The sequence below is a fragment of the Tiliqua scincoides genome, chromosome 1, assembly GCF_035046505.1.
Source record: "Tiliqua scincoides isolate rTilSci1 chromosome 1, rTilSci1.hap2, whole genome shotgun sequence".
Classification (NCBI taxonomy): Eukaryota; Metazoa; Chordata; class Lepidosauria; order Squamata; family Scincidae; genus Tiliqua; species Tiliqua scincoides.
The window spans coordinates 235,285,729-235,357,817 of record NC_089821.1 but is presented as its reverse complement, the minus strand read 5'-3'; the positions used below and the strand labels follow the sequence as shown (position 1 = coordinate 235,357,817).

The following is a 72,089-nucleotide window of genomic DNA, read 5'->3' as shown; positions in this document are numbered from 1 at the left end:
AGCGGTGAGCCAGCGTGCACTGAACTGGATTGGCCCCTGACTCAGTGCTAAGCAGTTTGTCATGTAGCCACATGGTAGTTTTGGAAGAACATAGTATAGAATCCAACGCATAACGCTTCAATTTTCAACCACTGCGCCATGGCACACTTGTATGCCACAGATGGTCCACAGGTGTGCCATGGGACTTTGGGGAGGGTCATTTATTAGTAGGGCAATTGAGGGATTTTAGCCCCCTAGCAGCAACATTGTGTGCCTTGTCAATAGTGAAAAAACTGATGGTGTGCCTTGACAATTTTAGCACCTGGTCAGTGTGCCGTGAGATGAAAAAGGTTGAAAATCACTGGTGTAACCAATTGCCACTGCTCACCTTTTCCTTCAACATGTCAAGAGAGTTAACTATGCTGCAGGCAGTGGGACATTGAAGGGCAGCATAAGCTGTGTATTTTAAAAAGGAGTCATATCTTCAAAACAGAAGCACCTGCTGTGGTGTCCTTCCCTCATTTCTAGGCTATCACATGAGCTCCCAACCAAGTTGATGGAACAAGGCCTTTTGTTCTTAACAACACTGCTTGTTGCACAATGCATTCTCAACATGACATGCACAGTAAGGTCCACCAGTCTCTTCATTGTCTAGCCTGCAGGAAGCCTAGAAAGTCTCAGACAGGGCTTTTCCCCAGCTCTGCCACCAAAGATCATTTAACTGCAGATGAAATCTGGGACCTTCCACCTGCTACTCATCTGCTCTCAACACTGAACCGCAGCCCCGCTTCACACTCTTAATGGTTGGATTCACCTTCACGGCACCATTGTCACAATGCTGAGCAATGAACAGTTAATCCTTTCCTTTGTTGTTCCATTGCAAGGAACCTTATTAAAAGATTTTTCTAGCCAAGCGCTCCCATGCTGTAGCAAGCGCCTTTATGGTGCTGCAATTCAGAAAGGAGATCTGTCGAGCTTGATTTAATCAAGCCGAGGTTCTAAGAACAAGTGTCGGGCTGATAAAATTGCCTGTGGCGCCAAGTGAGTTAAGGGGAGATGTGCATAGCTTCAGATTGCTGTTCTCCTATAAATTTCCTGCTGTGCTAGTAGCTTTCCCAAAATGATATTGGAAGACAGACAAACAAAAGAGTGTAACTATAGTATGTCAGCTCTTGAGAATCGATTTCTCTTCCCAGTGTACTAGTAAACTTGATTCTGCCAAGTGTGGATGCATTAGAGACCATTGAATGTCATGGGTCTAGCATTGAATATATGTGCATGAACTAGGCTCTAACGCCTTCCAATTAACAGTATGACAAAGCAGAGCTTTGAACCCAGCTGTCCCATAGCCAAGTCTAACACTCTACCCACTACATCACATGAGCTTTCTCAGCCATTTTAGTTGCTGTAATATTCATTCATATTAAAGATTGTGTTTCAAAGAAGTGGGCTGCTTTTCTTGTTTTGATCCTCAAAGGCAAGCTTGACTTCATGCAATAACCTTCCAGTGTTATGAAAGAAGCCAGATGAAGGCACATGTCTTTGAGGAAAACTTATGCCTCACAGTATGTGTTTGGTATTAGAAGATCATTCAAATAATCGTTCAGTCATTCATGGAAATATTTTTATTTCCACATCACTAAGTACAAACCTCTAAGAGCAAATTCACAGTCAATCGGGCGATGAACTTCAAAATGCTACCATGCTTTTCTTTTTTCCAGGATGGTGTTTTTTTCCTTTTTCCTGAGCAATCAAGTGCGAGATTCAATTAACGACAGACTCATTCAGGGCTGCTGTCGCCAGCCTTCCTTCTTAGGTGGAGCTGCTGTTTCCAGCTGGGGTTTCCACAAAGTGCATGGAAAATCAGTGATTTCATCATAACCCACAGAAGTCTAAGACCCTGTTGCCAAGACCAAGTGTTTGTGCATAATTTCATATTTATGAATTGTCACTGTCAGGAATGGATTACGCGGAATAAGAGCAGTTATTTTTAAATTCAGAAACTTTTGCTTACTTGTACTGAATGTATTCATTAAATAATAATGCCACACAGGAAAGGATAGATTTAATGCATATATGGGTATATGCATTATCCTTGCATTTGAATATTTGACTTTTTGGGTAAATCATATGCATGTTTTGATCATCCTTTTCATCCTTGTCTGAACCTGGAGGAAAAATCCTCCTTTATATCACCCTTTCTCCAAGAAGCTTCAGATGGTGTACATGGTTTCTTCTCTCCTTTCGTCCTCACAACAAGCCTATGAGGTAGGTGAGGCTGATAGCGACTGGCCCAAGATCACCCAGGATGCTTCGTAGCTGAGTGAGAATTTGTTTATGTCCAACTCTCAAACCACTGCACCATTCTGGCTCACCGTTGTACTGACAACCCTGCACTATTACACTGTTGCCTGACCATGCTTCTGTTTGTTATGTTTACAACCCAGGCCAGTACCATACTTTAGAATTGGACGGAATGCAAGAGGTCTCAGATCCCACAGGCCACAACAAAGGCCACACTTTTGCCAGAGCAATCCCTTCCCATGCCCTTTCAAATAGGCTGACTTGGGAGAAGCCATGCCTGACTTTTCTTCCTGGGAAAATTCCATGGGAAGCTGTACCTTGCTTGCACAACATGTGTGGACAAAAGCCACAGAAGCTCCTGGGATCTTCCTGGTTTGTTTAAAGATGTTTGTGACACAGAAGAAGGGTCCCCAACCCTGGCTGCCCTCCCCACTGCTATGGCTAAATTCTATCAAGTAGGGCACACTAAAGCAATGAGTCCACTTGCCTCCAGAGCTTGTCACAAATTTTTTGTTGCATGCTTGGTAAAGTGCAAAACAAAAGAAGTGCCCATTTAGGGCCACAGATGAGCAATCAAAGGCCATCAAGTTAAAAAGAGACTCTCCCAAGGAGAGTTCCTTGATGAGCTCAACCCACAAAGGACTCCATACATGTTTGTAGGAGAAAAAGGTCTTTAAAAAACTGGGTCACATTCATTCTTTCATTCGCATGTGTCTTCATTCTCCATTCCTCATTCCACTGCCTTGCTGCTGCTGTTTTGTTGTGAATTGACCCACCAGTGCTATGTAAAGCACCCCTATTTCATCCAATTCCCAAGAACCCTGTACCAAGTTGGCCCTGAGGACTGGTAACCAACCACTGCTTTTCTCTTCTTTTTCTTTCCGTTCCTTTTCTCCTTGTGCACATGGTACACACGTTCCAAAAAGCACACCTGGTAACACCATGAAAGATTCTACATCAATTTCACAGGGGGAGCCAAGGCACAGAGCTATAGATATTGCCCTAAAGTGAGTTAGAAAAGGAAGCTAGCATTTCAAAAGTCCTGTTCTGACCATCATGCACACCAGCAAGCCCTACCCCAATTGATTCCTGAAGCCTTGTCCCCAATACAGATAGCATTTGTCTGCAACTGTCTGTCACTGCTGACAAATGCTATACTTGTGGTCATCAGGGGGCAGGATTTAGGAGCACATCAGCATAGGGGTGGGATTAGCCAGTGCAGTCCCCTGCTGACATGTTGCTCTAGTTGTTTATATATCTTCTGAAGAAGGCTTTTCATGCTTTCCACAGGTTGAAGGCACTGAACTTTGAGATTAGGTTACAATTGGAATGTGGGCGCAATCCTAACCCCTTATGTCAGTGCTTTCCAGCACTGACATAAGGGTGATGCAGCTCCGAGGCAAGGGAACAAACATTCCCTTACTTTGAGGAGGCCTCCGTGAGTGACACCCAACTGCAGGATGCAGCACATGTCCCATTGGCACCACTATGCCAGTGCTGGAAAGCACTGACATAAGGCGTTAGGATTGTGCCCTGTGCCTTTCAGGTCTGGCCAAACAAAAATAGATCATTTAATGAATTTTTGGGAAACACTTTTTATAATCTTAGTTTTCTAATATAGATCAGTAGAAATAAATGTTTTGCTCTGGGTCTGATCTACAACCAACTTAAATTCAAATGGTTGAAAAACTAATTTTATCCTTCGGAAAACCGATTACTAAATTGGCTCAAAATTAAGCAATCTGATTTAATCAGATTCTAGACTCAAATGTAAACTATCTTAAATTTAAATATCAGTGTAATTGAGTTGTGACTTACACTGTATGTGATTTAAATGTTGGAAATATCTAATATTCTCCCATTTTAATACTTCTTCATCTTCAGCATATTATTTTGCATCTATTACGTATGCAAATGCCATTATTGTTGAGCAGAAATTATGTGTTAGCTCCCAAATGCACTTGTGAAAATCTCACCTTAAATAGTCAATATAAGCTGTTTCCTTAATACTCTGTTAATTGCTTTCAATAGAAGCAATTCTAACTTAAAGATGGCATTTTTTATTAAAACACAAGTTGTTAATATGATGTCAAAGATGTGCATTAAATAGATATTAGGCAGTTTTACTGGATACATTTGCACATCCAGACTGTAACTCCAAAGCTTATATATTGCATTTTGAACATGAATCGAGCTTTTGAGGATCCACATTCCTAATGATAACTAGAAGGGGTACACAAACTCAAACTCATTTTGTGTTGGCGGTGTTCCGTTTCATATGTGATTCCACAAATTATGGCAAAGGGATTCCATAGTTCAACAACAGCAATAACCAAGACTCTTCCCCACCCCCAACAGGGAAATTTACCAAGCAGAAAATCTCCTTGGGGTAAGGGACATTTGTCCCCTTGTCCCAGGGAAACCTCAACTATGGGTCAACTCAGACCCTTTCCAGTGACACCTCTGGTGCTAGTCCATGTTTATTCATGTTGGCATATCAGGCCCAGGAAGATACAATAGTCATAGATAATGGAGTCAGTAGGACTTCATCAAGAATCCTTGCAGTTTGTTACAGGAATGCTAACTCATGGCCTTCACTGTGAATGTAATAAACTGGAATTTGCAGGCTACAGTTATATTAGCGCAGTCCACTCCTCCCAAACAGATTGTGCACAGAAGAAATGGTCTAAGGAATTCAAGAAATTATTTTGTAAGCTTGGTTCCCTTCGCATGGTTGGAGCATGGGTCAATACTAACTTGGGAATTGAGACAGGGTAATGTGAGTTAAGGCCCAATCCTAATTTGCCTCGCCACTGCCAGAACTAGCATTCTGGTAGTGGAATGCACTTTCCAGGCATCATAAACAGTGATCCAGAAGAATGCATAGCTCTGCTTCTAGACTGTCACTGGAGAGAATGCAGAGATCCCACACACAGCACCAGGGCAAAGAAGGCCCTCTGATGGAGGTGAGTCAGTGGGGTAGGCAGAACAGGGTGGGGGGAGGATGGAATGTGAGGATGCAGGAGACATAGCAGAGGCGGGATGGCATGGAATGTGGCACTGGAGACTTGTGCCAGATGCTATTCCCTTTCTCTCCTCGTAGCATGCCCCCTTTTTCTCCTAGGACTTGTACCAGCTAAAGAGCTGACACAAGTCCAAGAAGACCCACTGGCAATCTAGAGGCAGGGAAAATATTTTTCCCTTGCCTCTCCCAAGCCTCCCAATCTGCCCTCCCCACTATAGCATGCAGCGCAGCCCATTTTGACCTGGCTGCATACTATGGGGTGGAAAACCAAAGGACTGGGCTACTACTTTCTGCATTAAACCCTTTTGCTTGATACAAGCCCATAAAACAAAGCTGTGAATGGTTCTAATCGATGCTTCTCAGCTTGCTTTCCAACTGTCCCCCTACTACAAACGTTGGCTGGTCAACCTTCAGCATGTTCATTCAGGGCGTATTATTGCCATGAGCTGTAAGTGTGGGGAGAGATGTGACACCTTTTGAGTGCTCTGATGGCAGGATGCCACGTGTCGTTGTGGAACTTTTTTTGACAACAGACACTATTCATGCTTATAAGCCAGCCAGATCAGACAAGGACTTCCTTGTGTTAACAGTCCTTCTCACAGTTGCCCACATGAAGAACTTCTCTTTAAACTCTTCTTAATTTTCAGTCAGAACTGGAATAAATGCAAGCAAGTCAAGGATTTGCTAAAGGACAACGTCAGTATTTATTTATTTTGGCCATATGCCTTCACAGAAATTCATAAGCTGCAAACATAACACTGACGCCAGAGTAAAATTAGAGGTGGAAATAGAAAGTAACCGATAAATAGGTGTGTCGTTCAAAACACCATTCCTGAATGGAAGATAACTTAATGTTAAATTGGTCCAAATGGCAACTAGTTACAGGAACATGAACAGCCCAATCTTGTACTTACAAATGTCCCCTTACACAAAGGAGACCTCACAACTATCCCTCCTGCCCTGCAGGATGCAGTAGTATCCATTTTGGCATCACTGCATTAGTGGGGGGATGGGAGATAGGATTGGGCTGTCATTCTTCAAAATGGGTTAAAGACAGAAAACGACACAAATTCTAGTAGATGCCCAAACATTTTAGTAAGAGAAAACCATGTGTGTTCAGAATATTACTATCAGTTCTGCCCTCTGACCTGGAAGTGAAACTGCCTTTGTGTATTATTGCCTTCAATATAATTAATACACATTCTCATATCTTGGAAAACAGTTGCTGTCTCCAGTTTTTTTTTCAAACTACCTTATAACGTAACTGTATCAGTGGGATCCTTCTCACAATACTCCGAATCTCAGGAATATGGAGGGGAAGAATCCCACCTCAGCCACAAAGCTTCCTGGCTGACCTTGGGCCAGTCACTTTCTCTCAGCCTCGCCTACCTCACAGGGCTGTTTTGAGGACAAAAGGAGGGAAAGAGCTATGTACACCACCCTGAGCTCTTTGGAGGAAGGGCAGTATAAAAATGTGATAAATAAATAAATAGTGATACTTCCACAGGAGCAAGAGTTGCATCAACAGGGCCTAATGGGAAAACTTTTCTTCATGCCTTTGTTTTCTGCTCTTGCAAGACTTTACACAGAGCTGTGGAGTCATTTTGCATTCCTAAGTCTTCTGAATTAGATAAGAATAGATGAGAAAACATTAAAGCATGATGACGGGGCCAATGAGGCAGCAAAACAATGGCTCTGCCAGGATTTGGCCAAGAATTATTTATAGCTTACAAACCAGTAATGCCAGAGAATGCCAAGCAATACATTTCAAGGATCTCAGAAGACCGAAGACCGACAGATCTCCTCAATCACTGGGTCAGCTTCTGACCTCAATTAATGCCTGTCCAATGCTGGTGGAGAGCAGAAAGATGACTGATTGAGTTGGTGTGGATGATTTAAAAAAAACAAAAACTCTTCTGCCACATTCTGAAAACTTAAGCAACTGTAGAGTTGAGCTCATTATTGTGTGTGTTTTTAAAGTATTAAATAATGATGGTAATTAAGCCAGCAGCATGCACTGTGAATGTCTGTACAATTGCCAAGGTCCAGTGTGGCACTCAGTCCCAAATATTGGCCCACTCCTGCCTGGTAAAGGTGGTTGTCAAGATTATTGAAAGAAACAACATGTGAAGCACTTTGAATGTTCAGAAATTGCTATACCCATGCTAAGTGTCATTCTGACTTGCAAACACGAGTGGTTTATATGAAATACAGAATTCACATGCAGCCCAATAACATGAGAGTCTACGCAAAAGTAAGTTGCACTAACGGCAATTGAATTGACTCCTGAGCATGCCCAAGTTTGCTACCTTAAGATGCAGTCCTATGTGGACTTGTTTGGGAATAGGTCCCATTTAATTCACAGATATTTACATGCTTAGGATTGTGCTCCTGAGGTCACTTAGAAGTCACTTTTAACATCATCATTGCAATTTCTTCAGAGACAAAATTAAGGCTACAACTTTATCCGCACTTTCCTGGGAGTAAGCTTTATTGAACATGAGGAGACTTACTCCAAGAAGACACGCCTAAGATTGTGTTGAAAAGCAAACTTAAACCATTTCTGCCCAGCCCACTGGTGTACATATCTAGAGGGATGGGAAAATCCCGCGTGGCTTGACTCACAGTTGCCAAGCCCCTGGCAACTCAACTCAAAACAGAGTCCTAGGGCACTTTCTGAATCACCCTTTAGTGACTCTAATCGCAGACTCGAGTCGAGTCACCCCCACCTTAAAAAGACAGCTGTGGAAAAAACAGGGCTGCTGCCGGGGAGTAAGGAGTTCTCTTTCCTCATGCCCCTGATGTCCCCAGCCATCTGTAAACAGGGCAGAGGGATGGGAGGGACAGCAAGAGAGTGGGGTCAGAAGCGGCAAGAGGGAGGAGGAGGGTCATGAGCAGCAGTTGCAAGTCTTATCAGGACAACATAATCCTTACAGCTCTACTCAGAATTAGCCCCACTGTAGCCGGTCATTCAGTGAGGGTCCCCCTCCCAAGTAACAACAGAGCCATGCCATGCAAAGCGTGATCGCTATAAACTCCTTCCCTGCCTCCTCTCTCACCCTAAACTGAGTTGCCCCTTTTAAAAAGTCAGCCATTCGGACAACGGGGCTGCTGCCAGCCTCTGTGTGTGTGGGGGGGGGGGAGTTCTCTTTAACTACTCCCCTGCTGCTCCCTTCCATCTGTAAACAGGGCAGGAAGGATGAGAGGGACAAAGTGAGAACCAGGACAGAAGCAGCAAGAGCGAGGAGGGTCACAAACAGCATCTGGGAGGCTTACCAGGCCAACCCAATACAGCCCTATCCAGAAGTAGCCCCACTGTAGCAGGTCATTCAGTGAGCCCCCCCCCCCACCAGCTATGCTGGCTCCTCCTCCTGCCCTTCCTCAGCCAGTGGAAATATGAGAACGCCCATCTTTTGTCCAATGATCATCCATTCCTTCCTTCCTATCAGAGATGGGAAAAGAGAGCCCAGTCCTGCCTCCCCCCCCCCCCGGCTCATATTAACCCTTCCCTGCTTTCCAGCTGGAACTCCCTGCTGCTCGCCAATCAGAATACTCGCCCATGAGGTTATCCACAGCATGGAAACAGTAACAGGCACCTGCAGACATGGGCAGACTCAAGTCAGTACGTGTGGGGATGTGCCGAGGCAGTGGGGCACTGAATCTTTTCCAGAGTCTTCCACACTCATAAGTTGCAGAGTCACCCAAAATCATGCATTTTTGCAACTCAAGTCCGAGTCACTGACCCAAGTTTCCAGCACTGCATATTTGATACCTGTTGCATATATGCAACATTGGTCAGAAATGGCTTAACAAAAAGTCACAATATTTGAATTTGAATGCTTTAAAACACAATGCCCTGCATCCAACTGTTTCACAGAGTTTCAAAAGACTGCCCCATTCATTTGACTCAGGGCAGCAGCTCTACTCATGCATCCTACTATTAAGAACATTAGAACATAAGAACAGCCCCACTGGATCAGGCCATAGGCCCATCTAGTCCAGCTTCCTGTATCTCACAGCGGCCCACCAAATGCCTCAGGGAGCACACCAGATAACAAGAGACCTCATCCTGGTGCCCTCCCTTGCATCTGGCATTCTGACATAACCCATTTCTAAAATCAGGAGGTTGCGCATACACATCATGGCTTGTACCCCATAATGGATTTTTCCTCCAGAAACTTGTCCAATCCCCTTTTAAAGGCGTCTAGGCTAGACGCCATCACCACATCCTGTGGCAAGGAGTTCCACAGACCGACCACATGCTGAGTAAAGAAATATTTTCTTTTGTCTATCCTAACCCGCCCAACACTCAATTTTAGTGGATGTCCCCTGGTTCTGGTATTATGTGAGAGTGTAAAGAGCATCTCCCTATCCACTCTGTCCATCCCCTGCATAATTTTGTATGTCTCAATCATGTCCCCCCTCGGACGTCTCTTTTCTAGGCTGAAGAGGCCCAAACGCCGCAGCCTTTCCTCATAAGGAAGGTGCCCCAGCCCCGTAATCATCTTAGTCGCTCTCTTTTGCACCTTTTCCATTTCCACTATGTCTTTTTTGAGATGCGGCGACCAGAACTGGACACAATACTCCAGGTGTGGCCTTACCATCGATTTGTACAACGGCATTATAATACTAGCCGTTTTGTTCTCAATACCCTTCCTAATGATCCCAAGCATAGAATTGGCCTTCTTCACTGCCGCCGCACATTGGGTCGACACTTTCATCGACCTGTGCACCACCACCCCAAGATCTCTCTCCTAATCTGTCACAGACAGCTCAGAACCCATTCGCCTATATGTGAAGTTTTGATTTTTTGCCCCAATGTGCATGACTTTACACTTACTGACATTGAAGCTTATCTGCCATTTTGCTGCCCATTCTGCCAGTCTGGAGAGATCCTTCTGGAGCTCCTCACAATCACTTCTGGTCTTCACCACTTGGAAAAGTTTGGTGTTGTCTGCAAACTTAGCCACTTCACTGCTCAACCCTGTCTCCAGGTCATTTATGAAGAGGTTGAAAAGCACCGGTCCCAGGACAGATCCTTGGGGCACACCGCTTTTCACCTCTCTCCATTGTGAAAATTGCCCATTGACACCCACTCTCTGCTTCCTGGCCTCCAACCAGTTCTCAATCCATCAGAGGACCTGTCCTCTAATTCCCTATTAAGTATGCATTTACTGTTTCCATTGAAATGAATGAAGTTCATGCATGCAGAAGCTTTCTATACATGCCGCAGCACATATGCACTTCTGGATGGGTCACATGTTAAGTAGGCAGCAATCATAGCATCCCAGATGAAAATGTATGCAAAACCTTGTAGCATGAAGTCAGCTGCATGTGTAGCTTTGCTTCTCCTTTATGGTTCGAAGAGAGTGCGTTGGGTGTGTGTGGAGCAATTATAGTACTGCCACTCAGTTGCTCGCCAGGAGCAGTTACTATTTGCTCCAGGTGAGCAGGAAAGTGGAAAGTTACAAGCCTTACAGCTGAACTGTGTTTCTATAGAATATTATCTATTTTTGTTCTCAGGCATGCTTTTGGTTTTACAGCTTTCTCACATAGAGATTTTGAACATCTTATTCTCTGTAATCTACAATGAAGTGAAATGAAAGTTCAGTGAAGAATGTTAAGTTTATTTAGGAATGAAACTATAAAGTTGCATTCTAGTATTGGCAACCTTCAGTCTCGAAAGACTATGGTATCGCGCTCTGAAAGGTGGCTCTGGCACAGCGTCTAGTGTGGCTGAAAAGGCCAATCCGGGAGTGACAATCCCTTCCACACTGGGAGCAAGTGCAGTCTGTCCCTGGTCTGTCTCCCTGGCTATGGGCCTTCCTTCTTTGCCTCTTAGCCTCAGACTGTTGGCAAAGTGTCTCTTCAAACTGGGAAAGGCCATGCTGCACAGCCTGCCTCCAAGCGGGCCGCTCAGAGGCCAGGGTTTCCCACTTGTTGAGGTCCATCCCTAAGGCCTTCAGATCCCTCTTGCAGATGTCCTTGTATCGCAGCTGTGGTCTACCTGTAGGGTGCTTTCCTTGCACGAGTTCTCCATAGAGGAGATCCTTTGGGATCCGGCCATCATCCATTCTCACAACATGACCGAGCCAACGCAGGCGTCTCTGTTTCAGCAGTGAATACATGCTAGGGATTCCAGCACGTTCCAGGACTGTGTTGTTTGGAACTTTGTCCTGTCAGGTGATGCCGAGGATGCATTGGAGGCAGCGCATGTGGAAAGCGCTCAGTTTCCTCTCCTGTTGTGAGCGAAGAGTCCATGACTCGCTGCAGTACAGAAGTGTACTCAGGACGCAAGCTCTGTAGACCTGGATCTTGGTATGTTCCGTCAGCGGTATGTCGTCACCACTGATATGGTATTCTCCCTTAGACAACTGCAGGAGAAATGCAGGGAACAACGACAGCCACTCTTTATAGCCTTCATAGATCTCACAAAGGCTTTCGACCTGGTCAGCAGAGACGGCCTCTTCAAGATTCTCCCCAAGATCGGATGTCCACCCAGGCTCCTCAGCATCATCAGATCTTTCCACAAGGACATGAAGGGCACTGTTGTCTTCGATGGCTCCACATCAGACCCTTTTGACATCCAAAGCGGAGTGAAGCAGGGCTGTGTTCTTGCGCCAACCTTGTTTGGGATTTTCTTCGCTGTCCTGCTGAAGCAGGCCTTTGGAACTGCAACAGAAGGCATCTATCTCCGGACCAGATCAGATGGAAAGCTATTCAACCTCTCCAGACTGAGAGCAAAATCCAAAGTCCAGCTGAAATGTCTGCGTGACTTCCTCTTTGCCGACGATGCAGCTGTCACTACCCACTCTGCCAAAGATCTCCAGCAGCTCATGGATCGTTTTAGCAAGGCCTGCCAAGATTTTGGACTGACAATCAGCCTGACAGGTCATGGTTCAGGATGTGGACTCACCTCCCTGCATTACAATCTCTGCGCATGAACTGGAGGTTGTCCATGACTTTGTTTACCTTGGCTCAACGATCTCCGACACTCTTTCGCTCGATACCGAGCTAAACAAGCGCATCGGTAAAGCAGCTACCACGTTTTCCAGACTCACAAAGAGAGTCTGGTCCAACAAGAAAGTTGCATTCTATTCACAGACATATAGCTCTAGATCTGTTCTTTGTCTTACTCCTTGATTTGGGCAAAGCACTTTGGGTTGATTCAGACAGTCTCTTAATAACCCACTCACATGGTCAGATGAGACCATGTCAACTACAGAGAACAAGGTAAAGAGGCAGAGCTCATCACTCACTTTTCTTTCTGTTTCTGTGCTGTTAAATCATGGGATTAGTACTTATGGAAGGCCCTTTGCGACATGCCACACACACTCTCACTCGCACAAAGTCATAATTCAAGCCAAGCCAACGCCAATGTTCCTTCTTCTTCTTCTCCAACTGCGGTTTACAAAGAATTCGCTGATGATGGGCAGAGAGCTTGAAAGTGTGACACAGTGTTGGCACCCTGTCCATGTTTCCAGCTGCGAGCGAGAGAACAGATGGGAGGATGAAACAAAATGAAAGGAACAGGAGAAGGAGACAGTGTGATTAACTAGTTTTCAAACAGGATAAAACACTAATCCCACTAAAGTCAGCTAGAAATCAATAAACTTTCTATGGAAGCAATTGCGGCAGTACTGACAGCAATTTTATGGGATTGTGAATGGGGAGCTAAGAGGTTTATGAGATCATGAATGGGAGCAGGGCCAGTGCTGGTTATGACAGCCTAGATAAATGCCTGGGCCACCCTATCTCTGGTGCTTGACTGTCCAGAAAATCAGTCACAGAGATGGAGCTATAGAGGCCAGCTTCACTTGCTTTAGCTGCGTACACTGATAGAAAAGATGCCAGGGGCCTCCTATGTCCCTTCAGTATCACTTGCAGCTGAAACTCTGAACCCAGCCATGCTCCCAAGTCAATTCAATGTCATCTCATTGTGTTTATTTATAAAATGTATTAATTGCCCTTCTGCCAAAAGTCATCCCAAGGGTGTGGGGTATCTAAAATCTCAAGTAACCGAAACTAATATTTTTTAAAACAGCAAGACAGGAGCATAAAGCAATAGCAGGAGCCATTTCAATGATTCAATTTCATGTGCCTGAGAAAACAGATCTTTACTCTTGATCAATAAAGTGGCTCAGCAACTGCCCAGGGCAATTGGTTCCAAGTGTGTAGTGCCACCATCAAGGAAGCTCCAGACCCTGCAGCAGAGGTGGGGCTACCCAGAACCCCCCTGATGCCAACTCCAGTCCACTGCATCTATACTACCAAAAAAAAAACAACCCCAAACCCTTACTTACCATGCTCCTCATGTGCTGTCCTGGCACCCAGAAGTGCAAGACTTCTGGTTTTACATGCAGGGACAGTGCAAATGCTTATAGTGTTCCTGAAAATAAAACTAGAAGTCCACACTTCTGGGTTTGATGATAGTATGCAAGGAACACAGACATGGTGGACTTATCTGGAATTATCTGATTCTCACTTGAGTAAGTGAGAATACGATCATTGCAGCTTGCATCAGTGGCTTGCATTGGTGGTAGATTGGAGGAAGGCAGTGGTGACAGCAGCTGCAGACTTGGGGTGAAAGTCACCCTGTATCCACCACCCTCTTGGACCTCTCTTTAATCCGCCACTGATGCAACTCACATCAGCTGGCCTCATGGATGGGCCTACAACACAGAATTTTACAACATGAAGGGAAGGGACTTAGATCAAGGACTCTACCTCCCATCTCAAGGAATGGAGAAGCTAATGTGTTACCATACTGGGTGTTCATAAAACACACACACACACACACACATCCAGTTATTACAAAGAAAAGTTGTTGCTCAGGCTGTTTCCAGTTGTTCAGAGTTCAGAGTTCAGTTCAGAGTTGTTTCCAGGCTCTCCAAGCCACTGTGCCTGCTCTTGATATTCAGGAGCAGTATTCCTGCCACAGCAGTGCACTGCACCTAACAAGAGTATTTGCTCTGACACAGGTATATTTATCTGAAAAATTACTGCCCAAGCTTTCAATCTAAAACAAAGAATCCGCTCAATAGTTTATGAATCCCATCACTGATGCCAGTGTCATTCTCCAGCCTGCTTTGCAATGTACCAGCCTTGTCTATCTTTATGTTAGTTCAACAACCCTTCAGAATCAGAACCTTACCCTGCATTCCAAACACCATTTGATCTTGTTGGATGGTAGCCGCCTTATAATAAATAACATGCTTTTATTATTAGATGAAACAGTCCATTCAAGGCCTTGACAAGAACCTACAACTGATCAAAAATACAGAAAAGGGCAGCATATTTTCTTAAACTGACTTGTCGAAGCCACAATAGCATCTTATCTCCCCTTCAAAAACATCTCTTACTTCATCACAGTCAAATTCATGTGAAGCTGTTTTCAGTCACAACTTGTGTCCTTCCTCTCTCTTCTTATTTTTACTATTAAGAGAATACACTGCCTAAGAGAATACACTGTTACAACAACAACAACAATAATAATAATAATAATAATAATAATAATAATAATAATAATAATAATAATAATAATAATAATAATAATAATAATAATGTTATTTGTCCTTTGGACAATGTAGCATTTTCTCAGCATCCAAGTAGGTGAAGATTCATTCATATTTACTAGGTCTAATTTGTTGGCTTCCCCCTGAATTTGGGCAGTAGTTCCCCCCCCCCATCCTTGACTGCATGATTTGTTCACCAAACAGAGCCCACTGGTCATGCATTTTGACATGCTGTTATGACCTGCCATCTGCTGGACAACACACCTGTTTTTCACTACAAGTAGGCAGCAAAAGTTGCAGGTTTATCATTCTTTTGATGAGCCCCCAGAAAGCACGGGTGGGCTGCATTCTGCTGGGTAGGTTCCAAGTTGGACAGGCCAGCCTTGGTGGTCTATCTGATGAAACTGAAAAGCTACTGCTGCTGCCTTCTCCATGTTTTTTCTGGGTCCTCCAGAGGATATTGTTAAACATTCATTACTGAGGTTTTTCTTTCTGTCATGTATCAACTCTTCCTCATGTATTACTTCAAAATGTGGAACTGAAATAATACCAGAAGCCCCTTGACTCAGAACAAGGCTACTCAGAACAAGGCTCTCTGGAATACATAGTATTGCCATACATTCTGCATGTCAAGACTACCTTGAAACTCAAAACACCACAGCTAACCTCCCACCCACCCCCCCAAAGCAGACATTGCAGTGCTGCCTAAGGGCCCTTCTCTTAAACATTACTTTCTGCTCAGTGGTTCAAGATTGGATAATACACAGGCTTGCCCAAACAGACCAACAATGTTGCAATTGCCATACCAAGGATCTACGCAGCTTTGTGGAGTCCTGACGCACTTGAATTGCCAAATTCAATCCTGGGCAGGACTCCCAAGTTATTAATAACTGTGAAGAAGCGTACATTTTAGCAGATACAGCTCCTTTAACCCCCACTAAGGTTTGGAGACATGGACATATTCTATTTCTATTTGTGAATTCCCAAAGCTATTCATTACTAAATGGCAAACCAGTTGCCAGTTGTCCATATTTGTTCATATAGGAGTTCTGTCAATAATTACACAATCTGATATGAACAGAGGGTGCAGGCAGAATTTTGTAAGTCAACAACGTTCAATGTGTCTTGGCATCCGTTTCCAAAATGTGTGCACCAGGGAGAAAAGGCCTTCTGAAGTCAGTTGAAAGCAACAACAAGCATATTAAAAATATATACAGTGATACTTTCAGCAACACAGGAGATCTGTTCCTTCAAAGGCAACAGTTGCATGAAACAGCACTACAGCAGATGGCATTGAAGGCAATGGGAGCTGATTGGCGTCACCTTACATAGAATGAAATGCTCCCATTGGTTGCAATGTTTGACTATCAGTCTAGGATGAAGCACATTATAACAAGGCAGCACTAAAGTAGTAGCATTTGTGTGTGTGTGTGTGTGTGTGTGTGAGCGTGAGTGTGAGTGAGAGAGAGAGAGAGAGGAGGGGGGAGAGAAAGTTAGGTTGTAGATATGTAATATTATTTGGTTTGTTTTATCCACTCAGAGCTGAAACTGCTATATCACCAGTCTCTTATTACTTCTCTCAGCGCTGTGATGTAGGCAGTGCTCTGACCTTTTTAGGTTTTGGAGTTTAACTAGCAGAGACCAAAAGAAGGGAAGCTCTAAATGCTAGAGTTTTAGTCTCGCAACCAGCCATCAGCGATGCCTTTGAACACATCATCTTGTTGACATTAGCAGCCAAGAACCATGAAGAGACTAAATGCAATAATACCAGCAGCACGGAATAACCTTTAACAAGGCTATAGCATAGCTAAGATGCTGGTTTCTCCACTGGGACTCCGTTTTCTCTTCTACAAGGCTACTGACTTTTCCATCATCTATTCCAGCTGTGAGTAAAGCTATGAGTCTAATCTCACGCACGTTTACTCTGAAGTAAGCACTACTGAGTGAGACATGCACCAAAAGCCAAGCAGACATGTAGAAGGATGCACTCTTTCTTTCTGCCTAATCCTACCCTCTGTTTACATCAGAAAATCTTGTGATTTGCTGCCAAAAAACCATTTACAAATTTCATGTGCCATCAAATGCTCCAGAGCCATCAGCATAAGTCAGTGTTATTCAAACTGTGAGGCACAGCTCTTTAGGGAGGCGCCAAGAACTCAAAGGGAGGAGCAGGATGTCCTCTCGCAGTGATACAGTCACACCCCTGGGAAGAATACGAGCTCGTCTTCTGCCCGTCATCTGCGCTTTTTTTAAAGCAGAAGAAACAGGAGTTGCTTAGCTGTGAGAGTGGCTACTGCCGCCCAGCCCTCTTCTCTCTCCACTCCGAGGCTGCTGCCTTCTGTTTTTGCTGCATGTTGTTTCCAAAGCTCTTCGACTCCAACCCCCATCTGGCAAGTGCCTAGCACGCTCAGCTTGCGGTCCTTAACCCTCACTGATCCTTGTCTGGTTGGTTCCTAGTTCCCAGCCTGGGATCGCTTCTCATCAAAGTGAAATCTCTCTTTTCAACCCCCTCCCTCTTCCACTCCCCCCTTTTGATCTCCAAACCTTCCCGCTTTCCTCCCCCTCCCCATATAAAACACTTCCTATTTTACCAGTCACCAGGGGTCTTAAAGTTGTTTCCATGCAGTTGGCAAAGGGGGCGGGGGAGAGAGAGAAGCACACCCTTTACTTGGCTAGAAGCAGAAAAAGGGCACTGTTTTTAAAGTCATTTATAAATCTTGTTGTTTGACTGAAGACGAAAGGCTGTATTTCTAAAGTGATGAATCTTGCTATTTGAAGGGAATACTTATCAGCCATTGATGAAGTGATTGCCAGCCCAATCCTATCCACACTTTCCTGGAAGTAAGCCCCATTGACTCTAATGGGACTTACTTCTGAGTAGACATGCATAGGCTTGAGCTGTGCATCTCCTCGTATAGGAGACAAATCAGCTTCCTAACCAAACCCTCATCAGCTCTGATCTATTTTCATGGTCTATTTTTGTTTTCCCCACCAGCTGCTGGAAAAATTTAATTTCATTAAATTAATAAAGGGTTCAGTCCTATCCAAGGAGAATGGGAGAAATGACTAGCTGGATTGAGGTCCACAGGGGTGTGTGTGTGTGTAATGTTGGTCAGACTGGTTGTTCACAAAGTTCATTTGATAAAACAATTCTATTGGTATGCTTACAAAGTTTTAAAAAATGAGTCCTCCTGGACCAGACAAAATCTACCTACTCCAACAGTGATCAGCAGCTGATCATTTATAAAGCATGTATATTGCTGTGTATTAATAATATATTTTTAAGATCTGCATTTAATTAATGATATGATTAGTATAATTAATATTAATATAGTTAATATATATTTAATATTATAATAAATATAATATTATAATATTATAGTTAATATAGTTAATATAGTTAATATTTCTGGCCACTTCCTGTTTAATGATGTCACTTCCAGCCCTCAGGAACATGATGTGGAGTCATGGCCAACAGCCATGGGGGTCAAGGGAGCCACTGGCTGGAAAAGTTTGAGTACCACTGGGATAAGTGGATGGAGGTTCTGCACACCCACCAATTGCCTATCAAGGCTGCACTGGAGCTGGAAAGCTGGTGGAGGGGCTGTTACCCACAGTTTGGGGGATGATCTGGAGCATAGAGCAAGCTGGAGGGGTGGATCTCAGTGCAAAAATGCATGTTGGATCCTACTGTACACTCAGTAGCATCACTTGGGTTTGCATTATCTGGTTCAGGAGGCCAGTGTGTCACCTCCATGATGGTGCTCCTCCCATTCAATGGGCAGGGCAATGCCCTGGGCAGTGGGTGTGGTGATGTACCATCGCCCTGCCCCCACTGGGTTTTTTGGCTATAACTTTTGATAGAATAGAGATATTCCAACACGGTTTGTTTCTTTGCATCCTGCATGAAATTATGCATCGATTGATATATAACATGATGGTATTATTCGAAAATACCAAGATTTTAGAAATTTTGGCCAGTAGTGGCATCACCCCCCCATGACCATCACCCAGTGCGGCCCACACCCCCTTGTGACGCTACTGTGAATACTCCATTTTCTAACCTGTCCTGCCCCTCCCATCAGAAGGCCTACCAAGAGTTTACTTACCTCTGATCAGCATTCTGGACACCCTCCTCCCCCCCCCCTTAGCATGGAATGCTCTGTTAATCAACTACTTTACCCCACTTACCTGGATAAACTTTTTAAAGTGACCTCTTTAGCAAGGCAATTTAATTATCCCTCTTTATTCCAACAAGGCCCATTTTTCCCATGGTTATTTGACGGTGTCTCCCATGTATCTTGTTTTTTAGACGGTGAATTCAGTTGGCACAGAGAACACTATCTTCTGATTGCTCTTATTGTGCAGCACACTTTGAGAACTTTTGTTTGGATGGGGCAAATAAATATTCTTTATGATTATAATTATACTTTGTCATAAAAATGTTTCAGTAGTGAGACAAATGATTTGATCAATGGTCACACACACACAAAAAAGATAGGGATGTAGAAGAAGCCAGAAACAGTATAGTACGTACATTACTATTTCTTTCCTTCCAGAATCTGATGGTAGTATACAGTACACAGTTCTCTTCCCCCCCCCAATTTTATCCTCACAATAATGTGAGAGACACAACCTTAGACTGTGCGACAGTGACCAGTCAGAGTCATCAACCGAGCTCCGTGGCTGACTGAAGATCTGAATTTGGCTATCCCCAGCCACCTGACAGGCTGTCTTACATTCTTCACTGCCACAGTGCAGTATTGGGGTTTTACTGGCAAAATTACAATCAGGAAGGCAGGCAGGCATTTTCTCACATTCCTGACTGCAGTTCCCTTTGTTGGTGGACGAGAATGTGATCCGTCATTAACAGATATAGGGAAGGTGTGCAATTAAAACACAGAAAAAGTCACAGCACAGTCAACTGATTGGAAATTCACAATGGTAGCGTCTACGATCTCTCCCATGGTAAAGCAAGAAGAAAATAATTTCTGAGCTACCATGAGATAACTGGGCCATCCATTGTCCAGAGCTGTTCGAGAGTGCATAGAGAATTATATGGTTGCTCCAAATTTTGGGGATCCTAACATTTTGAAGGCTCACAAAAGCCCTGGTTTGAGCATTTTCAAGAAGCATTGTAATTTAGAGCTCAGTCCTGAGCTCTGTTATTTCTGTTACTGCTGCTCAGCACCAGCTCTAGGTGTCATAAATGTGCCATAAGTCATGTTGTACAGCACCGGGGAGTAGGGAGCACCAGTCTGGGCCAGTACCAGAAGACAATGCACCTCAACACTAGGAGGACAAGTGGCTGGTGATCCTGCAACACCAGCCAGCAGTGAGTGCTTTCAGGGTGGGGGAGGAGGTGGGGAGTGGGCGGAAAGAGATGGAGGGAGGGTGGAGGGAGGGGAGGATCATGCTTGCAAGAGGGGCAGGGACAGTGGCAGCCTCTGCCACCACATCCTAACTCCCCATCTGAGCCAGGTGGCCCAACATGGGCCTCCTCAACTCTGTGCCCATTCAAACATGGGCACAGAGCCCAGGAGACCCATTGCTGCTGGCTGCTGGCTGCCTGGGGGAAGGGAGCAAATGCCCAGGGGAAGGGAACACAGAGAGCCCTGAGTGCTGCTGGATTGTGCTGTTAAGCAGTTTTTTAATGCCAAAATGAAGGTGTTGCCACGATAAAGCCAAGAAGAGATGGTATAGGAAGGACATGGTGTTTGACTAGGTATTTCAACTGCCTTGAATTTTATGAAGTTTTAACAATGTGAAAATGCTGGGAGTTGTATTCATCTGTCAGCAGTGGGACCTGTCCTGTGGCTTTCACAACTGGGGAGGATTTAATACAAATCCATAAATAAAATTAATGGTACCGAATAACCTTTAAAACCAGGAGTTGGAAACAAAACACAGATTTTGTTTCTACAAAGGATGAGTGCCTTTTAAATATGTCCTACTCCCAGGTTCTGCTTTGTAGAAGGAAACCAACTTTATTTTCCGGACTGCTTATAAAAGTCTTCAGCTTCTGTAGTCGCAAACACCGATGTGACCAGAATTCATAACAAACCGATACTGCAAACTTAAAAACATAAGGCCCTACTTATGCTTTTAGGCCCAACTGTGTGCATGTGTGACTATCTCTCTCTCCACAGAGCTGGAGTGATTTATCAACACAGAAACCCGATCGGGTTTGTTGGTTGTCTAGAAAGACAGAAAGTGACCATGGAATAAATCAGCTGTCCCCTTAGGATATCAGCATGGATACCTGCAGCCTTCTTTGGCTTCTGCCACTGTGGCAAAGATAGCACTGACGCAACAGAAAGCCAAAGCAAATCTGTTCAAACAGAGATGTCCTCTGCATGCTCCACTCCTACACTTTTTGGAAATATGCGATCTTTAAATGTCCTGCTGCTGTTAATTTCCTCTTTCTGTTTACCTGTGATAACACAGAGAAAAAGAAAGTACTGAATCAAGTCAAATAAATTTTTTTTTTTAATTTAAGGAATGTAGATTCTCTCAATGTTGGTAGGAAGAAAATGAAACATAGCCAATTGGTTTCAAACCTTCTACAGAGTCAGGATGAGAACCAAGAAGGTGTAGTAGTTTGGGAGTTGGACTTGGAAGATCCAGGTTCAAATCTCCACTCAGCCATGAAGCTTCCTGGGTGACCTTGGGAGGGTCACTGTCTCTCAGTCTCACCTATCTCACAGGGTTGTTGTGAGGGCAAAAGGAGGGAAGGCACCATATATGCCATCCTGAGCTCTGTGGATGAAGGGTGGTATAAAAATATGAAAAATAAAGAGTTTATACCAAGCTTTATACATGGAAACATAATAGATGCAATCCAAACCATTAAGTACCATTGATTTCTTGCAAGAATTAATGTTGGCAACCTTCACTCTCGAAAGACTATGGTATCGCACTCTGAAAGGTGGTGCTGGAACAGCGTCTAGTGTGGCTGAAAAGGCCGATTCGGGAGTGACAATCCCTTCCACAAGAATTGCAAGAATTAAGCATATGCTTAAGATACATCTATAGAAACCATTACAGGACTTTTAGAACATTCAGCATTACCTGGGTGCAATCATTGTTGGCCTGCATCTCAGTACCTTTATTCATGCATTCATTCACACATTCCATTCAATGCAGATAGAACCCATAAAACAGTAAGCAGAGACTATGGATCACTAAAAATGAACCCAGCTACAGCCATTCACATGGAAATTCATCACTGAATATAGACAGCAGCACTCAGCTACAGACATTCTATACCTGGGTACAGCACAACATGTGAACAGCACTTAAAGACTTGGGACTACCTACTGTACCCAATATTTTAGACCAACCTATAGTACAGTGGTTCTCAAACCTTTAGCACCAGGACCCACTTTTTAGAATGAGAATCTGTCAGGACCCACCAGAAGTGATGTCATGACCGGAAGTGACATCATCAAACAGGAAAATTTTTAGCAATCCTAGGCTGCAATCCTACCCACACTTACCCAGGAGTAAGTCCCATTTACTATCATTGTTAAAGCATATACATAGATGCCTGTTAAAAGTACAGATCTGTAACATTTCCCCCAAATGTAGTCACGTACCATAGTAGTATCAAGTCTTATATATTAAAAATTAAATCTTGAAATGAATGGGGATCCACCTGAAATTGGTTCGTGCCCCACCTAGTGGGTCCCAACCCACAGTTTGAGAAACACTGCATCGGATATAGTAACTTGCTAACAAATGTGCTTCTGGTTTTCCTAAGTGTACTTGCTAAATTTAAACTGTTTGAGTATTGATAAATGGCACTTTGCAAATGGGAACACTTGCAAGGAAGATATTATCTGGGCAAGGCAGTATTGGTTGCACAGTATTGGTTGCTGTGACCTTGAAGACACCAGGGACTTTCAAATCACATTTTCCGGTGCAAATGTGATATGTTTTTGAGTGCTCTTTTGGCTCTTTGCTGTTGAATCACATTTCCAATGTGTGAAATCTCACTCTTGCAAACTGTAATTGCTCTCTTTCCAAGAGGCTGGTGTTAAGTATTTATAGAACTATTTCTATAAATGTGAGATCAAGAAACCTAAAACCTGTCATTTGGATAAGGCTCATTTTGGTACTTAAGTTTCATTTCGGAGCACTGTCTTAATCGATGCTACCATTATGCCTTGGTTTTTATGCAATTGCACACTTCACCACTGCTCTCAGTTAACCAGTTGTCTGGAATAATTGTTGCCATTTGCATCCTTACATGACCCGGGAGGGTCTGCCACCTCCGGGTACAGGTGATGTATTCAAATCCTTAACCCCAAGCCTTGAATCAAGTTTCAAGTCTCTACCCACAAATCTCAAGTCCTTGCTCAAATTCTCAAATCGAGTCTGAGTCTTAAGTCACAACCCAAGTGTTCTCAAGTCTCCGAGTCAAATTTAAAGAAATTGTGCTTGCTTCTGGATTGCCCAGGAAGTCTTGCAGCACAATGCAGAAACAGCGACAAAAAAAAAAACAGTAAGAAAGAAAATACACACAGCAACTCAGGCATGAAAATGGCTTTGAGTCCCGCGTTGAGTCATGAGTCACTGCCTCTTGGTCCCAAGTCAAGTCCAAATCAGTGATTGACAGGACTTAAGTTCAACTTGGGAGCAAGTCAGGGGAATTGAGTCTACTTCACTGCTGGGTACAGCTATTAAGCCCCATGGTGAGGTCACCTAGAAAACTGAGTAGTGTGCTACTAACCCCATAGTAAGCAGTGCAGCCAGTAGAACGGTCACAGTCAGGCCCTGCACCTACTTATGTCTCTCCCAAGGCAGGGGCAACAGGGACAACTAGGGAAGTACGTTTGTGGCTGGAAAAGGGATGGAGCCACACTTACCCATAAGGCAAACCCCAGGATAAAGGGTTTCATCAATGCCAGTAATAAGGCAGTAGCAGCAGGATGCCGGGCTGAGGACTCTGTTGCCACAGAAGGAGTAAATAGCCTCAGAAGGCTAACCTGTGGAAAGGGAGAGGAGGAGGAAGAAGTGCTGTATAACTCCCTCCCGTCTCAAAGCCAACCTGCAGCAACAGGGGAAGGCTGTCCAGACTGAGCAACACAATTCTTACCAGGTGGTTGGAGAGGGAGGACCTGAAGGACCTGTAAGTGTGTGAGTCTAAGGGATGAGCTTCCCACCAACCAAGGCCAAGGGCTGGGAAGGCCTACACCAATATTAGCAGAGAGCAAAGCCAGGAGTGGCAAGATACTGTGACCAGTGAACGAATAAGCAGAAGTGTCCCAGTATCTTGTTTTCATTCACCTATTCAGATATCTCCCTTTTGGAGCCCACAATTCCATTTTCCCACCAGCAGGTTTTTTCTTAGCCAAACTGGCCTCTTACTTCTCTGTCTGCCACAGTCAATCTTTAAACATGTTGTTACCGGTTTTGTTGTCCAGTCGAGCCATTTAGAATGTTGGTGAGTTTTCTATGTTAGCAACTGACACCGTAGATAAAGCCAGAAGCCACACGTTCATCAGACATCATGAAAGCTGCAGTCCTAAACACACTGACCCATTGAACTCAGTGTGACTTGCTTCAGACTAAACATGGGTCTCTTTGAGGTAAGGGAACTTTCATTCCCTTACCCTGGGGCAAGCCTCCACTGCCCAAATAGTGGAGTTTCCCTCCTTTAGGAAACTGCCCTCCCAGTCTCCTCGGATCTGCACTAACTATTTTGCTAGCACAGAACCACGGAGAATAAGGAAGGTGAAACAGGTAAGGAATGGGGTTAGGATCCTGGTGCAGGAATCCACCTCTTCCCTTCCTCATATTGCAAAAATGAAAGCAATAAAGTGAAAACATTCCAAACTCAGAAAACTAATTTGAGCATGTGCAGGTTGGAAGGTTCCTGCTTTCAATATTGAAAAGGCATTACCGATCATCCACTGTACATGGGCCATTTCTCCAACCGTACTCATTGGCTACTTGCCCTTGTAGACTGACTGCTAAAAGTGGACAAAGGAACCAAGGCTTGTCCTTTCTTCTTAGGAATGCTTTCTTCTGAAGATCATCTTGTCCTGGACTAGCAGAGTTAATGTTAAAAGTTAGACCCTCCTTGAGAAGCTCTCACCACTTCACTGAATTCTTTATTTAGCTGTTATTAATAAAGCATCTATAGTGTTGTTCCTCCTGTCTTGTCTTTGTCAGTTGCCCAGAGGATAAAATCAGCCTAATCTTGGCTGATGTGGAGTCACGACTGAGGGCACAGATGCATGCCATGTTCCATTAGGCTTGTTGTGAATTTGGTTGAAGGAAAAAAAAACTGTTTTCTCTGTGTTGATGTCAAACTAATTAAACTAGTAAATAGCTGCTCTCAGAGGTTAGAGACGAAGACTAGTCTCAGGACCACTTCAAACATCACTCATTTCCTACATGGAAAGAATTTCTGTGCAGGGGTGAAGCATGCCCAATTCATGTGCCAACTGGAATTATTGCGGGTGCAGGGACTGTGCACCGTGGCCAATGGCCAAGCTCAATGGTTTGGCATGTAAGGAAGACGGAGGCAAGGATGAAGGTGCAACAGCAAGAGCTTTATTGTGGAGATAATATAATTGCAGGGAAGGGGGATCAAAAGTGAAAAGTAATGCAGTGCTACTTAGCCATTCAGAGGACTAGGTCCTCTTAGACTCGCACAAAGCGGGGAAACAATAGCAGCACCATGTATGTCATCAGTTTAATTATACATGTTAGAGGCATGCTAGTGATGTCACTTCCTGCTAGCTGAAAAACACATTCAGCCACAAACACTAGGTCTTAACTGTAGCTAGTTGCAAGGAAGAAGCAGGGCAAGGGAGCCAAGGCTGCTTTCCTTGGAGAAGGGGGCACATTGCAAGGTGGCCAACAGAAGAAATGGCTGCCTGGCAGGAGCTGGCATAGCAGCTCAGGAAAGGTGCCTGCTCAGCAGTTACTGAAGCAGGAGTTTTCTTGGTTGAGCTTGATGAAGGGGAAGGGGGAAAGGCTTGGAAAGAAAGAGAGCGATTCATTACCAGTCCTGGGTGCCAGCTTGGCACAGTGGTTCGTGGGTAGTGAATGGGGGCACTTCATGTGGCGCAAATGGGTCAGATGCATAATCAAAACAGCAAAAGTGATTATGGGAAATGAATGAAAGGAAATGAGTGATGGGAAATGAATGAAGACATGTGGGGTCTTTTTTAAGGACTTTTTTTCTGCCCATAGGAACCTGTGGCATCTTTTGTGGGATAAGCTCACCAAGCAACCTTCTTTTGTAACATAATGCCCCCTGATTGTTTATTCCTAGTCCTAATAGATGCTTCTTCAGTTTGATACCCTATCATGGGTGTGGTAGCTGGTTACGGGGGGGGGGGCCTGGCTCAACTGGCAGGGGTTCTTTGATTGAATTTCACCATGGGATTAGTGAGGGCAGCTAGAACTGGAGATCCTTTATTGTGTCAACAACTTTGTTTGCTGTACAACAGGAAGCTCCCAGTAGGTGGCTTTTGTTCATAGGTTCAAATGTGCTGTGCAAGGAAGGTAAGGTCTCTCATAGTGTTCTCCAAAAAATGAAAGCCAAGCCTTGGCAGAGCATGGGAGGAGATGATGGCTCTGACAAATTAAAATGGTGGCCTTCCTCGTGGTTTGTTGGCCCTGAGGCCTCTTACCATCAGTCCAATGCCAAAGTACTGACCTGGGTCATGCTATCATGGCAGGCGCCCAGTGCCATGTGAATGTATAGTCAAGTGTGTCACATATCTCACTTCCAAATAAAAGGGTTGTTGGGCAACAGTATCTATTGGGGAAGAAGAGGAATGCTTTTTGCTTTTCTCTGAAGAAAAATGTGACTTCCTGCATAAAATATTTTAAACTATTAGTTGGACCAATACAAATGAGTGCAATTTTATGTACATATTTTATGTATACGTATTTTACATATATGTATTTTCTCATTTTTATATCTGCATATTCTGAATATTTATGTATACAGCCATTGTGCATCCCTTATTCCTAGATTAAGTGTTCCTAAGATTGGGTGTCTTTTTATTATTATTATTATTCTGTGCACTTCCTTTTGCCAAAAGTGATGGATGGGCTTTTCAGTGCAAACACAAAGTCATTCAACAACGGGCTGACAGAGGACATTTGCTTAAAGAAAAGCATGCCGTGAGATGGCATTTTGGACATTACTGCCACAAATAAATCAACTAAAATGCTCTCTGTCACTTTCCTAAATAATAATATTTTGTTAAAACTTCACAGCACCATCTTAAAAGTCACTTTGATGAAATGCCCTGCTTGGGGTTGAAGACTGAAGGGTGCCTCAGAGAAAGTAACACAGCCAAATGCAAGAAGCAGAAGTGCTAATCTCAGTGCAGCTGTTGTGCTCATTTGCGTGTGAGGACATTGCAATTATGTCTTCTTCAAACAAACTCATCAAAACAGTGTCTCCCTGAAATGACTTGGAGGAGCTGCATTTCAGGCAAAAGGCTACACTCCTAACCACACTTACAACCCAATCCTACGCAACTTCTCTAGCGCCAATGCAACCAATAGCGTAGCTAATAAATGTGTAGCCCAGTGCGGAGCTCAAAATGATGCCCCAGAAGTGATGTCACAACCAGAAGTGACATCACACCCTGGCTTTTTTAAAAGTGAAAATTGGGGGGAACCTATCTCCTTTCCCCAGGAGCTCACCACTCACTTGATCTGCCACCTCCCCCCAGCCAGTGGCATAGCTAAGGCATCTATCTGCTACCTGGGATCAAAGAAGATTTTGTAGACCCCCCTCTGTGACAAAATCAAATTTAATTAAGTAAATAAATAAATAAAAAGTGTGCCCCGTATTGGTTAGAGACACTGTGCTGGGGTGAAGAGGGATGGTTATTCTCTCCCGGCTAATATAAGAGGAGCACCACTCAAAAAAGTGCCTCTTTACCAGTTAGCAGGAGTTAACTGTATTATGATACATGGAAATGAGAACTGACTTATATCAACACATTATTGGTTCCATGCTGTATCATAACAACATCTCATTGTTTGAGATTGTTGCTCTCGGAACAATCAGTCTCATAGGCCAGTTTTGAATTAAAGAAATCCACTTTTTGTTCCTTAAAGCAGTTGTGTTTTTATTTTCTGGTTAATTAGCCATAATTTTTGATAGAATACAGATATTTCAATTCAGTTTGTTTCATTGCATTCTGCATTAAATTACCTTTTCAATGATGTATAACATGATGGTATTATTCATACATACCAAGATTTTCACAATTTTGGCCACTAGTGTCAAGCTTAGCTTGTTGCCCCCCTAAAGCTTGTTGCCTGGTATGACTGCTACTCCCTGGTGGGCTGCTGTGAGATACAGGAAGCTGGACTAGATGGGCCTATAGCCTGATCCAGTGGGGTTATTTATGTTCTTTTGGTCCCTGCATCTCCTTAGCTATGCCACTGAATGCAACCACATCAACATGGTGGGCACTGCATCCCACAATGGGTTTTTGAGCCACAGAGTCCTTGAGGTAAGAGAAATTTGTTCCCTTGGCCCAAAGTAAGCTTTTGTTGCCTCACTGGGTTGGCTTGGACCTGCGCCAGTAATTTTGCTGACATAGGTCTGAGTGGATCTGAGAAGGTAGATTGAGGTCGAGAATGGCTCCAGGGAAGTTGCTGGCAGCTACATGTGCAGGCCAGTGGAGAAGCAAGAGGAAAGTCATGATGGGGATAGGCGGTGGGAGGAATGGGAAGCGAATAGGAGTGGGTGTTTCTGAGCAGGGAGGGGGAAAGAACCAGGAGTGGGGAGGAGGCAGAATGAGTGGATCTGGCTGCAGTGCTGCATGTCAGATCCTATATTCTTTTCAGACCTCTCTGCTCCTTCCTTCTTCTTGGACATACATGACCAAAAGAGGTGGCATATGCCCAAGGAGGCCCACTGTCACTTGTGCAGCTTACTGGAGGTAAGTAGAAAATATATCTACTTAACTCCTGCAGACTATCCAAGTGCCCCCCCCCCCACTGTAGGACGTAGTGCATGCCTTTTTGGTGCGTGTGCATCTGTGGGGAAGGAGGGGTATTGGATAGAATTGGACCCTTCTTAAGGGGTATCCATTCTAGTAAGCTTCAGTTATTGTGATGCTAAATTACCTCCACTTATCTGAGAGAGAATTCCTGGTGAGATTTGACTCTCTTAGCTTTCTCTTTTAGCTTCCTTTTTTACTAGTGCCCTCACTTTTGAGGAATCTCCTTTCCAGAAGTCAAATGTATCTGTACTGGGCTTATTTGGAAACATCCAAATTATATTCATGCTGAATAGCACAATGGTCACTGTTCTAAATGTTTTAAAAAACATTTATATCTCTCACTAGGTCCTGGGTACCACATAGGATTAAGTAATAGTATTAAGCCTGAGGTCATTCCCCTTTGATCAGTTTCAACACCAACTATGCTTGAGCATACTTATTTAGTGTATCCAGAGATTTTCTGTCATTGTCCTGACCTGAACATTACCAGGTCTATGTGAGGATAACTGAAATACCCATTGAATACTTGTTACTGCCACACTTTCTCCTTTGGATGGTGATTTTTATCTCCAAGTAAAGATCATCATCAATATTCTGACCAGGAGGCAGATAGCATGTCCTCAGTATGACATTTTTTGACCCTATTTCCATTCACAGTGATTCTGTGGAGGAGTGTGGTCTCCCTAAATATTCTGGGTTTTTTTGGATTCTAACCACTTACTGACTTACAGAACTAAACATCACCCAACTACACATCTTTCCATCCTCTCTTTAGGGTTGTATATCAGAACAACTGTATTTCAAGAGTTCTCTCAATTTCACCAGATTGTCATTATAACCTTTATAACTACATTCTCTTTTGCATTCCCCTGGGGGCTGGGGATAAGAATAGGCCCTCAGTTTGGCTGTACTTGTCGTAAGAGGCGACTAAACAGCCACCGGGTATATGGGACTCATCAGCCTGGGAAGGCAGCTCATCTGAGAGAAGGAAAACTCTGATCCCAAACCTCCACTGCCTTGTGGCTACATCCAGTTATGGAAAAGGCTTCAGGAGTCAAAGGAGTCAAAGGCTTCAAGGCAAAATCCAGAGCCAGAGTCCCTGAGGCAGTTCATGGCTGAACACAGTCACGTTCTGGCAACTCCTGCGATGCCGCTGGAACCAACCGTATTGGCCTCTGCCTTTCCATTGGACCATTTCAGCGACGTGGAGAGGGGGGATTTGCTGCATGGGAAACAGTCTATCCTCCATATCTACTCTACCCAGGATTCGCACACTGGAGAGGACACTCTGTTCCAGAACCACCATTCAGAGCGTGATACCATAGTCTTCCGAGACTGAAGGTTGCCAACAGCTCTTTTGCATTAAGTATTCCAGCTCCCCTATCTTGGCTCAGAGGATTCTACCATTTACGAGACATATGAATAACTACACATATAACTCCTACATATGAATCATATACATATGAATACATATACATATATGAATACATATGTATACATATGTATGTATACATATACATATGTATATACATATATATATACATATGTACATATGTATGTATATGTATATACATATACATATACATATGTATACATATACATATATGTATATGTGTACATATGTATACATATACATGAATACATATACATATGAATACATATGAATACATATGTACATGAATATACTCGTACATATGAATAACTCGTACATATGAATAACTACACATTGTGTCATCTTCAAAATGATGTTGGCATGTTCTGTTCCCTTTATAACATTTTGCTTTCTTTTTCCAGCTGTTGTGTCGTACTGTATTCTCATTTCCAGATTGTTTTGCTTCTCATCCTGGATGATCTAGAATATTTACATAGTTATTCCTTAGCATCGTTATTTCTTGATCCTTCCAAGGTGCAATCCTGAGCCATCTGTGAACAAGCAGACAAGCACAATGGTTAAAACCAGTACAGTATGAAATTCTCACCCTGCTTAACCTTATTTTACAAAGTTCAAATACTTACTGTTTAATCAGTTGAAAGCTGATGGTGATCTTTTGTACAGGAAACCAGTCACCATTTCCATATTACCATGCCAACTGTCCCTTAGAGAGGCATCAGATCTTGTGATCTCTGACCTGTTGTGCGTCAACCAAGATTTGCACAAGGATCTCATTTGAAAAAGTGATTTTTTTTTTCCTTCTTTATTATTTTTTTTTTAATGTTTCCAGCTTCAACTTTATGCTGGTGGCTAGTACAGCTACCTTACACAATCCCAGGGACTTTTGCTGTTGAGCCTGAGCAAACATAATGGGCTGAAACAAACCATCATGGCTAAACTATGCAAATAATGCTATACACTACATCTAGCTAATAGGCAGACTTCACGCTAAACTGTCAAATAATTCACTTCAAGCTTCTGGATATTGGCTTCACTTTGAGCACACGGCATCTTAAGCAGGACAAATCGACCGCTACTCCAATTAGCGGTCTGATTTGCGTTTGCCAAGCGCAGGTGTATCGTGGCTTCTTGTGGGTCTTTCAGGACTTTCAATAGCACGTCCTTTCTGTTTGTATTAACCACTTGCAATGCTCAATGTGTTTGATTAATTTGGTTGTTGAGACAAGTCACAGAAAGGGGTATTGGACTGCAGGCTGGCAGGAAGCAGGGATGACTATCCAAGTAACTGTGAAACTAGTACTGTGAGCTTAGAGGGGCTTTGTGGCTATAGATGTTTCCTGATACCTCTGGGAATGTGAGGCATGGAACAGAAACAGGCTAGTAGATAAGCAAAGAATGCAGAGGGTGGCATTATGTTCTCTGCAGTTCTGTAGAATATTTAATATATCAGAACTGGCCCTAGTAGTTCAATTTGGTGAAATTTGGGCAGTTTCTAAAAAGTTTACTGGGCCACATTTATTAACTAAACAATATTTAGGCATATGTCCTTTTCTTGTGCCATTGCCAATTCTTTTGGACAGAGGGCATTAATAATATCAATCCAATTTTAGAATGATTGTTTGTGGATATGCATACTGAATTATTTACCAGCTTTATGGAAGCTATCCAGAGGACAACAAAGGACAATTCCTTGGGCAGGAGGTGTGGTCTGGAGTTTGAGCTAGTGCCATGCCTGAAGAAGCTATGCAGGATCAGCCTGGGTTCTTGCCTTGGAAGGGAGACTGGAAAGCTGCTGATGGACCTTAGGAAGGCACGGTGAGAGAGTGTGCTGTGAAGCACTGTGAGAGTGTGGAATGAGTGGACTGCGGAGGAGTCAGCTAGAGATGGATAATATCCCTGGCTGAAGGTGAACTGTGGCTACTGGTGTGAAAGCTTGGACAGTACAGAGCACAACCAGGATGATGGCTGCACTTGGATGGAAGCATCCTGTGAAATTGAGGGTTCTCTTGAGTTCCTCTCACAGAACAATATAAATACCCTCATTTAAGAAAATTGTGGTTTATGAAGAGCCTGTCTATGTACCCTGCCTTGTGTAAAAACCTAGAAAGGTGATATATAAATGCTTAAATAAATAAAAATAAGCATATATGGTGTTTGCCAATAATATTTTTCTCTCATCAACCTTAAGGTATGGGGTTCCCAGATGTTCACTCACCTGCTCTTCAGTAAGTATGCTGCAGTATTTCTCTCAGGCTATTTTGTTTTCTCCCTTCTGTCGCAGTTCACTCAGGTTGTTTTTGAGGTGATGCTGAACAACCTGCATCAAAAGTGGCAGCAGGTAGGAAGAAACAGAAAGTTGATTCTTTGGAGGACCATAAAAATGGCTCAACACTGTGTACTAAATATCATGATGCAACTAAGTTCCGCTCGATTGATGGGAGTTTTAAATTGATATATGAAAGTAAAGCAAATTTCATCACTGTAAAGGGAATAGAGACACAAAAGGCTGATGCTTCCACCCATCCTCAAACTCAGATGTAGCAGGTTTGCACATTGCCAACTGAAACAAATCCGAACATTTATTTCTCCAAATGAAAGCTGTCAGAAGAATAGTCAAAGAGAGATTTTTATTGTTTTCAATAGGCCGTTGCAAATTTACATTTATCGTCTTCTTGCACATTTTGACGTTGGCAGAGGCACTGTGGAATTGACCTGAATTTATGTTATATTTGAGATGCTCACCATCATGCTCTTGGTGGTCGGTTGGTTTTTCTGCAAGTCCTTGCCATATGGAAGCACATCTGAATTTGATTGGACGACTGAATTTTAACAAGCTTCAGGATGCAATAACAAGTCTTGGGCTAGCCAGGTTCAACACAGGAGTTCACTAAGACTGAAAGCCTTGTGTGATAGATATGGAGGCGGGACACGTCCAACTGGCTTTGCTGCCAAGCCATTGAAAGCAACTACCAAACAGGAACCAATGTTTGTATCCACAAAGCCAATTCTGTATGGCTGAAATGATTTTGGAAAGAGGATAGGAAAGTTTCTCCAATTGACACTCAAGTTCTGAACCATGCAATGGTGCTAGTGTGACATCCTGGACTGCCTCACAGTGCCAATGTCATTTCAGTGTGATCTTTTAACTGAAAGTGCATTTTTTTTCCATTATTATAACTATTGACCCAATTTTTGCTGCTTCACTAAACTGAGAGGTCAGAAGAGGCTGCGTGCATCAAGAGTTAAACAAGTTGCTACTTGGGTGGGGAGTAATGCTGCCCAATCACCATTATAGCCACATCCCATGGTGTTTTTAAATCAGGCAGCAGCCTCTAGGGCCTCTAAAAAGTTTGAGAACCACTGGCTTAGCCTATAAAACATGGGGTTTGTTGCCCAGTGATAGCAGAATGCAAATAACCAGGATGCAAAACAAAACTGGACATGAATGTTCAGGGACATCAATGACAGACACATTTTACTGGGAGACAATTATCCAGGACGCAAATACCCCAGTACCATAAGGGCGTCACCTCTTACTTTTCAATATGCTCTCTTTGGATATGCAAATGTTATCCTGCCCTCCCTTCCTCCTCCTTTCCAGCTAAGTAACAAGTATGTAGGCTCTCCCCTGCCCCCATTCGGCTGTGGAGTTCCTGTAAATGAAGTATTTCCTTTATAACCACATGCCTTGATCTTAACCGAAGTCTCCCAACCTGCTGCACAAGTCAGCTATGCTAACAAAACACTATTTACATTAAACATCAAGTATTACATTTCAGAATGGAATGTACACATCAAGCGTCATGGGGCCGGGGGCAAGTTTCAGGAGGCAACAAGTAGAAAAAAGGATATATTTGTTCTCTTTCCCAGTCTCTTTGAAGCATTCCCATGCTGTGCCATCAGGGCAGGGTTGTGGATTATCTGGGTATCAGTGCTTGTTATGTTGGCAACCTTCAGTCTCGAAAGACTATGGTATCGTGCTCTGAAAGGTGGTTCTGGCACAGCGTCTAGTGTGGCTGAAAAGGCCAGTCCGGGAGTGACAATCCCTTCCACACTGGGAGCAAGTGCAGTCTGTCCCTGGTCTGTCTCCCTGGCTATGGGCCTTCCTTCTTTGCCTCTTTGCCTCAGACTGTTGGCCAAGTGTCTCTTCAAACTGGGAAAGGCCATGCTGCACAGCCTGCCTCCGAGCGGGCCGCTCAGAGGCCAGGGTTTCCCACTTGTTGAGGTCCACTCCTAAGGCCTTCAGATCCCTCTTGCAGATGTCCTTGTATCGCAGCTGTGGTCTACCTGTAGGGCGCTTTCCTTGCACGAGTTCTCCATAGAGGAGATCCTTTGGGATCCGGCCATCATCCATTCTCACGACATGACCGAGCCAATGCAGGCGTCTCTGTTTCAGCAGTGCATACATGCTATCATGTATACATGTATACATGTATCAGTGCTACATTACTATATAGCAAATAGGTGTCTGAAGAGAAGGAAGAGGAAAAATGTTCTTTTCCTCCTCCATCCTGAAATACCCCTTACACGGTGCAAAGTGAAGAGGCTTTGTTTTAAAAAAAAAAAAAAAAAAAAAAAAACTTGCCATGCTGTATTGACAGACTATGAAAGAAATTTGTATGTTGCGAAGTGGTCTGCACAAGTTCTCAGTGTCTGTTTCTTCCATGTTTGGGTTAATAGTTGGGTCAAATGGTTGAGTCACGCTTAGTTAGCTTTAGGTAGTGATGTCTCCCTTGCCATTATCAAACCTTAAGATGCTCTGAGCACCAGGCCAAGGCCACACACTTGGTGGGGCCACACATCAGGGAGTTGCACCATACACTCCCCCCCGACATTGGAATCCTTTTATTTAAAAGGGGTTTGGGGATGCCCATTGGTTATGCGCCAGGCATTGGGGTGGATAGGCATGACTGGGGTGCGTGTGTGACATGGACTCTAGCCCATGAGAAGAATGTGTCTAGAGGAGAAGGAGGTGACACTTCTCTTTGGGAAGATGCTAGAATCTTGCATATTGATCTGTTTGGTTTGGGGATTTTGCTTGTACAAAGCAAATCAATCCTAGTTTCTGTCTTCATTCATCCACCGGTCTGTTCCTTGTTTCTATATCCAAAAAGAACTTTTGCCTTTCTACTACTATACTATAAGAATTATACTATATATAATATATATACTATACTATATAGATTGCTATAAGCTGTTAGAGGCTTGAGGAGGTCCATTCCCCTCCCACTTCCCTGCAACAATTCACAGGATCAACATAACACTGACAATACAAACATTCCAACATGGTTAACAGAAGCAGTGCTCCACAACCTCTCTGCCCAAGCCCAGAATCTGATGCCTGAGTGTATCATACCGAGAGTACAGAATGGAGTGGAAGTGACAATTATCCAGCAGCGATGCCTGTGAATCTTATCAGCATGCTTTCCAGATGCGCCGATCAAAGAAATCAGCCAAGGGATGCTTGGCGGAGGACTCCGTTCACACCCTGTCATGCTCCGTGGGGATGCATACCTGGGGACAGTTGCATTGACTGCATCCTATCACATTCTTCCGTAATGGGTGAAGTGTTCCAGCAAGAGGGATAAATCTGAAAAGAGTGCAACCGTTTTAGTAGCCTCCAGAATTTGAATAATTATATACAATGCTATTTAATTGAAAATCTTTCACGTTAGCCATCATCTCTGATAAAGAAGTCAACTGTTAATATCTTACAAAGCCTACCTGCAGATACCAACTATAGGTATTTTCACCCCTATGAGTTTCCTAACTAGCTCCCTTATCTGGATCATATGGTAAATAGCCATGCAAACACAAGTAATGGTAAATTAAACTAATTAAGAGTATTTGTGGCTCAGGAGACAAGACCATGACTTTGGCTCTGTTAATATGCAGCAGTTATCACTCCCTAGGATAAGTATAACTTTAAGCCTCATCAAATGCACAAGATTTATTAACAAAACAGCTTTAACACCTTGCATACAGATTCTGTCTAAATGTCTGCATGGCTGCAGCCTTTCTGCAGGGCATAAAATACAGCCTCAAGCGCACAATTCACTACAGTTTGCCAGTTCCTGAAATACAAAACTGAAAGCAACACTCTCAGAAAACGACATGAGCACGTCCAAGTGTCTTGTGTTTGCTGGAACTGTCCTCTTCCAGGCTGGGACCCACAGACAGTCTAGTGAAGACAGACCCAAGTCAAAGCAGGAAAGCAGAATCCCAGCCAGGTCACTGTGGATCTGAGCAGGTTCAAACCCGGTCTAAGGCATCCAAAGGCAGCAAACTAAAGCCTGCTTCAAATGCATCGGTGAGTCACATCTGTATGTTTCCACTCATGTGGGATTCGCGACCATATGTTCTCTGCAATAAGACAAAAGAAAATATTTCTTTACTCAGCGTGTGGTTGGTCTGTGGAACTCCTTGCCACAGGATGTGGTGCTGGCGTCTAGCCTAGACGCCTTTAAAAGGGGATTGGACGAGTTTCTGGAGGAAAAATCCATTATGGGGTACACGCCATGATGTGTATGCGCAACCTCCTGATTTTAGAAATGGGTTAAGTCAGAATGCCAGATGTAGGGGAGGGCACTTCTAAGGATATAAACAACCTGCTCTTGCCAGTGACAGCAGGATTCATATGCTGTTTGTTTTCAGTGCCAGCATGCACAAGGCTGACATGCTTGCATAGGAGTTAAGTTTTTTGATGATTGACAAGGCACACCAAGCTGTTGGTGAGGGGCTCACATCCCCCAATGGCCCTACTAATAAATGACCCTCCCCAAACTACCAAGGTACACCTGCAGTGTGACACAGCACAGTAGTTGAAAATGGTTGATTTATACAATGGCATTATAAAATTAGCTGTTTTATTCTCAATACCTTTATGACTCAATTATGATTCTCAATACTGTTATAACTCAATACAGTTACGTATACATTCTATTCAATGCACAGGCATCAGTACACAGAATCTATACTGAATCGTTTCTAGGGGCCCAGATCCCATGTTTTTTGTAAAGTAACAGCATATTCACCTTCTTTCATTGATTCACACAAAAACATGTCCATGCATACAGTGTCAATAACCCCAATGCACTATACAAAAAGCCCAGCTCTGTCTGTTGATCCAGCTGTCTCCCTTCTCTAGATCAGAGGTCTCTAAACCCTGAGCCGGGGGCTAGATGCGGCTCACAGCCAGCCTCTATCCGGCCCACGGCCAGCCTCTTGTCCCCTGAAAGCCCCTGGCCCACTTTGCCAAACATGACTGGAAGTATGCTCTGGTTGCATCTGGAGGGTGTTCTAAGGGCCAGAGAGGTTGAATGAATGAGCCCATTCATTCATTTATTCACACATCTAAGTTCCATCTCTAATTTATTTATATAAATTTTATATTTAAATTTTTTTTCCGGCCCCCAAAACCGTGCCAGACATTTGATACGGCCCTCTGGCCAAAACGTTTGGAGATCCCTGCTCTAGATCATGGCTAATAACTGTAAAGGCAATTGCAAATGCACTTGAGGCTATAAAAACACTTTGTGAACAGGCAGCTCAATCCTACCTAACTCCCCACATGGCAATACAGCCATGCCAGTGAGGAGCGTGGGGATTTTTGGACCCTAAAGTCCTCCTCAAGACAAGGGAACTTTTGTTCCCTTGCCCTGGGGTAAGCCTTCACTGCCCCACTGGGTCTACTCAGACCTGTGCTAGTTATATAGCTATCACAAATTCAAGTGGAACTAGAAAGGCAGTTCGAGGCCAAGTAGGGAGAAAGGATATTGTCAGCACCACTGCCACTGATACCACCTCCTTCCCAGTTTTGATCCACCCTCCTTCCCATCCCAACTTCCTCCTCATTCCTTCCCCTCCCTGCCCCATTTCACCCACCCTCCACCTCTCTGTCACCTCCCACCACTGACATACCAGCGTCAGGGCTCTTACTCTATCCATGGGCATGTGGACCTGGCAGCTCACTCTTGAGCAACAGTCAGGCCACACTGTATGGCATTTCATGCTTTGTGACAGCAGTAAAAAACATTACACTGCTGAAATGCTAGTTCTAGCAACATAAGGCCCTGTTAGGACTGGGCCATTAGTCATTGTCCCTGCTAACTTCTAGTCATTGATACTAGTGGAATGCAGACTGTTCTTCTATGTACTAATTACTTTCAGAGATTTTAAAGCTGTCCTTTAAACAGACGACTTACAAATTAGCTGTACAAAATAAAGTTGGGAAACACAGTAACGATTCTAGACTTGTCTGGGTAATAAAAAAAAAAAAGTGGCATTGTGATTAACACTGTGAATTAATGTCCAGGCTGGAATAAGGCCCCTGAGATGACCAGTAATCAAGAAAGTTCAGCGCATCGTTACAGAGAGCATGAAAAGTGCACCAGTCGGTCATCTGAAGGGTAGACATGAAGAGAAACAATAGAACATCTGACACACAAAGGAAGGGCAGCCTGCTTAATGAGGTTTTGCTAGTGACAACCATTATGAAAAGTTCATAGGATAATGAGACAAGGGGAGGGGAGGAGGGCCATTAAAAAATACCTAAAAGCAAGTTGTTCAGTTGCCAGGAGCTTGGGTCTGTCAGACACCATCGCAGGGGAAGCAGCTGGAAAGAGGACCAAAGATTTATGCTTCTTCCCAAATTACAAACTCATAAGCATTGTTAAGAGGGAAGAGAACAACTCGCTTAATTTTCAACAATGCAACAAATGGAATATGCGTCCCATGCACCTGCCCAAGTGCCACAGGAATACGGTTTTCCATGACTCATCAGCAATGAGTAAAGAGACCCTTGTAAACATCGTAAAGCAGAGTTTTATTCATTCCCAACTACACACAAGGGAGCTGAGTGGACGGCTGCTCAAATTCTTCACTCACCGGGCTGGAAAATCCTGCTTACAAGCAACCTACCTTCATTGCCTGCTGTGTAAATTGAATGTAACCATAAGTTACAGCAGACTGTGCATCAGTGGGCTATCAGTAGAGGCCTGTGATGCATGGCAGCAGCCGAAGCAGACGGCCAACTGCCTCCATCCATCCAAGAAGAGCACCTGTAGTCTACTAAAGCATATCCTGGCTGAACCAATTGCTATTACACCATGGCTCGTGAATTTAAATTTCAGAAAGTATTTTTCAAAACTTCAAAGGGGAATCTGCAAGCCCATCCACCAGGAAAATGTGTTTTGAAGAAGCTAATGGTGATCACACACATATTTGGGGAAAATAGTTCCAGTATTTGAATCGCCTGCACAACAGAGCTGATGGTCCTGTTCCCCTGAAAGTCTTGCCGCCCCCCTTTTCTATCTTTTTATAAAATGTATCCTGCATTAAGTGCAGTTTTCAAGAAACAAACAATATCCTTTTGTTCTTTTTTCAGTAGAGAATGAATGGCAGTTGGTTGAAATAAAACACTTATGTTCGGTATGGTCAAAAGCTAGAGGGAAAAAGCATGATGGCTTTGGAGATCTTTCTGCTACTCCAACCATCTGATTACTGTTGCTTAATTTAAAAAAAGTGAGAGAGAAAGACAGTAGTTCCTCTTTCTAGTGATCTAAGGATCAAAGAATGAAAGAACAAAGATGCTACAACTGTACTTTAAGGCCATTGGCAAGATCAAATAGAACTCAGAAAAAATGGAGAATTTCAGGAATGAATTGATTTCAGTAGAAACTATCAGGACGGCCAAGTAAAGACTATCTCTTCCGGATGTGTACATGAATGCCCTTCTGTCTGAAGATCACAAGATTTGAAATAATTTTGTAAACTGCTAAGGAAGCACCATCAAAAAACCTTTGTGTAGGTTTCTTACAACACTTCAGATGCTACATTCTTCAAATACAAATAATAATGGAATGGAATTTCATGAAAAGGAAAAACATTTCTCATCCAATGGACCTGTCCACCTGTATTAACTGAATGTCATGCAATTCCTGATGTTGATCAAAAACCTTTGTCTCTGATTATACTGTATCCTTCTCGAATCTCGTATGAACCACTGCAATGTTATGGCACTGCACAAGCAGGCACCATTGGTTTTTCAAAGGGCTGTCTGCCTTTGACATCTGTAACTAGAACATAGAATCATTAACTTGTTTGACACAATTGTGATCATTCCCTTCTGCTCTTCCTAGATAAAGTGGTACTGAATTCAATACAGTTTTAGAATTGCTAAATAGCTTTAAGAAGCTTAATATGTAATTTAGGGTGCAATTCTATCTTTTGCTGGAACAGGCAAACCAGGAGGCTTGCGCTGTATCCAGTGTGAGATAGGGCACCACAGTGGATCAGCCAAAGGTAAGGGGAAACTCTTCCCCTTACCCCCGGGTAAGTCACTGCAGCTCCTATGGGTCTCCTCGGACTTTCACAACTTTGTGAGGTGGCACAAGTTCGAGGAGAGCGGAACAACTTGAAGCCACTCCACGCTGCTCGGGGAACAGGGCTAGGATCTCCCTCTGCCTCCCCTCCCCCTGCCCCGGAATGCCTCCCTCCCATCTCCTCCTCACCCTTCACAGAGCCTTGCGTTGGCCGAGCTCAGCCAATGCAAGGCTTGCTCCCTCCATTGGTGCGGAGGCTGGATTCAAGCATAGGATCGGGTTGTTGGGCTTGGGATGCATCCTAGAATTGTCAGGATAGATTGTCAGGGTCCCCTACAAAGTGGATATGGTTGTTTCCACATTGGAAAGTGGATTTCATAAGCCTAGCCCAAATGGGACTGTTTCCTCTTCCAGTTTTGGAAAGCAAAATATGTCTGCCCATAGACTTGCTGTTCCATTGTGTTCTGCTACAGTCCCATAGTACATGGCTGCATAATAAGACGACTGGCAGCTGCTGCAATCACTTCTTCCTGATTGCACCCCCTCCCCGGCTCTGGGGAGCAAGTGAGAAGGGGACTGCTATAGAGTAGTGAAAAGAACCACCACATTTAGAACTGCAGGGGGGATATGACAGCATAGTATACGTTTTGGATACATTCACTCTAAACAGCTCCCATGTTAAATGACTAGAGACTTATCCTGTAGCTTACTTAGGATAATGGTTAATTTGTCTTTGTGAAGGGTATTTATGAAGTGTCTAAGGAGGGAGGCACATGGGTTTAGCTAATGAACTGGGAACAGAGCCAAAGGGCAATATAGACTAAAATCCTTCTGCAGTTTGGCTTGTGATTTTGAGCACAGAAGAGCTGCTTTGCTTAAGCCTTAAAACAATCCTCTGTGTGCACAGTATATGTTTGCCGCAGCTTCTCCTGTCAATCCACCTTCACTCAGAGCAATGAATCTAAACTACTGGGATTCCATTAAGTACAAAAATGACATTATTCTCTAAGCAGTCAAAACTCCTAACTAAAGTCCAAACTGTTTCGAGGGACTGACAAGAAGTGTACATTTTAAAATGTGGTGAAATAAAAAGAAAAGCATGGAACTGTGTCAAGAGCAGACTAAGAGCTGATCTAGTTATTTGGTGGGGTGGGGGAAGGGCATGGTTCAACTCTCCTAGGATTACACCATTTTGTAATAGTGGTGGTAGAGCCTTCTTGAGAATGGATGAAAATTTCTCTGCACTCAGTGCAGAGAACAGTAGAAAAATAGCACTGTAAGGAGGGCAGCTACCTGCAGGGAATATGGCAGCCCTGAGATAATATGGCGAGAGGTCCCTGCTATTGAGGGAGTGAGCTCCCTTCAAAACTGGGCAATTGTGGGGATGGTAAACCACTGAGGGCAAAGAGGAACCTTACTGCTGCCTCAGAGCTGGGGTGGGAAGGAGGTTGGGGCACCCCATCTCCTTCTCTACCATGGGGATTCAAGACACCTCCCAGGGAGGTTGTGACTGGTGCCCAGCAAGCTAGGCCTTCTCACCTCCCTCAGGTCCTTCCCTGAATGGCAGATCTCCCCAGTCCTGAACCCCGGAACAAAGGTCCACGACAGCGCCTTCCTCAGGCTGTTGCCACCCCCCATGAGCAACACCCCCCCACACCCTCCTGAGGATCATGGAGCCTCGCACAACCCAAGGCTATATTGGGGAAGCCTCTCTGAGGTTCCCCAATGCTATAAACTGTGCTTCTGGGAAATGGAAGCAGTTTCTGACCCCATTGGGAGCCATCCCACAGACCTGCGTCTGGGGCATTTGCCCCATAGACTATAATGGGAGGTCCGCAATTGCCTACCCTCAAGAATGCCTCCTCACATGCAGGCAGGCTCTTTTATAGCTTTCCCCCAGCTGGCCTTCCCCCTCCTCTTCCAGCCTCCTCCCTGCTCCCCCAGGTGTTCCCCTTGGGTGCTCACTGGAGTTACCTGAGGCAAGCTCAGACAAGTGCTTGCTCAGCTTGCCTTCAGGCTTGCAAACTTCCCAGCTGCTGGATTCAACATGAGTTCTTTCCAGCCTCCCAGGGAAGTCCACAAATGGTCAAGCACATTTACCAATGGGGAAGGTGGGAAAATGAGGAGCCACCAAAGGGTGGGAGGAGGAGATCTGCTGCTAGGATGACTTCCCCCCATTGGCTAATGTGGAGAATCAATGGAGTGAATGACAATTTCTCCTCCATTCACTGGTGGGAAGGGTAGGTATAGGATGAACCAACAACAAGAGTCTCTTAAGTCAAGATAAAAACAACTCCTCCAGAGAAGGGAAGCCACAGTGCTCAATGCCATGGGCCCCTCCAAGTGGAGCTAGCTCAGATTTCAGGTTTTAAATGGGGGGAAAAGAAGACTTCAGGAGGGATTTTGCCTACCAGGAGGGTAAGGTTGAAAGTCCTACTGTCTGATATAGTCAAGATTAACTTGCAAAAAAGGAAACTACAGTGATTGGCTTTTGGAATTTCACTGCAATCACTCAGAAAGTGAACCGTCTCCGCCCAGACCAACACAACTAAAAGGCCGCCTGAGCTTTCTTGAAACACAAAACCTGTGAATGTCCCAGGCCTCCAGGGATCAAAAGTAACAGAAGCCTTGGATTGAGTCAAACCAGGAATGCGTTGAGGATCGTCAGCCATCAGAAGGTTCACTCGGTGAGGCCAGCACTAGCATCCACGGTGACATTAGAGGTTGCTAAAGGAAGCCCAAAGCAGGGCATTGCTCAGAGGCCATCAGCAACCTAGCACCAGGGCTGATCAAAAGCATTCCCAATCCTGTATTTAGAGCTGAATTGGAAGTGTAAATGTGCTGAATGCACATTATATAAGATCAAGGCAGACAAATTGTCAGATCTGAAATGCTAACAGACACTGTCTCAAATCTCCTCCCAACTGGAAATGCTTCCTGAAAACAATAATTTGGTAGAGGGAATGAATGATGTAGCAGATAATTTTCAGTGACAGTTTTCTCCAGGGAAGAAAAATGTTCTGCTTTGCAGAAGAAAGGTGGACTATTTGAATCTCCTTTTTTCCCAGGGAAGTATTTGAAGGAGCCACTGGAAATTAACAACTTACTTTTCAGATCCAGAATCTATTCAATGGCAGGTGATTTCTTCATCAGACAGAAGAAGTGATCCTTGAGATATGCTTGTGAATGAAAACCTGTCCTGCTGGGCGTTTTGTTTTCTTTTTTAAATAAAGCTTTCCTTTGGTTCTTTCAAGACCCTAGAAGTGCCTGAAGCCTTCAGAAACCTTGCTAGCCTGAAGCAAGAGCAAAGTGTTATGAGTCTTAAAACTGCTTCACTCGTGACACTTACGGTACACCTAAGGGCACAATTCTAAAGCATCCTTGGGCCGGCACAGGTCCCTTGCGCTGGCCCAGGACTGTCGCAAATGTGCTGTAAAGCATGTTTGGGCCGACTTGGGAGTCGGGGAGGCCGGTGCAAGGACACAGCCTCCCCACGCTGACACGGGCTCTGGGCCTGGTAAGTTTGCACCAGCCTTTCTAGGTCACCGCAGGGGTCTGGGGGTGTGTGGAGGAGGTGGGGAGGAAGTGTTTTGGGGCGGGGGGAGGGCAGGCGGGTGGGGAGCAGGCAGCGGGGCCAGGATCCAGCAGTTATCTTAGCCCTGTTCCCAGGTAGCCCGAGGCAGGTCTGGGCTGTTCAGATTTGTGCCACATCTTTAGGTGGTGCAGATCTGCGTAGCCTCATTGGGGTTGCTGCAGCGCGACACGGAGTAAGGGGAATTATTTCCCCTTGCCTTGGGCTGAGCCACAGCCAGCCCCAAACTTGCGCTGGATACAGCACAGGCCTACCGGCCTGCCTGTTCCAACTCAAGTTAGGATTGTGCTGTAAGATGTTTAATAGTATACCTGTATATGTAAAGGTGACTGAAACCAGCACATATTTACACACACGTGGGACAGAGCAGCAGTGCCTCAGAATAGGCTACCCTATGAAATTGACCCTCAAGAGTAAAGGCCAGACTACTGACCAGCAGCTCTGTAAAGGGCAGGGTCCCTAAGCTGCAAGAGTCTGTTTCCTAGTGTGAACCAATTATTCAATGATTCACACACAGTTGGCAAGTCTGGAGGCCTTTATTCCTAATATCTAGCTTTGGATGAGAGAGAGAGAGAGAGAGAGAGAGAGATGCAAAAGTATGCATTCAGAGAAGTCTCTCTGACTTTCCTGAGACAGCATTTCACTTAAATCAGAACCTACTTAAATGCCCCTAAAGCCCAATCCCCCCATACTACCCCCCACACAGTAACCTTCCTTCAGCAAGCGAAGGTCCCAAAAGAAAAATGACAAGTTCTCAGTGAGGCAAAAAAGGACAAGATTACACCTGTGTGTTTTCCAAGCACAAAGTTTCAGCTGACAAGCTTCCAGCCCCGCATCCAGGTCCCAGCATCCAACGAATAGACACATGTCCGGAGTCCTGACCAGCATACTCTTCCCATGGTCAGGGGCATTGATTCCAGATAATCAGGACCAGCCTTAGTAGTTGTGGGGCCCAAATGGAAACATTTTATTAGAATTTAGTGTTCTCTAATTAACATATTGTGTAATACAAGTGCAATACAAAAAATATTCAAATTATAAATGGTATAAACAAACACAACTAACTTTTAAAGAATTCAGAAGAAAATAAAAATTGTTGGTGTTCTGTATAAAACCTGCAATGTGCTGTTAGGTGTCTGTTGCAATGTGTTGTGGTGTGTATTTGACTAAATTCCCGGAGCCTGGGGCCCCCCTTAGGCATGGAGCCCAGCTGGGAGCACTTGGTCCCATTAGATTGCAGATGAGTTGTGATCTGCAAGGACAGTTATGCTATAAGGTCAAACTATGGGGCTTTTATTCTTCTGTTCCAAGGCAAATGAGACTCACAAGTGAGCTGCATAGGCTGTGGTTAGGGCAGAGGAGAAGGCTGATAGGTCTGTGAGACACAGACAAGGCTGGAAGCTCTATGCTTCTGAAACTAACCAGCAGAGAGAACAGAAAATAAAACCTTTGATGTGTAGCAGAGCAGGTGTGGGCAAGAGAGGTGGCGTCGCTACGGGGTGTGGGTGATATGAGCTGCACTGGGTGGTGCACAAGGGGGTGACACGCTTAAATCGTGGTGATTAGGAATAATACTGTCATGTTATTTACCAGCAGATGTGGAATTTACAGCAGAATGCAATGAAAAAAAAAGCAGAGTAAAATATCTCCCTTCTATTAAAAGCTATTGCCAAAAATCCAGAAAACAAAAAATGCATGGAGCCCTATGAAAAGTGAAACTTAATCATACCATGTGATTACTCATGAGTAGGTGAATTTGCCTTAGTCCATCGGAAAGGGCAGGCTGAGAGGAATCCAACGAAACCAGAATGGTCCTAATCTAAATAATGCAGCCCCCCAAAAACACCTGAGAAGGAGGTCCCTTCCTACAAGCTGGAGAATGTATTGAGCCTATGGAAAGCAAAACTAAGCCAAACGATCATGTTTTTTTCTTTTTTAGACTAGCAAAACCAGGTGGATCCTGACAGTGATCTGGTTTAAACACAAGATCCTAAATTGAACTGGGCAGGGCTGAAAATCTTACCGATTTTTTTGGAGGGGGTGGGAGCAGGCAGGCTACGGAGAAAATTCACTTGGTGGAACAGAGCTGGCTTCCCATTATTTAATTATTTGTTTTACTTAAATAATTATAAATAATTAAATTAATTTTAATTTGCTTGATTATATCACTTCTGGCCATGACATCACTTCCTATGGTTCCTGGACAGATTGTTATTCTAAAAAGTGGAACCCAGTGCTAAATGTTTGAGAACTGCTGCAATAAGGTGTTAGTAAGTTGACACCTAGGGAGGGGGTGACACCACTAGTGACCACAATCACAGTTTGTAAGAATATTACCATCTTGTTATATATCAACCAATGTGTAATTTCATGCAGAATGCAATGAAACAAACCGCGTTGAAATATCTTTGTTCTATCAAAAGGTACAGCCAAAAAACCAGTGGGGGCGGGGCGATGGTACATCACCACACCCACCAACTGGGGTGTTGCCCCAACCACCGCATGGGGGGGATGCACTGGCCTCCCAAACAGGGTGACGCAAACCTTAGTGACGCCACTGGGCAAGAGGTCTCATGCACCCAACAGCAGGCACAGGTCAAGTGAATTGTGGCTCAAGCATGGGAGCTCTGGAGCAAGCATTAGGCCATGAAGAGCACAGGTTACATAAGAACATAAGAACATAAGAACAGCCCCACTGGATCAGGCCATAGGCCCATCTAGTCCAGCTTCCTGTATCTCACAGCGGCCCACCAAATGCCCCAAGGAGCACACCAGATAACAAGAGACCTCATCCTGGTGCCCTCCCCTACATCTGGCATTCTGACTTAACCCATTCCTAAAATCAGGAGGTTGCGCATACACATCATGGCTTGTACCCCATAATGGATTTTTCCTCCAGAAACTCGTCCAATCCCCTTTTAAAGGCGTCTAGGCTAGACGCCAGCACCACATCCTGCGGCAAGGAGTTCCATAGACCGACCACGCGCTGAGTAAAGAAATATTTTCTTTTGTCTGTCCTAACCCGCCCAACACTCAATTTTAGTGGATGTCCCCTGGTTCTGGTATTATGTGAGAGTGTAAAGAGCATCTCCCTATCCACTCTGTCCATCCCCTGCATAATTTTGTATGTCTCAATCATGTCCCCCCTCAAGCGTCTCTTTTCTAGGCTGAAGAGGCCCAAACGCCGTAGCCTTTCCTCATAAGGAAGGTGCCCCAGCCCCGTAATCATCTTAGTCGCTCTCTTTTGCACCTTTTCCATTTCCACTATGTCTTTTTTGAGATGCGGTGACCAGAAGTGGACACAATACTCCAGGTGTGGCCTTACCATCGATTTGTACAACGGCATTATAATATTAGCCGTTTTGTTCTCAATACCCTTCCTAATGATCCCAAGCATAGAATTGGCCTTCTTCACTGCCGCCACACATTGGGTCGACACTTTCATCGACCTGTCCACCACCACCCCAAGATCTCTCTCCTGATCTGTCACAGACAGCTCAGAACCCATCAGCCTATATCTAAAGTTTTGATTTTTTGCCCCAATGTGCATGACTTTACACTTACTGACATTGAAGCGCATCTGCCATTTTGCTGCCCATTCTGCCAGTCTGGAGAGATCCTTCTGGAGCTCCTCACAATCACTTCTGGTCTTTACCACTCGGAAAAGTTTGGTGTCGTCTGCAAACTTAGCCACTTCACTGCTCAACCCTGTCTCCAGGTCATTTATGAAGAGGTTGAAAAGCACCGGTCCCAGGACAGATCCTTGGGACACACCGCTTTTCACCTCTCTCCATTGTGAAAATTGCCCATTGACACCCACTCTCTGCTTCCTGGCCTCTAACCAGTTCTCAATCCACGAGAGGACCTGTCCTCTAATTCCCTGACTGTGGAGTTTTTTCAGTAGCCTTTGGTGAGGGACCGTGTCAAACGCCTTCTGAAAGTCCAGATATATAATGTCCAAGGGTTCTCCCGCATCCACATGCCTGTTGACCTTTTCAAAGAATTCTATAAGGTTCGTGAGGCAAGACTTACCCTTACAGAAGCCATGCTGACTCTCCCTCAGCAAGGCCTGTTCGTCTATGTGTTTTGAGATCCTATCTTTGATGAGGCATTCCACCATCTTACCCGGTATGGATGTTAGGCTGATCGGCCTATAGTTTCCCGGGTCCCCCCTCTTTCCCTTTTTAAAAATAGGCGTGACATTTGCTATCCTCCAATCTTCTGGCACCATGGCCGTTTTGAGGGACAAGTTGCATACCTTAGTCAAGAGATCTGCAACTTCATTCTTCAATTCCTTAATAACCCTTGGGTGTATGCCATCAGGGCCCGGTGACTTATTGATCTTTAATTTATCAATGAGGTCTGAAACATCTTCTCTTTTAACCTCTATCTGACTTAACTCCTCGGTCAGGAGGGGCCGTTGCAGCGGTATCTGCCCGAGGTCTTCTGCCGTGAAGACAGATGCAATGTTAGACAAATTAGCCATGTTCAGCTAATTTGTTGAGGGCTCTGTGCTGTGTCTTTCCTCTTGTTGGAGGAGAAGAAGGGGGGCAGCCTGGAATGGTGCGAAATTGTGTTGGGAGTAGGCTTGTACTCCTGGCGCAACTCCAGAAGTAATTGAAGTGATGTGATGATGTCATTGCAATTACTTCTGGGTCAGGGGTACGGGTGTGGCAAACAAAGTGGTGACCTCAGGCATGAAGAAGCCCAGGAACACCACTGGATGCAGCCATGTCAAAGGGAAATGCACTGCATCCTCCATTTGCGGGCAGTGACGGAAACCTCCTCAAGGTAAAGGAACATTCGTTCCTTTATCCCAGGGCTGCATTTCAGCTGCATTGGTGCTGGAAAGCTGGACAAGATAAGGTCCCAAAAAAGTTTACAAATATCTCATATTGCATGAAGTTGGGGAGTCATCAAGGAATCTGCCATGCCAGCCTGGGGCCTCTGGGGTGCTCACTGGTACACATGTTGCTTTCAGAAGATGGGACAAACAGTAATCTCTGATGAATCCAAGTAATCCTGATATCAGAGCACTTTGTTCCAGCTGGCAGCTCTAGCGATGGGCTGGCGGTTCTTCTTGGATTCAGGGAAAGAAATGTGCTTGATCCAGAGTCAGGATGCAAAAAGATGCTTTATTTGTCTGGGGCAGGGGTGTCCAAAGTTTGTAGCAGGAGGCCACATCATCTCTCTGACACTGTGCCGGGGGTCCAGGGAAAAAAAAAGAATTTACATTTAAAATTTGAATAAATTTACATAAATGAATATATTAAAGATATGAATGAATGAAGGTCTTGAAATAGCTCAAGGCCTATAAAAGGTCTTGCACAAAGCAAGGCTGGCCTTTCATTTGCTGCTGCTGCATCACAGACGTGAAACAGCAAGCAGTGGAGGGAGCCCTCATCTCACAACTCATGCAAGAAGTCAAACAGTCACCCTCACTCTGAGAGCAGTTGCATTGGGCCAGTGTGGGCTCCAACAAATCTCCGCAGGACCAGAGGCTCATTGGAGACTGGGGGCTTCCTGAGAGCCGCATTGAGAGGCCTCGAGGGCCGCAAGTGGCCCCAGCGTCGAGGTTTGGGCACCCCTGGTCTAGGGGCATCATTAGAGGCTGTCTAGCTTATCGCCCCATGCTCAAAACATCAGGCAGGTGCAGTGGCTGAGGTCTTTGGCTTGAGTCCAACTTCTCGACCTTCTCATGGGAACTGCTCAGTGAGCCCACAGGCAGCTCCCAGGAGCTGGGAGACACACAGGTGATGGATGACAGGATGTTTGCCAGGCCTAGAACCAGCTGTTACACTCTTACAATGACAACTGCTAAGTCATTCCACAGCACTTAGAGCAATTTAATTAATAGCAATTTATTAATTCTGCAGACGTGTGTGGCCTCTGGGAACCAAGTGCCTCTGGGAACTAAGTGCCAGGTAAGGCACAAGAGTTTAGCATCTGGGCGAGGAGAAGGCAAGGAGACCTCTGAGTTTTGGAGAAGGAGAGGAGGAGGAGCAGGAGGAGGAGGTAAGTGTACTCATTCTAACGCTTTGTCTTTCTAACTCCCTGTCTTCTAACCTTAACCTTACCTTTAAAGCAACCTTAAATCAAAATTGAAAGTTAGCACCTAAGGGAGGTACATAGGGCTACTCGTGAGCAGGAGCAGAGTCCTACTCGTGAGCAAGAGCAGAGTCCTACTCGTGAGTAAGTGCCCAAGGGTCAGGCATTTAAATCAAAATTGAAAGTTAGCTGCACCTAAGGTAGCACTTAATCGAAGGAAGGGAGGAGGATAAAGTGAAAAGCAGGTTTTCTACTTGTTTAAATTAAACCTGTACTTAACCCAGGTTAAACCTAATCTAAGTTAGAACATAACCTAAACAGGTCAGTAAATTGGGACACAGGATCTAGAGAGCAATAAATAATTAAACAAACCCAAATAAAAACTAGCTTGAGGTTACAAAAACAGTCCAGCCTAAGAGAACAGAACTAGGAGGGTAAGGACCTAGGAAGGGCCAATTCCCAACCCATTAAGAGCCCCATTAGGCTAATCCAAGCAGTCCATTCAGGAGCCTGCAGAGTAGGTCACGCCCATCAGCAGCCATTTGCCTTCCTGAGCTTTTGTAAACTCACCTGGGAAGGCCAGCCCCCTTTCAATCAGGAAGGAAGGAGGGGGGAGGAGCCAGCCAGGAGTATAAAGCTAGGCAGGCCATCGCATGAGGCTCTCTGCAGACACGTGTGGCCTCTGGGAACCCAGTGCCTCTGGGAACTAAGTGCCAGGTAAGGCACAAGAGTTTAGCATCTGGGCGAGTTCAGCAGCAGGGCGAGGAGGCCAGGGCCCCAGACACTGCCCTTCTTCTTCCCTTGAGAAGAGGGCTGCTATCCAGTGTACGGTTTTTAAAAGGACCCCTAAATAAAACAACAACAACAACAACAAAAAAGCTATGCAGTCAGACAGCCAGCAGCAGGGTGGGGGCTATCCAGTGTTCTGCATCGAGTGCCACATGTATGATTATATGCCTCTGGGGCATAAGTCATGGGTGTGTCCTCGGTGCAAGGAGCTCCAGGCTCTCAGGGAACGCGTCCGCTCCCTTGAAGCCTTGGTGGCCGACCTGGAGAAGCACAGGCAGCCAGAGGAGGACCGTGGGGAGACTTCTGGGGACGATCAGGCTTCGTCCCAACCTCAGGCGTGCAGCTCCTCGGCTGCCCGGGTGGGAAGTCTCGGGACTGGAGGACGTCATCCTGGAGAGGAGGGAAACAATCCCCTAGGGGGGATCCCTTCTCCAGGGGATGGGCCCGTATCTGAGCGCACTCGGGATACTCCTCGGCGGGAGGGGGGTCGGGGGCTTCTTGTAGTGGGGGATTCGATTATTAGAAACATAGAGAGGGGGGTTTGCGACGGATGTGAGGACCGCATGGTGACTTGCCTGCCTGGTGCGAAGGTTGCGGACATCACTTCTCGTCTAGACAGGCTAGTAGACAGTGCTGGGGGAGAGGTAGCGGCTGTGGTGCATGTTGGCACCAACGACGTGGGCAAGTGTAGCTGGGAGGTCCTGGAGGCCAAATTTAGGCTTTTAGGCAGGAAGCTGAAAGCCAGGACCTCAAAGGTAGCGTTCTCTGAAGTGCTACCTGTTCCACGCGCAGGGCCAGCTAGGCAGGCGGAGATCAGGGGTCTCAATGCGTGGATGAGACGGTGGTGTAGGGAGGAGGGGTTTAGATTCGTTAGGCACTGGGGAACGTTTTGGGACAAGCGGGGCCTGTACAAGAGGGACGGGCTCCATTTGAACCAGAATGGAACCAGACTGCTGGCGCATAACATTAAAAAGGTGGCAGAGCAGCTTTTAAACTGATCCCTGGGGGAAGGCCGACAGGAGCTGAGGGGCATCCGGTTCGGGACTCCTCATCCCTATGGGATGAGGATGGGGAGGTTAGAGAACAACAAGACAAAGGCAGGGTAGGAGAAGAAATTGGGAAAGGTAGGGAGATGGGATGTGATAGACGGTTTGGCACAATGAGAGGATGCGGGGACAAAGGAGCGAATAAGCAGCCCATCCTGGGGCATTCCGTGTATAAATGCTTTTATGCGAATGCCCGAAGTCTACGAGCAAAGGTGGGAGAACTGGAATGTCTGGTAACAAGGGAAAACATTGACATAGTGGGCATAACGGAAACCTGGTGGAATGCGGAGAATCAGTGGGATACCGCAATCCCGGGCTATAAACTCTACAGGAGGGACAGGCAGGGGCGTGTTGGAGGTGAGGTGGCCCTTTATGTTAAGGAAGGGATAGAATCCAGCAAAGTAGAGATTGAAGGTGGGTCCGACTCCACCGTAGAATCTCTGTGGGTTAAACTACCAGGCTTGAGCAGCGATGTAATACTGGGGGTGTGCTATCGTCCTCCAGACCAGAAATCTGATGGGGACCTTGAATTGAGGAAACAGATCAGGGAGGTGACAAGGAAGGACAGGGTTGTAATCATGGGGGACTTCAATTATCCTCATATTGACTGGGTCAATTTGTGTTCTGGTCACGATAAGGAAACCGGATTTCTTGACGTGCTAAATGACTGTGGCTTAGATCAGCTAGTCACGGAGCCCACCAGAGGACAGGTGACTCTGGATTTAATTTTGTGCGGTACGCAGGACCTGGTTAGAGATGTAAACGTTACTGAGCCATTGGGGAACAGTGATCATGCTGCGATCCGTTTTGACGTGCACGTTGGGGGAAGAATACCAGGCAAATCTCTAACAAAAACCCTTGACTTCCGACGGGCGGACTTCCCTCAAATGAGGAGGCTGGTTAGAAGGAGGTTGAAAGGGAGGGTAAAAAGAGTCCAATCTCTCCAAAGTGCATGGAGGCTGCTTAAAACAACAGTAATAGAGGCCCAGCAGAGGTGTATACCGCAAAGAAAGAAGGGTTCCACTAAATCCAGGAGAGTGCCCGCATGGCTAACCAGCCAAGTTAGAGAGGCTGTGAAGGGCAAGGAAGCTTCCTTCCGTAAATGGAAGTCTTGCCCTAATGAAGAGAATAAAAAGGAACATAAACTGTGGCAAAAGAAATGTAAGAAGGTGATAGGGGAGGCCAAGCGAGACTATGAGGAACGCATGGCCAGCAACATTAAGGGGAATAATAAAAGCTTCTTCAAATATGTTAGAAGCAGGAAACCCGCCAGAGAAGCGGTTGGCCCTCTGGATGGTGAGGGAGGGAAAGGGGAGATAAAAGGAGACTTAGAGATGGCAGAGAAATTAAATGAGTTCTTTGCATCTGTCTTCACGGCAGAAGACCTCGGGCAGATACCGCTGCCCGAACGGCCCCTCCTAACCGAGGAGTTAAGTCAGATAGAGGTTAAAAGAGAAGATGTTTCAGACCTCATTGATAAATTAAAGATCAATAAGTCACCGGGCCCTGATGGCATACACCCAAGGGTTATTAAGGAATTGAAGAATGAAGTTGCAGATCTCTTGACTAAGGTATGCAACTTGTCCCTCAAAACGGCCACGGTACCAGAAGATTGGAGGATAGCAAATGTCACGCCTATTTTTAAAAAGGGAAAGAGGGGGGACCCGGGAAACTATAGGCCGGTCAGCCTAACATCCATACCGGGTAAGATGGTGGAATGCCTCATCAAAGATAGGATCTCAAAACACATAGACGAACAGGCCTTGCTGAGGGAGAGTCAGCATGGCTTCTGTAAGGGTAAGTCTTGCCTCACGAACCTTTTAGAATTCTTTGAAAAGGTCAACAGGCATGTGGATGCGGGAGAACCCGTGGACATTATATATCTGGACTTTCAGAAGGCGTTTGACACGGTCCCTCACCAAAGGCTACTGAAAAAACTCCACAGTCAGGGAATTAGAGGACAGGTCCTCTCGTGGATTGAGAACTGGTTGGAGGCCAGGAAGCAGAGAGTGGGTGTCAATGGGCAATTTTCACAATGGAGAGAGGTGAAAAGCGGTGTGCCCCAAGGATCTGTCCTGGGACCGGTGCTTTTCAACCTCTTCATAAATGACCTGGAGACAGGGTTGAGCAGTGAAGTGGCTAAGTTTGCAGATGACACCAAACTTTTCCGAGTGGTAAAGACCAGAAGTGATTGTGAGGAGCTCCAGAAGGATCTCTCCAGACTGGCAGAATGGGCAGCAAAATGGCAGATGCGCTTCAATGTCGGTAAGTGTAAAGTCATGCACATTGGGGCAAAAAATCAAACTTTAGATATAGGCTGATGGGTTCTGAGCTGTCTGTGACAGATCAGGAGAGAGATCTTGGGGTGGTGGTGGACAGGTCGATGAAAGTGTCGACCCAATGTGCGGCAGCAGTGAAGAAGGCCAATTCTATGCTTGGGATCATTAGGAAGGGTATTGAGAACAAAACGGCTAGTATTATAATGCCGTTGTACAAATCTATGGTAAGGCCACACCTGGAGTATTGTGTCCAGTTCTGGTCGCCGCATCTCAAAAAAGACATAGTGGAAATGGAAAAGGTGCAAAAGAGAGCGACTAAGATGATTACGGGGCTGGGGCACCTTCCTTATGAGGAAAGGCTACGGCGTTTGGGCCTCTTCAGCCTAGAAAAGAGACGCTTGAGGGGGGACATGATTGAGACATACAAAATTATGCAGGGGATGGACAGAGTGGATAGGGAGATGCTCTTTACACTCTCACATAATACCAGAACCAGGGGACATCCACTAAAATTGAGTGTTGGGCGGGTTAGGACAGACAAAAGAAAATATTTCTTTACTCAGCGCGTGGTCGGTCTGTGGAACTCCTTGCCGCAGGATGTGGTGCTGGCGTCTAGCCTAGACGCCTTTAAAAGGGGATTGGACGAGTTTCTGGAGGAAAAATCCATTATGGGGTACAAGCCATGATGTGTATGCGCAACCTCCTGATTTTAGGAATGGGTTAAGTCAGAATGCCAGATGTAGGGGAGAGCACCAGGATGAGGTCTCTTGTTATCTGGTGTGCTCCCTGGGGCATTTGGTGGGCCGCTGTGAGATACAGGAAGCTGGACTAGATGGGCCTATGGCCTGATCCAGTGGGGCTGTTCTTATGTTCTTATGTTCTTATTAATTTAGAATACTGTAATAATTTTTGACAACACCCAATCAGATAAAAGAGGCACAACAAGTTACACAATTCGCATGACACATTCCTCAAATACACAACCCTTTAGATCACAAAGGCTGCAATCCTAACCTCACTTTCCTGGGAGTGAGTCCCATTGAACATAATAGGACTTACTTATGAGTAGACCTGCTTAGGATTCTGCCCAAACTCCTTGAGGAGAGGAATTGCTGGTCCACCTGCAATTCACTGGATTACCATAGACACTTGATTATAAATTGATCTCACAGATAAGGGCAGGTTCTGAGCCAAAATCATTGACATTTCTATGACCTGTGGGTAAGTGGGGGGGGATTAAATTTAGGGAGTGTCTGACTATAGTTTTGTCTGATTTTACCTAAGGCCAGATCCTGAAAAATAATTGGTAGTGAATAATACTACCAGTAATTGTTACCTAGGAATTGTACAGTCTCCATTAAAAATTCAGTAAAAGATCATAAGATGCATTTTTATTAATTAACTTTTAAATTCTGATCTTCAGAACGTTTTTATAAATACTGTAAGTGCACTGTAAACAACTTGGTGGTAGAACCATTAATCAAATCCTTATTTAAGGTGCCTGGTGTGTTAAACCAGAGGCACTACATACAACATATAACACAGAACTGGGAGTGTGCAATTCAATTCACAGTGGAGAGACAAACAACAAAGGAATGACCATGAGCAAGCGCAGCTACACATAGTTGCAACCTGATTTTTCTCAGAAGTAGACCCCATTACTTTCCATGGGTAATGGTGTACTTAAGTAATGGTGCACTGAATTGTAGGCTGGGACTTTGTTTCAGAAGGATGACATCCTGGTGTTTAAAAAAACCAAACCTCTACCAAACATTTGCAAAATAGAACAAGGCTGCAGAATGGCCTGGTGTGATTCTGCCAAAGAGAAAGAGGTGCACTTGATTTAAATGGAAGCTTTGAGCCCTGGCTTACTTTTTTCTCAGGAGTGAAAAGGTTAACTTTGGCTGCAGCTTGGCCTGGAGACTAACTGCTCTGTAGCCTGATTGAAAGTATCTGAGCCTTGCCACTGTTTTTGAAGAAATTAACATGGTGCTTATACAGTATACAGGTCCAGCCTTGTTATATACAGATTCAACTCAACACTAATGGCCACTGCAAATGAAAAGGAATGTGCTGGACCCTGGTGAGGGTAAAAATGTATCCCTTTAAAATCACAGTTTGAAAAACTGGTTTTTACTGTTGTAGGGAGACAGTCATGCAAGGGATTATAGGTATAACCTAATTATGCTTGGATTTTTCACAGGGGGGAAAATCCAATTTCCTATTGGCAATCCAATTCTATCCCAACACTGATGAGAAGTACCCTTTAAATTAAAGGAAAACAGTTGTTTAATAGTGAGAGAGGGCAGCTGGTTGACAATCCATCAGTCATTCTCCAGGCTTCACTCCTCCCTTCCCCCTGAGCATTTGAAACAAGGTTAAATGGCAGTGATTATCACCCATTCTTTCCCCATTGCTGGGGTTCCTGGTGAAGGGAGGGATTGCTGCCTTCTAGTAAAGCCTAAGCACCTGGAGAGAGACTGATTGCCTCTGTGTGCATTTCAAAAGGTCAGCAAGGCTGTTTTGAAATCACAGAAGAAAAGGGACTTTGTTTTTTAAATTGATTTGCTTTTGTGCATTTTTTGCCATCCAAGGGAATTCTGGGAACGAAACCCTTGCGAATAATGAAACACAACCTGTACAGAGTGCCATTCCCTGACTTATAGACAATTCTATTGTAACCTATATTTGGGGACACACACACTCCCCCACCCACCCACAAAGAGAGAAACAGAAGGGGAACACAATATATAGTAAGAGTTAGCCATGTTTCCAGAATATTGGGGGGAGGGGGGTTATAGTGCAGATGCCTCTGGTTGAATTTCCAGCCAAAATCCATTGGCCTCCTGAGTCTGCCCATTGATGGTATTTTTCATCCTATCTTCTTTGTTGCGCTTGGTGGTGTTTTTCTTCCTAATTTCTTTAATGTGGTCTTTGACCCAGGTAGCCAAAAAAAACCACATAGCAATTGCAACAGCACCTTCTGTAAGGTTCCCAGTTAGGCCCTCTTCCACTATTTCCACCTGGAGGAGAGGAGAAAGGTTGGGATGTTTGTACACAGTGAGTTTTTCTCTTCCATGTCTCCCAGAATTTCAAAGTGAAATTCTGCTGGTAGGTATCATTTAGAAGGTGGAAAGCCACCAGAATTTAAAACAAACAGATTGAGAGGCATTCAGCCTTTCCAAAACCTGAGCTTTAAAATCTCATGTTTAAATTAATTTCATCTAAAAGCCCAAACTTTGGTGCAAAGCTCAGTGAGTAAATTTTGAATAGTGTCTTTGACAAAGGCTATAGACCTCTACTACACAATCATTTAGAATTAAGTCCCTTTGCTTCCCTTGGAGTCAACATGCCTAGGATTGTGCTGAAAGGGGTCCAACATTTTCCGTTGGAGCCAAGGCTCTCGTGTGAATTTGGAGATTCAGATTTTGAAGTCTCCAAATGTATCCCCCCCCCCCAGGTGATTGGGATTTTCAGAACTCAAGGATGGGACCCACAACATGCACTGTACAGCAACCTGTCGTGGTACACACAGGATGAAGGTTTGCTCCTCACCTGCTCACTGTCAGGAACCCCGTGGTGCAACCAGGTGGCAAAATGCTCGCAGTTGTTTTTGAAGAGGTTGTAGTCCACCTCTTGCCCCACCATGGCTTCTGCATCACGGACAATCTCTTCCACGGGCCTATGGCCATATTTCTCATCATACTTGTTGCTGATCCGGTACATTCCCCATTCCACTACCTTGGAGAGCAGCTCTTTCTTCACTAGTCCCTTTTTGGTATGGACAGATGGAAAGCTGGAGGAGGCAGATCCTGAAGATCCAGAAGTCCCACCTCAAGAAGGGAAAACAGAAGCACAAACAGGCTGCCACTGTTTTGATGCTGCTTGTTTCTCAGCTGCCATCCTTTGCTGTGTTTATGGAGTTGTGTCTGGGGTAGTGATTTTTTTTAAAGAAAATACTGCACAACAGGGGCAGGCCAGCTGAGCAGCACAGAATTGGAAAGTCAGCAACTAGGAAGGACATTTCAGGTCCATCAGCATCCCTAACTTGCTACAAATGTTAACCTTCACTCCTTGCAACTGTCTATGCAGAAACTGGGGGCCCACTGCCAATCCCATCCCCTCCCAGGACCCAATTCGTCCCTGTTGCCACCTGCCCCATTTCCTCCTCTCTCTTGTGTCTTCACCTATGAGGTAGTAGCCTGAGCAGGGCCAGCCTTAAATGCGGCAGGGCATCATGAGAAGAGTCTGTGCAGGATTCTATCAAGAACTCAGTTTGGATGAGGCAGGGCCATGATTGGATTGGATCCTCCCTTGCACACTTTGAAAAGTTGCTGCGATCCCCCAAATGAGGTTTTGTGACTCCACCGGGCTACTGACCAACAGGTTGAAGAGCACCGATCAAGGTCACATGTTTCATCTCACAGAAGAGAAGGTAGCTCATCTGTATGGGTGTGGTGCTGGGGCCCAAGGAACATGAGGAGCCCTTCCTTGAGGCCAACTGAAGAGGTGGCTTCAGGCACCAATCTCTGTCTGACTACTTGCTTTGCTGCTTCTCCTTCCACTCCCTGGACTGGAGAACGAAGAGGGGGGCTGAGAGCAAGAGCATATCAAAATATGGAGGGAAGGAGAGTACTGAGCTAGAGCACTGGAGGGGGGAGCAGAGGCTGGCTTGGCAGGAGGGCGACCAGTCTTGCCAATTAGTAAGATTTTTTCTTCCCCTTTTGGGGCAAGTAGTGGGGTGAGAAATAACTGGGAGCCTGACTTGAGCCTGTGCCCCATGTACATCCAGGAGCAGGTGTAAGGCCACTTATCCTTTGTTAGGGAACCAGATATTTCCCCTTTCTCATGAAACCTCCCTTCAGTGGAGTGAGCTTACCTGGCACAGTCAGGTGGACCACATTTCCACCACCTACGTAGATCCCCCAATGGTTGTAGAGTCCCCGGAAAATCTCTATCAGGTCTCCAGCTTGTGGCTCATTCTGTGAGGATTAAACAAGATAAGCAGAGGTGTTTGGCAAAATGCAAGACTTGAGCTTTAAAATCTCACTTTAAAATTAATTTTACTTAAAAGCCCAAACTTTGGTGCAAAGATGTGTCCTATGAGTAATGTTGGAATATTGTCTTCCACTAAGGCTGCAAATCTGTAGTAATACCTGGAAGTAAGTCCTATTGAAATCAGTGAGGCTGCTTTACCTTTGAGTAGACATGCTTAGGATTGTGCTGAAAGGGACCAAATAATTTCTGCCAGAGCCCAAGGCTCTCATGAGTTTGGAGATTTGGATTTTGAAGTCTCCAGGTGTATCCCCCTCCTCAGAAGATTGGGATTTTCTGAACTCAAGGAAGGGGCCCACAACATGCATTGTGCCTCAGCCTGTTGCAGTTTTGCTCCTGAACGTTTGCTCCTCACCTGCTCACTGTCAGGGAACACCCAGGTGATGAAGTTCTTGCAGATTTTTCTCAAGGGTTTGCAGCCCACCTGTTTTCCCAGCAAGGTTTCTGCATCATGGATGATCTCCACAGGCCTGTGTTTGTATTCCTGGTCATTCTTGTTGTGGGTGCAGTATGTACCCCCTCTCACTACCTCGGAGAATGGCTCTTTCTTCACCAGTTCATTTTTGGTGAGGGCAGATAGAAAGCTGGGAGAAGAAACTCCAGAAGCCCTATCTTGAGAAGGGAAAACAGAAACACAAACACGCTGTCACTGTTGGACCTGAATGCCCTTGCCTTCCTCGACAATTCACAGAATGCCCTGCAGGGCCTGGGATAAAGAGAGCTTCGGGTTGGTACCTGAACCGGAGTGGTACCTAGTAGTAGTAGTAGTAGTAGTAGTAGTAGTAACTTTATTGTCATTGTACTACAGCACAACAAAATTTATGCACCTTTGAGATACAAGCATCAATATATACTACAATTCCAACAATCACACTCTACACACTCACCTGAACAGACCTTAAGATCTTGGTTGGCCTCTCTGGTCTGCCACTTCTGCAAGCACAGTTGGCAGGGATCAGAGACAGTCTTTGGTGCAGTGACTGAAAAACTCTCTGGAGGATGAGGTCTGCCAGCCCCCTTCCCTACTCAAGGAAGCTCTGCTGTGTCCTTCCTGGATGCAGGATGTCTCATCACCCTTCTCCACCCCTCACCCCCTCACTTATATATATATATATGCTGCTAAAGCCTAGATGCAATATGTGTTGGAGGCTTCAGAGAGCCTGGCCTATGAAAAGCTTTCACCAACTGCTAAGTTTGGTATCCACCAAGAAAGAGTCGTTCTCCGTTGTGGCACCCTAGCTATGGAACTCTCTGCCACCTGAGATCAGCCTGTCTCCCTCGCTGTGCGTATTATAGTAGTAGCTCAAAACCCACCTATTTTCATTAACATTTAGGGACTTTAGATTTTCTTGTATCATTTTTGGTGTTGCTTTTTTCACTACTCCCATCCTATGATGTGTTTATTGAGCTGTCTCTGGGCAGATTTTTTAAAAAGTAAATACCACTCAGCAGAGACAACCCATCTGAGCAGAGCAGAACTGGAAAGTCAGCAGTTGAGGGGGGGTGTGTGTGTGTTTCAGGTCCACCAGCATCCCTGACTTGCTCCAGATCCCTGACTTCACTCCCCCGGACCATCTATGCAGAGATGAGTCTCCTTTCTCATTACTGACTTCATCTAGGACAGATATTGCATCAGGGCTCCTGAGAGGAATTATATCAGAATTATATCTCATCATTATTAGATCATTTCATTCAGTCATTGGATAATCATTTCTATTAATTACTGTACATACAACTATGTGGCCTGACACCAAATGGAAATGCCACTCTTTGCCCAATATATGCAAACATTTTTTGAGATCCCAGAACGTTTCTGGCTCCCCTCCTTTGGCTTCTGGGCTCCCTTTTGGACCCCAGGTTCAGGTATAACTTCATGGGCTCTGGTAAGATCAGAAGATGCCAGATCCCAGGAAATTTTCAAGGCCTCTCCTTTGGTTCAGCTCCACTCCCCCCCACCCAAGCCAAACAAGTAACTGAACTGTGATTGACCCTGAATCTTTCCTCTGGTGCATGCATAAGTCTATGACTCCCTGAGTCTCTTTTGGCCTCTCCCCTCCAGACCCCAAGCCTGGTGCTCTTACCAGATGGAGCTCCTGATCTTGTGCTGCAGTGCATTGGCTTCCACTCCTTGCAGCCCTGGCACTAGAGCTGGCAGCAAAGGGGGAGACACTGCTGCTGTCTTTGGGAGGCTCTGGCAGTGGTGGCTGCTGCTGTGGTTCATCTGCCATCACTGCTGGATTTAATTTAGATCCTAATAAACCCGGGAGGCGTTGGAAATGGGATTGGTCAGCGCAGGGGGGTTGTGGATCACGGTGCTGCTGGGGGCAACTGCCCCCCAGGCACACCAGTGGATTTTGCCTCTGGGAAGACCCCGGAGAGGGAGCTGAATCCTGAAGGATGACAACTGACAATGAACGTGGTGAACAGAGAAAACAGGGTCAGGGGCCAGGACATATCAAAAGAGCACATGTGAGAGTGCTGGATCACTCCAGAGGTGAAATCAGACATCCAGCCTTTCCAAAACCTGAGCTTTGAAATCTCACTTTTGAATTAATTTTCACATAAAAACCCAGAAGACGGTGCAAAGAGGAACTCTGAGTAACGCTTGGCTATTGTCTTTGACAAAGGCTACAAACCTATACACACTTATCGAGAAGAAAAACCCACTGAAACCAGTGGGGCTGCCCTACCTCTGAGTTTGAAATTTGGGGATTTTTGAAGAAGATGGGGGCAAACACCAATCTCTGAAGACTCCAAGTAATTCTCACATGGGACTCTATTTCAGAAGTGTTTGAAAATGGTTCATGTTTTTCTTAATTGGTTGAATTAAAATGCAAAATGTGGTGCTTTGTATTTTCATTCACAACTTCAGGGGGTTCTTGGGAGATTTTCAGGTGGGTTCTTGGGGGTTTCAGGGAGTTCTTATTGCGGTTTTAAGAGGGTTTTCAGGATATTCTTTGGGAGTTTTCAGGGGGTTTTCTTGGGGCTCGTGCAGGGGGTTCAGGGGGGTTTTCAGGGGATTTCAGCAGGGACTTCTTGGGGTTTCTTGGGGTTTGGGGGCCATTTTCAGGGGAGCTTCAGGGGGTTCTTGGGGGGTTAAGGGGGTTTTCAGGTTGGGTTTTCAGAGGGTTCTTGGGAATTTCAGGGGGATTTGCAGGGGGTTTGCAGGGAGTTCTGGGGAGTTTCAGGGGAGTTTTCAGGGGGTTCTTGGGGGTTCAGGGGGTTTATGGGGGATTTCAGGCGTATTCAGGGGTTCTTGAGGGTTTTTCAGAGGGGGTTTCAGTAGACTTTTCAAGGGGTTACTTGGGGGGTTTCAAGCTGTTTTCAGGGGGTCTTCAGGAGTTTCTTGGGGGGTTACGGGGTTCTTGGGAGTGGCGATGGCTGCTGCAAGCCATATGTGCCTCTGTTGTGCCACTGACATTTTCATCTAGGAGCAGAGCCGGGCCATCCATGAGGCCAACAGAGGTTGCGGTCTCAGGAAGCAGATTGGATCATGGGGGCAACCATCTCTGTTCCCATCTTCTTGCCTCCATTGCTCCTTTGTCTCCTTCCACTCCCTGGATTAGAAAAGGAAGAGGGCGCAGAGAGGGAGAGAAAGCGTGGAGGTGAAGGGAGGACTGAGCTGGAGCAAAGGCTTGGCACGAGGGCTTGGCCAAAGAACAGTATATATATTTGGCAGAGGTTGATGAGACATCAACAGAAGCCTGACTTGAGCCTTTGCCCCACGGACGTCCAAGATGAGGGGCAGATGCAAAGTCACTTCTGAGAAACTGACCTCTGGATATTTCCTCATGTAACTTCCCTTCAGATCCTATCTAAGGTGTGCTTACCTGGTATGGTCAAGTGGACCACCTTTCCACCACCTCCACAGACAGCTCAATGTATTTGGAGTCCCTGGGAAATCTTAGTCAGGTCATAAGAACATAAGAACAGCCCCACTGGATCAGGCCATAGGCCCATCTAGTCCCTGTATCTCAAAGCGGCCCACCAAATGCCCCAGGGAGCACACCAGATAACAAGAGACCTCATCCTGGTGCCCTCCCTTGCATCTGGCATTCTGACATAGCCCATTTCTAAAATCAGGAGGTTGCGCATACACATCATGGCTTGTACCCCATAATGGATTTTTCCTCCAGAAACTTGTCCAATCCCCTTTTAAAGGCGTCTAGGCTAGACGCCATCACCACATCCTGTGGCAAGGAGTTCCACAGACCAACCACACGCTGAGTAAAGAAATATTTTCTTTTGTCTGTCCTAACCCGCCCAACACTCAATTTTAGTGGATGTCCCCTGGTTCTGGTATTATGTGAGAGTGTAAAGAGCATCTCCCTATCCACTCTGTCCATCCCCTGCATAATTTTGTATGTCTCAATCATGCCCCCCCTCAGGTGTCTCTTTTCTAGGCTGAAGAGGCCCAAACGCTGTAGCCTTTCCTCATAAGGAAGGTGCCCCAGCCCAGTAATCATCTTAGTCGCTCTCTTTTGCACCTTTTCCATTTCCACTAAGTCTTTTTTGAGATGTGGCGACCAGAACTGGACACAATACTCCAGGTGTGGCCTTACCATCGATTTGTACAACGGCATTATAATACTAGCCGTTTTGTTCTCAATACCCTTCCTAATTATCCCAAGCATAGAATTGGCCTTCTTCACTGCCACCGCACATTGGGTCAACACTTTCATCGACCTGTCCACCACCACCCCAAGATCTCTCTCCTGATCTGTCACAGACAGCTCAGAACCCATCAGCCTATATCTAAAGTTTTGATTTTTTGCCCCAATGTGCATGACTTTACACTTACTGACAATGAAGCGCATCTGCCATTTTGCTGCCCATTCTGCCAGTCTGGAGAGATCCTTCTGGAGCTCCTCCCAATCACTTCTGGTCACCACTCGGAAAAGGTCTCCTGGTTCCAGCTTCTCCTGCACGGACTAAAGGAGGTAAGCAGAGGGGTTTGGTTGTAGTCCAACCCCAAACAGGAAAGCATGTTTGGGGTGCCCAAATTCAAGGGGCTCCTGGAAAGCTATGGAAGTGTCTTGGAGAGAGGAAGAAAAGGGTCACACAGAGCAGTTTCAGAGCTGAAGTCCCCCTGCATTCCAGGGGCCATGATCCAGAGCCGCCTGACCTCCATCAGCTGCCAGGCAGGGAGGCAGTGTTGAAATGGGGGGGGGGGGCAGAAAAGATGTGGAAGGCTCTTGGAAAATGGAAACAAGGCAATGATATAGCCCCAGACAAGCGACAATCACAGTTACTGAACGTACAAGGCCTGGGGGGCGGAGTCTAAGGACGCAAGCCTATCTTGCTCTGAAACAGGCAAACCAGGAAGCTTGCACTGTATCCAGTGTGAGATAGGGCTCCACAGTGGCTCAGCCGAAGGTAAGGGGAAACTCTTCCCCTTACCCCCAGGTAAGCCACTGCAGCCCCAAAGGGTCTCCTCAGATTTGTGCTACCTCCTGAGGTGAAGAGTAAAGCAGCTTGAAGTTGTTCCACAATGCTCAGGAACAGGGAGATCCCAGCCCCACCTCCCACTCCCCGCCTGTGCCTTCCCCAGCCCCGGAACACTTCCCTCCCGCCTCCTCTCCACCTCCTCCCTGCCCACCCTAGAGCCTTGCATCAGTCGAGTTCCATCGACACAAGGCTCGCCCCAAAAGCCGCTATGGAGGCTGGATGCAGCCACATCTTAGTGTGCTGGCACAGCTTGCTCTAGTCTAGAGGAGACGCAAAATGCTTTATGGCACTTTTGCAACCTTCCTAGGCTGGTGCAGATAACTGATCAGGAAAATGCATTGAGCCTTATGGAAAGTGAAACTGACCCATACGGATGTGTTTATGTGTGAGCAGGTGAATGTGCCTTCGTACATTCTAACTCATAGTTAGGATTGTGCTGTAATTAACTTAATCCACAGAAAAAGAGCCAGTATCTGCGTGCCCCTTCCCCATTATTCCCCCCTCCCCCTGGCCAAAAATGGCTCCCCTTGAATTGGGAGCAGTTTGCTGAGGGATATTCCCATTGGGTGTGTGTGTGAGAGTCTGAGAATGACTAGGAAGACATAGTGGGTCCCACAGAGAGCTCCCTCCCAGTTCATGAACACACATATGGAAACATATCAGGCCTCCCTCCCCCTCCAGGGCAGTAATTTCTGGAAGACCCTTCATGCTCACCGTTTGACTCCCCCCCATGACGTCTGGTGACTGGAACTCTCATCGGTGGCTGCACCATGTAAGATTGACTCAGGACCTGCAAGGGGGACCCCCCCCCCGTTAGAACCTTCTTCTCCCCTCTCCCCCAACTCTCCTTCACAACCAATTTGCAGGGCTGTTGTATCCTGTTCCCCCTCAGTTCTCAATCACCCACTGGGAAAGACCCCCCCCACCCAGCTTTTCTCTGCTGCAGCCCCACGGCAGGCACAAGAGCCCACCCCACCCAGGCAGAGCTCTAAGTAACCAGCTCATTAAATCAGCTTTTCTCCTGCAGGATTTTCATCCCTTCACTGTCTTAGCCATAGAAACCTTACCATGGATGCAGCAGCTACGCAGATCCTCGGAGCAGCTGCAGCCTTCACTTTCATTTTCAAAGGGCTGCTGTAAAAGGGGGGAGGGGCTCATTTCTGGGAAGTGTTTAGCCTTCTCTCCCATGTGCTTCTTCCTTTTCCCTTCCTGTTTGTGTGAGAAGGTGAACTCTGAGACCAAGCAGCTGCATCACCAAGATTTCCAATGCCAGCCTCCCCAGCTGCCAGGGTGCCAGAGGAACTGTCTTTCCTCAGACCCCCCTGCACAAAACAGACAGTGAAAACACAAACTCTGAGCGCAATCCCTTCTCAGGCCTCCACTGTGCCCCGCAGTGGGGTCGCAAATGTGCCATAAAGCATGTTTGTGCCACCCCACCAGTAAGCATAGCTGGCAGAGTGGCCTGCACCAGGGATGCAGGGGTATGGGGAGGGGGACTTTCCTGCTTGGGAGTGGGCAGAACATGCATCAGATCAACTCTTGGTGCTTCACAGTCTGGCTTTTCATCTTTTTTATTATGGGGGGATGCATTTGGAGCATTTGTTGAGCTCCATGCTCTTCGGCTTAGGACCTGCAATAGGAGCCAAGGCATGTTTGCTTACTCCCAAGTAAACACACATGTGAAACTCTCTTCCAATTTCCCTTTTTTTTTTTTTAGTATAATGCTTTATTTATTTATTACAGATACAGGTAAGGAAAATTGGATAGACTTAGGGCTAGGACTACATAGGTTACACACAAGGGTGGTGGCCATCGATTACAACAAACATTAATCCAAACAAAATTAATAATCAATACAAAAATTATCATATTCCTTAACCCGACTGGTTAATACTTTAACATTCCATATTTTTCCTCTAACCTTATCTATCCCATCATAAAAAAACACTTCCGACTTTTACTTATACACTCTTCTTACCACTAAACTAGTCTCTAAAATAAAAACTTTCTTATCTAATTCTTAATTTCTAATATCACATCTAAAAAAGAAGTCTTCGATTACAATGGTATTACCCCCTTCAATAACTCTTATAACATATTATACATCATTTTCCCTAACTATCCAATCAAAAAAGGCTTCAAATTTTTACTTATAACTCTTCCTACCACTAAACTAACCTCTAAAATAAAATCTCTTATCTAATTCTTAATTTCTAATATCACATCTAAAAACAAATATCTCCAGTTACATGGTAATATACTTCGCTTATCCACCACCTGTAGGGCGCTTTCCTTGCACGAGTTCTCCATAGAGGAGATCCTTTGAGATCCGGCCATCATCCATTCTCACGACATGACCGAGCCAACGCAGGCATCTCTGTTTCAGCAGTGCATACATGCTAGGGATTCCAGCACGTTCCAGGACTGTGTTGTTTGGAACTTTGTCCTGCCAGGTGATGCTAAGAATACGTCGGAGGCAGCGCATGTGGAAAGCATTCAGTTTCCTCTCCTGTTGTGAGTGAAGAGTCCATGACTCGCTGCAGTACAGAAGTGTACTCAGGACGCAAGCTCTGTAGACCTGGATCTTGGTATGTTCCGTCAGCTTCTAGTACAGGTAGACATACAGGTAGACAGGTAGACATGTTCCCTACATGTCTTGTACAGGTAGACACAGGTAGACAGGTAGACATGTTCCCTACAGGTAGACCACAGCTGCGATACAAGGACATCTGCAAGAGGGATCTGAAGGCCTTAGGAGTGGACCTCAACAAGTGGGAAATCCTGGCCTCTGAGCGGCCCGCTTGGAGGCAGGCTATGCAGCATGGCCTTTTCCAGTTTGAAGAGATACTTGGCCAACAGTCTGAGGCTAAGAGGCAAAGAAGGAAGGCCCATAGCCAGGGAGACAGGCCAGGGACAGACTGCACTTGCTCCCAGCATGGAAGGGATTGTCACTCCTGAATTGGCCTTTTCAGCCACACTAGACGCTGTTCCAGAACCACCTTTCAGAGCGCGATACCATAGTCTTTCGAGACTGAAGGTTGCCAACTACTATCCACCACATATTTATTAACCCAAAATACAGGTTTAATATTTTCTCCAAAATAAATTGACATCTATAATTCATTTTATTTACCTTCTCTTTTATATAATAACCCTTTTATTTCTTAATACCACTTTAATTTACACAATACTTATATTCCAAATTTACAATTCCATCTAATTTATTTCATATATTTACCACTTTAATTTTCACGATACTTATATTCCAAATTCCCTTTTCATCCACTTTAATTTAATCTAATTAATAAAATATTTATCTTAATACCAATTAATTTCCGCAATATTTATATTTCAAATTTTCATTTGCATCTATTTTAATTTAATATAATTAAAAAAAAAATTCTACTTATTACTCAACCATTTTAACCTTCTTCTTATTGTTTACTTTGTACTCTCTTATTGGTGTTCCCTCTTAGTTCTCCAACTGGTTCTTCCACTTCTTCTTTTTCTTCTTTTTCTTCTTAAGCCCCCCCCCGTTTTTCTTTCTTCTTTTTCATTCTGTTATTCTTGAATTCAATCCATAAATTCTTCCTCTTCTTGAGACAGCTTGCTCTCTGAACATTTCCTCTTTTTTCTTCCTTAAGGTTCTTAGTTATTATAACAATTGACTCTTCCATCTCGTGTCCCATTTCAAAATACTCCACTTCTTTAACTTCACCCGACATCTGATCCATTCTTTTTTCTTCTCTATTGTTTATAATCCGTTCCTGTGAGCTTACAAGGGAGGAGTTTATTTGTCCAATTTGTTCAGAGAGTTCTCTGACTTGTTGCTCCATTTCTCTTCTAAAATCCATCAGAAAATCCACCAACAAGGCCTGGCTTTCACGATCATTGTTTAGATTTTCAAAAGCCATTTTTATCAACAGCAACTTGAACCACTTCCTGCAGGGCTACTTTCTAATTTTGTATCCAGGGCTACTTTCCAAATTTTTATATCCAAAAGAAATCAATCAAATTCACAGAGTCAAATTAGGTTAGTATGCCTTTAAATGACAAAAGAAAAAAAAAGAAATTCAAGCCTCTTGCTGAGAAATCGAAAGTAAGACTGTCCAGACTTAAATAAAGGCTTTTTTCTGGGAAAATGAAACTAAACTTTATTTCCTTCATTGAAAATTACTTATTTATTTCTCTTCGGTACATACCATTAAAATATATATATATAATCTTGTACTTACTCCACCAGGGGAAATATCAATTCACCTATTCCCCCCCTGGGTGGCTAACGGCCAGCGTGAATAATCTTGAATTATCTCCTCCTCCTCCAAACTTCTTACTTACAGTTCTCGGTAAAACTTTTTAATGAGCCAAGTTCACTCATTCTTAATAGCTTTTTTCGCTGCGATGTTGTTGTATCTAAGCCGTGGGAGGACGGGTTCTCGGCTTTCCGAGCTTCTTCAAGATGGTGCCCGGGATAGATATGCTTCAGCACAGAGCAAAACAGAGAGAAATCCTTGAAATTGCCTGTTTCTAAGGACCCCCCCCCCCCCGTTCAAGCTCTCAGCTCTTCGTACCGTCTTCCTGGCACTGAAGCGTGCCTTTGTTGTTTAGGCACATGAAAACACATCTATTTCGCAGTTTCTTCGGGATCCCCCCAAAGTTCACTGCAACCTCGCTGAGAGTTAGCTCCGCCCCCCTCTCTTCCAATTTCCATAGGGCTCAATATATTTGTCAGCTTGGACGAAGGAAGAGGCTTCCTTCTCAAGTGGGTTTTGGGGGCTCAGTTCATTGGATTGGGACCATTCCGGTGGCAACACATTCCTCTTGGCCTCCCCTTCAAAATGTACTAAGGCACATTCACCTGCTCACACGTAAACACACTGGTACGGCTCAGTTTCATATTCCATAAGACTCAATGCATTTTCCTTGTCAGTTAAAATCTTCTCAGCTTTAGTTTCCCAACCCACCAACAACCAGGTTGCAACCCACTGATATAGGCCCCACCCACAGTTTAGGAAAATCTGCCATAGAGGATTTGCAAAACTACAGCCATGTTCTGAGTCCTTGCCTGGAATTCAACTTCAGCTCCACATCCATCTGTCCCCTTCAGTCACGCTCCAGGGAAAGCTGACAGATTCCCCCTCCCCAATCCTGGGAATGCCCCACAGTAGGGTTCCACTAACACCCCACACAAGACACACACCCCCCGGGAACCTACTGACATTGAGTGCAGAGCAAGCACTGGACAAGAACCAGGGAAACGAGAGTCAGATCTATACTTAGCCATAAGGTTGATGGGCAAATCTGGGGCGAGTCTCTCTGGGGCAAGTCTCTCCATCTAATCTACTGAACACAGGATCCTTGAGAGGGGTGTGCAGGGGGGTGGCAATTTGTACCTGGGCCCAGGGTCAAAAAAGGACTTAGCAGGGGGCCCAAAAATTTCCTGGGATCTGACATTTTCTGATGAGTCTCACCTAGACTTGTTGCCCGCATGGAATGTTGGGGGCACTGCTGCCACAAGCCATATGCTCAGGACTGAGAAATGCATACATCACCCCTTCACACACTGTCAAATCTGGGAGGAAACTGGCCTGCTCAGTAGCTCTTTGGCTTGTAGATCTGCTTAACCACGAAGGGGTGACTAGGAGCTCAGGGACACAGGTGTGGGGCTACAGCTGAGTTTTGGTCCACACAGGATACTTCCCATTCAAGAGGGAGCCTAAATATGATAATGCTAATTTTCTGCAATGGTTTTATATATTTACAAGATTTTAGAGAGATTTAGGAGTGCATTTGGTTTTCCATATTACTGTCTCTAGTGCCAACACTGCCTAGACAGGTAGAACTGGGCTCCAAAGGCTATTCTGTCTGTTGCCACTGTCCCCCCACCTGTATTGCCCTTCCTCATTCCACCTGTCCCCATTGCCACCATACCCTCACCCTGTTTCACTGCCTCCTCCTTTAAGGAGGGGCTCAAAAGAAACTTTGTACCCCCTGATGAAATTTCTTTTGGAAGAAAGAAGGATATCATGAGAGTAAAATGATATCATAAAATGACTGCAGAAGGATATCAAGAGGGTAAAATGAGGGCGTGGGGGTGGAAACCATGAACTTCTTCATGGAATGGAAGAGCATGAAATCAACTTCACCCCACTGCTGGTGAGAACAGGACCTCCTCCTGGCTCCATCTACAACTGCTGCTCTAGAAGTACATCTGATGCTTGAGGGACATAGCACTGTAGCCAGGTTTTGCTACAGAACTGTGGATCAGTGTGTGGATCGGACCCCAATGGGGTCACAAAGCCTCATTTTGGGGGTTTGCGGCAACTTTTCAAAGTCAGTGCAAGAGAGGACTTGGATCCAATCCAACCATGCTTCTGCCTAATCCAAACTGAGTTATTGATATAATCCTGCACAGCCTCTTCTTCTCACTGTCTTGGGCTGCTGCTTCACTGGGTTGTTGTTAAGACATAAGAGGTGGAGGGTGGGCAGTGATTGGGGCGCAGTGGATGGATCAGGGGCAGGAGCTGTTCATAGGAGAAAATATTACACTAAAGAATTGTGAGCCTGTAGGAAGGGTTCAGCATTCAAAGAACATTTGTGCAAACTGCCCCTTTTAATGACATCTGGGCTAGGATCAAAACTCTCAGGCATGTAGCCAGCAGAGGTTTTGGCTTTCACAAAGAAGTAGTTTATGATACTTCTCTGTAGTATTTAGAAAGCAAGCCATTTCATTTGGGGCCAGAGTCACCCTAAGGCCAGGCTAAAATGAAGAATATCTATAAAAGGTTCTTAGAAAGACCCAAGTCCCAATCCTGTCCTCGAGATACGTGACTGCACCCCCATGCAAGCCCGTGCAGTGACAACCCTGCCAGTGTTGAAGGCCACCCACTGACAGACACACCACAGAAGCTTGCACAACTCGGGAAACGCCATACTCCGGGCCAGTCTTCGGAGCTGCGGGGCCCAATTGGAAGCAATTTTTGAGGGGCCTACCAATATATTAGAGATGGAACTTATAGGAATGAATGAAGGTCTCACAATAGCTCAAGGCCTATAAAAGACCTTGCGCAAAGCAAGGCCACCCTTTCCTTTGCTGCCGCTGCCACTACACAGACATGAAGCAGTAAGAGATGGAGGGAGCCCTTGGCCCACAGCACATGTGAGAGGTCAAACAATCGGCCTTCACACTGAGAGTAGTTGCGTCGGGCCAGTGCGGGAACCAGCAAGTCTCCAGAGGACCAGAAGCTCATTGGAGACTGAGGGCTCCCCGCAGGCCGGATTGGGGGTCCCTGAGGGC

General features: G+C 45.1%; 1 protein-coding gene across 1 annotated transcript; it reads right to left on the bottom strand.

Moving 5' to 3' along the window:
• Window positions 1-55,129: 55,129 nt before the first annotated feature.
• Window positions 55,130-65,907, bottom strand: LOC136641865 (uncharacterized). Its single transcript, XM_066617953.1, has 7 exons — window positions 65,860-65,907; window positions 65,507-65,582; window positions 64,146-64,275; window positions 59,700-59,956; window positions 59,169-59,271; window positions 57,845-58,122; window positions 55,130-57,312 (listed from the first exon to the last, which is right to left on the bottom strand). Exons 2-7 carry the CDS (start codon window positions 65,522-65,524, stop codon window positions 57,085-57,087), a joined length of 1,014 nt encoding a protein of 337 aa, XP_066474050.1. The 5' UTR covers window positions 65,525-65,582; window positions 65,860-65,907; the 3' UTR covers window positions 55,130-57,084.
• Window positions 65,908-72,089: the final 6,182 nt, after the last annotated feature.

Coding starts and splice junctions, on each gene's coding strand:
- LOC136641865 (XM_066617953.1), bottom strand. Junction 59,957..64,145: donor GCAGATGCGCTTCATTGTCA/GTAAGTGTAAAG, acceptor TCCCTTCTCAAG/ATAGGGCTTCTGGAGTTTCT. Junction 59,272..59,699: donor TGTTCCCTGACAGTGAGCAG/GTGAGGAGCAAA, acceptor TAATCCTCACAG/AATGAGCCACAAGCTGGAGA.